At 49.0% G+C, this 66185-nt stretch overlaps 1 protein-coding gene across 1 annotated transcript; it reads left to right on the forward strand.

Annotated features, from left to right (window-relative positions):
* The first annotated feature begins 4361 nt into the window (after positions 1–4361).
* On the forward strand, positions 4362–60353 carry SERPINE2 (serpin family E member 2). Its single transcript, XM_045853687.1, has 9 exons — positions 4362–4574; positions 37296–37576; positions 40236–40463; positions 44003–44200; positions 51339–51537; positions 53545–53645; positions 55702–55788; positions 58285–58368; positions 59575–60353. Exons 2-9 carry the CDS (start codon positions 37318–37320, stop codon positions 59610–59612), a joined length of 1194 nt encoding a protein of 397 aa, XP_045709643.1. The 5' UTR covers positions 4362–4574; positions 37296–37317; the 3' UTR covers positions 59613–60353.
* The last annotated feature ends 5832 nt before the right edge of the window (positions 60354–66185 follow it).

Below are 66185 nucleotides of genomic sequence, written 5' to 3' on the forward strand. Positions count from 1 at the left end.
GCACCTTGACTTCCGTTTATGACAGGGAGGCACACAGAGCAGGAGGGGCGATTCTCTGAAGCAGAGCAGGTTCTACTATGAAGACAGGGGGAGAGATGCCGGGTGGCCACAAACCAATCAACGCTCCCTCCTTGGGGCAGAGTGTGAGGGCGGGAGAGGGGAGGGAGCAGCAGGCAGGCAACTGCGTAGCGTAGCGGCCACGTATGGAGGAGGAGGATTTCATGAGCAGAGGATACGGCTGCTGCGTGTGGAATTGGAGGAGAGAGAACAGGCAAAGGAGTTTCAAAAAATAGGCTGAACACCAGAGTTCAATGCTACCCAGAGGTCAAAGGTGGTAAAAAAAAATGGTGAAAAACTGCTGGGGTTGGCACTGGAAGTTACTGGTAACAGAGCTTTGAGGGGGCGTGGGGAAGGGATGGGGGAGACACAGGCAGGGATGCAGGTAAGAAGATAGGTTAGAGTCCCTCATGGAGGTACGTATTCAGGCCGCATCTATTGTTTGTTGTTTGGAGGGGTCAGTATCACACGACCCTCCTGGCTTCCCATCATGTTTGGCCAAAGACAAGGCGGGGCAAAAGTAGGTTTACAGTTGTGAATACACGAAAGAGTTTATTCTTGTATCGTTATGTATTAATTATTGTCATATTTTCCATATGAACAACTATAAACCTTTTGCCCCCACCCCCCGCCTCATATAAGTAGAAAATCATATGCAGCCCAGCACTTAGTAATGTCTTTTCTCCGAAGCTCTTGGTGAAAGGTAGTGACGAAAATGCGAAAGTGTGAATTGATGCTCTGGTTTCATCTGTTTCAGAAGTTACAGCAAAAGGAAATTGGGTTTATTTTCCAATCCTTTTGAAAGGCAACTTGAAAGGGAAATAAAAAGACAAATGTCCTTTTATAAGCTTAAAAAAAAAACTGCAACAATGCAACAGTCCCAGAAACTAATTGTATGAGTGAACTGTTATAACCAGTCTCCTTTTCCCTGGGTGAAACAATCTTACATAACAGCATTTGCATCTATCATGGGTAACAAGTCATCCTGTGGGGTAATGCGTTTTCAATGGGCTTAGATAGGAGAGGAGCAAACTGGTATCTTCCTATCGAAACGTCAGTTCCTCTTCCAGACAAAACACCATCACCCATTGAAAGATAAGGATAGTTTTTACTTACGTTCAAGGTCATACTGTCAGTGTGTTTGGGGGAACAGAGGGTTGGGGTGGGGGGGTGGGGTTTCATCTTCTTCCAGAGCACTCAACACTGGACCTCTTCCAAGAGAGGAAACGAGACTAAATAGATCATTTGTTTTATTCTGTTTGGGCATTTCTTGCGTTTTTCCCAACTGTGGCTTATGGATACAAAGCCAAAGTCAGAGACTGGCTGGAGCTGGCTAAACTCCAGATCTCTCTTTTTTTTTTTTTACCTTTTCACAGAATAAACAATATGAAGCTCTCTCCAAAGATTAAGGCAAGTCACATAACTGGAGGACAAAATGAAATTCAGCCGTGGATGTAAAGTTGCAAAGAAAGAGGCAGGTAGGAGCGTTTAACGATTTGGATTTCTCGAACGAGACCATCGAGGAAGGGCGAGGCAAATGCCGATTGAAAGTGCACATCTTTGAGAAATAGATTTCTAAGAGGGTCAGACACCGGATGAACTGTTGTTCTTGGACACCAGCTGAGGTAGGAACACAGCTTCTTCAGGGCAGCCCCCTAACGATGGGTGCTGAAGTGCCTGGTGACTTGAATGTCACTGAGGAGATTGCTTCTGTATCCTCCTACCGGCACCAGGAAGGCCAGCCACCACTGGCCATGCACACTCTGTAACAGGCATAGTTGGTATTCCCGGCATATACGGCTGGCAGAATGGGTCTTTGTCTCGAATCACTTGCCTTTGGGAGACGCTCATTGGCAGTCCCATCCAATGTCCAAGGACAGAGGAAGGCACGCTAGTGGTTGGGCTTAGTTGAGCACATTAGTTAACGCTGCATCCTGTCTGATTTCAGAACTGACAAGTCATGTACAGTATTGCTCAAAAACGTTCCTTCCACAGCTCGGGGGAGGACAGGGAAGTGAATGGACATCATTAATATGTAAACATGAGGTAGTCCCCAAGACTCTGGGCGCGGGGGGCAGGGGTTATATATGGAGAATCTGGAACCTAAATACTCTCTAAGTGGTAAAATGAAACTTTTTTCCCCAAAAAATGTTGGTCCCATTAAAACAAGAGACTAAAACCCTTTAAAATATTATTTGTTCATGCCTTTCAAAAACTTAGAGTAACTTTACTTTTTTTAAACTTTAGAGTAACTTTACTAACCATCTAAAATTGCAAACAACTTAGCAAAGTGTTTGCAATATGCATCAATGTAGCAATGTTTATGTCCTGATTGTGATACTAGACAATTATTTTCCCAAGTGTTTCCAATGGGGAAAACTAGGCAAAGTTTACAAGGGACCTCTCGGCGTCATTTGTTACAACTCCACCTGGACTTGCAGTTATTGCAATAAAAGTTTTCAGTAAAAACAAGTGATGGAGGTAGAAATGGATGTGGGGAATCAGGCAGACTTTTGTAACCTGGCTTCACCCACACTTCTTGGTTCCAGTACGTTTCTCCACTAGTCCCTTGAATGACTTCCTTCCCCCTGGAAGGGGCTCCTTCCAGCTTCTCAAACGCACCAAGCTCATACCCACCTCTGCGCTTTTTCTCCTCTAGCCTCTCCCATCCCCCCCCCCCTTATTCTTCCCAGCTCCACCTCACCCTCCTGACTAGACCAGGCCTGGGGGCAGTAACGTGTCATGCCAAAAGTCACTAGGGGCTTGTTCACCAACCTTCAACACTCATTTATTGAGCAACTAGTGCACCTGTAGCATTGGCTCTAGGCACTAGGGACTGGGTGAGCTGGAAACCGTGCTGAACTGGTTTCTCCTCCCTGCTTTGTGGGAGCACGTATTCTCATGAGGCAGGGTGGGGGAAAACTGGCCAATAAACCACAAAAAAACCAAACCATGCTGAGGTCTAGGAAGTAAGCAATAGGTTGCAGAAGGGAGGAAGGGGCTTTCGTGCAAGTGGCCAGGGAAGGCTTCCTAGAGGAGGTGGCATTTGACTTGTGACCTGAAGTAGAAGGAGACAATCATGAGATTATGAAATCACAGGATGAGGGTGGGGGGCGGTATTATTTCAGGCAGAGGGACCAACGAGGAAAAAAGGATTTAAATCCTGCTCTGTAATTGGATATAAATATCAGGCCTGGCTGTACACAATGAAACAAGTTTTTCTTTTCGTGGACTGTTTCCTGTTCTATGTAAGGGCCAAACCTCCCACAGCTTTAAGAGAGGCTGTGTATACCCTTCGGCTAGTCCTGATTTTACACTTAAAAGCGACTTTCTCACCCCAACACATGCACACACCGTCTAGCGTGGTCGCCCACGCGCCAGTTGTCGATTCCAAGCCGCTCCAGTCAGTGGATGCAGCCCCAATCCAAGGCTGTGTCTCTGGGGACTCACCACACCTCTTTCTCAGGGCCGGGGCCCTGGGCCTGCGGTGAGGGCTCTGCACTAGGGGCGACGTAAATTATGTCATTAAGTCGGGTCCCCACAAACCTAAGTTGACGCAAAGGAGGCTGAATAGAGGAGCTGTGGGAATACAGCTGGGATCCGGACGGTCGTCTGTCACCGCCCCCCGGGGGTCTGCGCCTCGCTGCTGCGCACCAGGTCCGGTCCCCTGGGCTGTAGTTCCCGGTAGGAAAGGGACGGATCCCCAGCACTCGGCGGGTTCCTCACGCTGTCACCACTGCCAGGAATCGTTTTCTAAATTCCCCTGTCTGTCCTCCGCCTAATGCGACCAGCTGCCGTTTCTCTGTCCCCAAGGCCGGAGAAGTCGGCTCTGGGGCACGCTGCGAAGCACCTCGAGAGGTGATCGGCCCCTTCCCGCCCGCTATCTGGCACCGTTATCCCCACCACCCGGACCAATGAGCACCGTCCCGGGGCGCTGCTGTGTGTCTCCCAAGGGACGGCCAAGACGACTCCCGCTCTGTCCCAGGGACGCGCCAAAAGCCCTTGGGTCTCTCCTCCTCCCACCCACACCCGGATCCCGGCGACCCACGTGCAGCTCGGCCCTGGCTGGCGCCGCACTTCGGGGTCTCCGCGTCTCCCGGAGATTTGTGGGCGCAGCCCCGCGGCTGGGACCCCGTGGGGGTGGAATCCACCGGGCGGCGTCCGGAGTGGGGGCGCCCGGGAGTGCGGGCGCGGGGACGCTGCGGCCCGCTGGCACACAAAGGAGGCGGCGGGAAGGCGGGGCGGGGCGGGGCGGGGGCGGCAGGAAGGGGCGGGGGCCTGGCGGGCGGCGATAAAGCCCCCGCCGAGGCGGCCACTGGCTAGCGCTCTGGGGCGCACGGGCTGCTCCAGCTACGCCGAGTCTGCAGACGCCACCGCCTCTTCCTTCTCTGACCCTCCTCCTCCTCGCCGCCGCCGCCGCTCTCCGGCCTCCGACTCCCCGCCCCGCCAGCACCCGGCTTCGGCTCGGGCCGCGCTGCCCTCTGCGGTCGCCAACGGGGGATCCCGAGCGAGGGGCGGTGAGTACGGGCTGCGCGTCCCGGATCCCGGGAGCCCGGGGCCGGGAGGGGAGCGCTGGCCGCTGCCTCTGCCCCGGGGACAGTCCCTCCGCGCGCCGCCGGCTCCCTGCCGCGACCTTTCGCTCGGCGGGGACGCTGCGGGGCCAGCGGGGCCCGGGGGCGGCGACGTCGAGGCGGAGGAACTTTCTCAGTCGCCCTCAGGCTGCGGCGGCCAAGGCTGCGTGCGCGCCCCGGCCCCCGCGCCCGGGAACCCGAGTGGGACCCGGGCAGGGCGAGGAGGGGCCGCGCTGGTGCTGGGGCGTCCAGGTGCGCCCGCAGCTGGGAGTCCTGGGCAACGCGTGGTTTCTCCCGGTACATCCCAGCTGGCTGGCGCCCGTAACCCTGAACCTGAGGTGCCCAGGTACTCGCGGGCGTCCCCTGCCCCGTACTTGGCTTGCGCGCTGCCCCGCAAGGAAAGACAAACGGACTCTTTACTTATTGTTCCCACTGCCTGGGCAAGCTGGGGGGACCAGTGATTGGGGGGAGAGCCTTTACATTGGCCTTGGGCACCTGCTTTAACCCTATGGAGCAGGTCTCCGCTGTTTTCATCCTCTGTACACACGCTAACTGCGATGTTGATGAGTGACTACAGGTAAGGCGAAAGTCCTCGGAAATTCTGGGCGGAATTGGGTGTTCACCCACCAACTGATTGAGGAGAGAAGGCTCCGATTACGTAAGACAGCACTCTGCCTTAGGTACTGTGGCAGATGCTGTTGAAGGCTTTGGTGTTTGAGTGGACGAACCATCATCTCCATGTGTGTCTCTCCGGAGAAATCGCAAATGTTGCTGTGTCTTGCTTTGACTACTTGGCAGAGAGCATTCTTATATTTAGCACCGACATCAAAAGGTCTGGGAAGGTTTGACTTCCTCTGGCAAGCCAGGAAGCAGTTAACTTCTCTGAACTGTACAGGAACCATTTACCTGATTTTTTTTTCCCCCTTGGAGATTTTTATATCAACATTTGAACACAGGTAACTGAAAGAAACGTACGCCTTGCTATTTTGTCTGTCTAAGGCACACTTCCAGAATCGAAGATACTTTCAAGGCTACCTGCGTACCTAAATCAGTAATTATGTGCTGTTCCTAGTGTTTTGGCAGCAGTTTCCTTCAGCCACGCAAACGAAGGTGTGAGCCTGATTCGAAGGTTTCTTTCAACCCTTAAGTTTCGATTCTCTGTTAAAATAATTGAAAATATTGCACAGTGCAGGGCAGCTACCGAAGGTCAGCAGGATGTCATCTGTTTTTCATTCTGTAAAAAAAGGGGACCTGTACAGAAAATTTCTGCCTCCCATGAACTTCCCATAGTAGTGTAAATTGTAAAAGGACAAACACGACTCCGTCTCTGAAAAGGACGTTAATTTTCAGTTCCGGACACAGGGGATTCAATATCAGCTAGTCAGACTGAGGCGGCAGGGTTTGGAGAGGAGGTGGTGACAGAGCCAGGTCCCGGCTACTCCTCTGTGTGGCTTCCTCTGCCTCCTGGCCGTCCCTCCAGAGCACCGTGGACTTGGGCTCCGGGCTCCAGGGCTTTCTCTCCTCTAGTCCCTGAGTCTATGTGGGGGACACTCTCACTCCTTGACCATCACTGGTCCAGTGGCTTCCGCCCACTCTAGCTCCTGAGTGCTCTGCATCCCAATCTTGCCCTCTCCCAGAGATGCTTAGCTTGTGAAATAAGGAACTTCAGCATTTAAGTGCCTCTGAACAATCCTTCGAGGCTGCTGACCGGCAGTCCCACCGCAGCTCTGCTCCGGCACAAGAGGCCCCTTCCCTTCCTCCTTCCCGTTTGGCAGGTGACTCCATGGCCCACTCTACCCAGTAGGTAGGGCCGCTGGGTTGAAATCTCCCCACGTGCTACCCCATTTCCCTCCAACAGACTTTTCTGAATTGACCCAGTCATTCAAGAGATCTTCTCAAGCATCTACTGTGTCCACGCACTAGCCCACAGTAAATACAGAAGGCCTCTGCTCTCTTTGAATCGTCCTTCTTCTGGGAAGACACAGACAAAGAGCAAACTAAATTAGGCTATGATACAATGTATCATCAAGCACAAATAGGATAGAATAATGGGGAAAAAACGAAGTTGGGGCAGAGAACCTAGCGAAGGCTGGGAAGAAGGCCTCCCCATGGCCATGTCTGATGTCTCCCAATAAACTCTTTTCTTTTTTAATACTATTTTTAAAATTCCATCACCTCTCTTACCCCTCCATCCTCACCTCATCTCTAGCTGCCACCGGGTCTCCCTGGGCTTCTGTAATGAGTTATCACTTCCAGGGTCACCCTCTCCTTCTGACTCTCTGCAAGCTGACCACAGTCTCCCCAAAGTAGCAGACCCCCTAACGCCTGCAAGAGCTGTGTGTATGCTCTCCAGACCTCGGTGTGGAACGAGATGCGGATCTTTCCTTCCTGTTTGGTGCTTTCTTCCTTCCCTAGTTGTCATCTCCTCCTGCTTTTCCTTCTGCCTCCCTGACACCTCCTGGGGTCACCCAGGGCTCTGTCCTTATTCCTCTTCTGCTCTACAGAGTCTCTGAGCGACCACGTGCCCACAGCTCCAGCTAGCACCAAGTACAAAGTGAGTCCCAGATGGGTGTCTCCAGCAGCTAGTTACCTACAGGCCAGGGGACTTATGCATGCCCTGTAGGCAAGAAACCTACAGTAAGTCCACAACTGTTTTTAGTTCTCATCATCCAACCCAGACCCATTTCATCCTTAGCCAAAATATGTCCCTCTTACTTATGTATGTATGTATGTATGTATGTATGTATTTCTTGGGTGTGGCTCCACAATTCACCAGGGTGCTAAAGCAGAAAGCTCACAATGATACTAGACTCTTCCCACACCCCCCACACCCAGACAGCTGCCAGGTCGTGCTGCTTCTCCAGGCTGTGAAGTCCGGGAAACCACTGCTGTCGTCACGCTGGCCTTGCCCTGCTTTAGGGTACGGAACTGGCCGAAGGGTGGCCAGTGTGCCTTTTATAGCTGGCAGATGTGTTGTTGGCCTGGACAAAGTATACAAATATTGAGTTATATTTAGAAATATTAAGATGTCACTTGGATTTATAGCTTCTCTTAAAAGTCATAAGACCTGAAACATGAGAGTTCTATTCCCATGTGGCAGCACTTGGCTGTCACAGAGTTCCCAGTGCCCCCTGGACCCGTGGTCCTTGCTTACAGTAGCTTCCTGGCTCCCATGGGCTCTGAGCTGGCGACCACAGGTGGGCGACCATCAGCTGGGAGACCCTGACAGCCTGTGATTCCCTAGTGCCTCCCCACCTGGTGCCCTGCATGGTTTTGTACCCCTTTCAGCTGTCTTCCATGTGGCTGCTGGGATGGCTTTCCTTCTGCCCCTCAAACCCAAGTCTGCCTGTGTCCCTGCTGATAAAGCCCAGTGCCTCCTTCTTGCCTTTGGGACGAATCCTGGCTCTGAAGGCATGGTTATGTTGTACCATAGGTTAGGTGTCTCAGATCGGAAGGTGAGCTGTCTCTCGTATTTCTGTGGCATTGCACCCAAGTTGCTGTAAGGAGGGTAGTGCATACAGACCTCCCCTGTGTCTAGATGCAGTCTCTGCTGTTTGCAGACTGTTTCGTAGACCTCGCCGCCTTCCCACTTTCTCACAACCTCCCTGAGAGCAAGTGCGTAGACTCAACATGGAGGTCCCGGCTGCTGCGGGAGCTCCCAGCCTTTAGGATGTTCTGGGCCCCACTTACCACACAGCACCAAAGTACCGCAGTTGCCTTTGGGCAGTCCTGGGCCAGGTCTGCTCAGCACCCAGCGAGGGACCGTTCCACTGTGCTCTGCGTTCCCCCACAGTGACGCACCCCCAGGCTGTCGGCCGTTCGTAATGGCCTGACAAAGTCTAAGCCTTCTTCAACCCCCTCCCACCTCCCTGCCCCATGTGCCCTTCCCCAAATTTTGTTTTCTTGTACAACTGAACTTCCTGCAGGCTCCTTACACCCACCTTGCTTTTGCAGCTACTGAACCTCTGCCTAGAACTCTTTTTCTCCATCTTCTGTCTGCACAGATTGTCTGGGGAACTTTCCCCTTTTTCAAGACTCAGGTCCAGTGTCACCTTTTCCAAAGAGTCCTTCCTGAAAATCTCTACCCTCAGCCTTCCATGGCAGCTGTGTGGTGTGTGTGTACACCAACCCCCTACCCTGTGGGTGCCTCTGATGGCAGAGACTGTGTTGTCGCAGCACGCCTTACCCACCAGACTCCAAGGGCCACACACCCATGCCTGGGTTTAGCTTCATTTGCATCCACAGTGGCGCAGAAACCACATTCCTTTATGTTACAAATTCACTATATATTTCATGAAAGAGGGCTTGTTTTCCAGGCTCAAAGGGGAGCTGTCCCCCAGATCTCCATCCCCAGGTTCTGCGTTTAATACCCACCGGTGGGCAAAAGTAGGTTTACAGTTGTTCATATGGAAAAGGAGATGCAGGTTATGCTTATTCCAGTAGCCTTATGAACTCTTTTTCACGTTGTCACAGCTCAACCTACCTTTGCTCCACCCTGTGTAACTTCACATTAAAAGAATCGGATCAACCATGTCTTCTGAGAATGGACATGAGTTAGGGAAAAAAGCAGGAGGAAAAAGCAGAAGTCTCATACAGAGGGCGTCTGTGTCTGTTCACTTCAGTTATCCTCGTGTGAACCTTTTTTTGGCTTGGGTCGGTCTGCCTTGAGTTCCATCGGCTGGGCTAGGCTCTCTTTCCCGATCTGTACAAGGTAGGGGCTTGTACAGGAAGGCTTTCTGCTTCATTCCCATTAACCTTCTCAATGATGGTGATGCACGCTCTCTTGCTGGCGTTTTTTTTTTTCCATAGTAATGTTTTAGCTGGTGTCTTCAGCCACGTGTGTGGGAAGAGCCCTGTGCTGGAAGATGGCCTGCGATGATTTGTATCAATGACCACCTAGAACTTAATTTCTTTGCCTATATAGTGGATGAGTGGGTGTGTGGAAATAATGATCTGGACGGTGTCTTCTTATTTTTAGAAATGTAACTTCTAGGCTTATTTTCTTGCCTGATCCAGCTGTCTCATAAATAAATGTCAGGTCTCAAGGAAATTTTTAAAAAAGGTATTGTTTTATGTTTGTCTACATGAAATTCTTCTATTTCTTTTAAACCAATGAAATTATTCAAGGTGGCTCTTTAGTACTGAGAAATGGCATTGAGGGCCAACATGAAATTTTAGTTTGTATTCCCACTTGGAGGGATTAATAAAATATGTCGAGCAAATTTTGTCCCATATGCTGGGTTCTTCTTCGTAAACCATTATCTCTGCCTATAAATGTGCCCATCTTTTTGTTCCCAAACTGTCTTTCCTCATGAATAGCTTGCACGTCTGATCTGAAAATCAGTGTTGGGTTTCAAAAACAGTACCCTGTGGAGCGGAATGGAGTCAAATGCAAACTGCATCTTTGGGTTCCTTGTCATCTGTGAGTTCACAACTTGTCTAAGAACACTGAAAGATGAATAGGATTTTACTTCTCTTCTGAGAAATGCCGCTTTCCATCCGACAGGGCGAGTCTATTTATTTACACAGTCCACGATTCCCCCCGTGTATCCTGGGGAGATGTCTAGGTGTGGAGGTGAGCCCAGGCCGGAGAAGCTGGCATTCCTTCCACGGCTTTCTGTGCCCGCGGGTGGCTACTGAGCCTACGCAATCTTCTATCTGAAATTCCATCAATGCGTTTTGACAAACCCGTCTGCTGTTTCTTCCCTGAATTCTTTCAGAGGTTGGGATGGACGCGCCTAGCTTGGGGTTAGATCGAGAACACCCCATGCTCTGGCTTCAGTTTGACCTCAGACTTTGTCCTTTGCTTCAGAAGAGAATTCCAGAGCTGGAATCCACCGCGCCTTTCTATTTCTGTCAGTTCATTCTCGAGAGAAAGATAATGTGCAGGAGATTTTTGTGTAAAAGGAAAAAAATCCTTTGAGAAGGCAGAGTGATTTCTTGTAGCGACTGCAGATCTTGGCAAAGACGCTTTGTTTTTGGAATGCCCCCCTCAACCCTGCAGTGAGAACTCCGGTAACCTGGGGGACTAATATTATTAGTTCTTTCTCTTCCATTTTGTGCTAAAATAGGTCTAGAAAAAAAAAGTAACTGTTGGTTTTCAGCCTAAGCTTTTATGAACCAAATCTAGAAAGTGGGCGTGGGTATCTGAGGGAGTTAAATGCCAAATAAGAAGCCCACTCAAAATGAGTGACTGTACATGAAAATAGATTTTTTCTTTCTTTTAAGAAAATGCTATGTAAATAATGGCAGTATTTGCTCCAGTAATTTTTTTTTATTTAAGTAAGAAATCCACTTAGGAAGAAATTTCTATTGAGGATTTGGTTACCCTTTAGATTATATGAGCTATTAATTACTGCAATATCTTTTGGTTAAAAGTGTAGAAACCCAAATCAAAACAATTGGCACAAAAGCATGGAGTGCAAGGGGGTGCTGTTGGTTTGCATCTCTGCCCCTGAGGCACGGGGGAGGCGTCTGTGGCCTTGGCGCTCTCTTTTCTCCCTCCCTGTCCCTTCAGGGACCAGGACTGGAGGGTGGCTTCAGGCGTACCTCCCTATAGTCTCACAATCAAAGAGGAAAGAGGGGTGTTCTTCCAGCTCCGGTTGGAAGAATCCCAGGGAGGCACTCTGATTGGCTCAGTGTGGCTCATGTGCTTTTCCCTGGACCAGTGGTTGTAGTCAGGGGAATGGAATGTTATGATTGGCCGGAGTCTGAGTCACATGTTCAGGCCTGTGGTCGGGATGGGAGGGAGCCTTGAGAGAGCTGTGCTGAACAGGCAGGTTGCCCCAACTGCCACTAGTTGTTTTCAGTTGACAGGTGCTCTGTGTTCTCTCCTCGAGCTACATGTCTGCCCGTAGGACAGACACAGAGTCCTTTCCATGCGTGCAGTTGAGAAGGAAGAGTGCAGAGCAGCCCCCCTGTTGGCGGTCACACGCACAGCCTGGGTGTGTCAGTGCCAGAACCCGAAGCCAGGTGTGTAAATGTGTGAACTGAGCTGATTCCATGCATGGTCGAAGATTTCTGTCCCATCAGTTTTTCTTGTCATACAACATGCCTCCTCTCAAACGACCACCTTCTCACTGCTGCACGGTGCCCTTCAACAGCACGGCCCGAACACCTGAGACAGGAAGAGGCTAATATTTTTGTGTTATGTTTGCAGTGATGTTTTTATGCCTGAGGGGCCCCCAGCCCCTCCGGTTCTTGTCTCAGACACATGTTTTTTCATGGGACTCCAGCTCTAAAATTAACACTGACCTCTCGGTTGAAAAGGTGAAGTGCATGTATCCAGAGTCCGAGGGGATCACACAGTCTGAGCTGGATAAAACTCAACATGGCCAAAGAGGAAGTGGGCCATGATTTTTAAAAGATGCCTCATTGAACTCCACAAACACATGAAGACTTGACTTAGACTGTTGCTTGAGATGTAAATGTTCATAGTGTTAACAGTTCTTTTTTTTAATAGTTAACTTTATTTAAAAACTTGTCCCATCTAAATAGTCAGTATTCCCCTGCTCCTCCCCGCCTGCAGTATAGCGAAGTAATTAAGAATATGGAGGGTTTGAGGGCCAGGGGTTTTTGGTCTGACTCCAGATGTGATCAGTTCCTAGCTAGAGGCCAGGAGATCATAGCCAATTTGCTGAACTTTTCCTAGCCTCTGTTTCTTCGTCTGTGAGTAAGGCTTGCGAGCATGAAGGGCAGCATATATGTTAAGTGCTGGGCACAGGGGCTGGAGTGGAGCTGACACCCAGGGCACAAGGTCGGGGTGAGGTTCAGTTTGTCCAGGTGAACATTTAATCCCACTGAGACGCATGTTTTCAGTCTATCCCTGACCTCGTGAATGAGCGGCTTGCTCTGTGTGTTCACATTCTTGGATTCCAGACTCCTTTCCTGTAACACTCTCGGTTGGCAGTGCTCCCAGCGATCAGCTGGTCGGCCGTCCTTCCCACAGCCTTCCGGGACTTCCAGGACTGGCTGCGGAGCCAAGGATGGGCAGAGCATGAAGTAAACTCCCTCTCGCTCCTCCCGAGTGAGCAAATGGGAACAGCTGTCCTACCAGGAGGTCTTTCTAGGCACGTTAGCCTGACACCTCCTTTGCCGGTACTTCTTATGAATGCTTCTAGAGGTTGCATGACAAAAAGGGATTTTTATTCTATTTCATTTTTATTTATATTGTTGACAACATTACAGATGTCCCCATTTTCCCCCCTTTGCTCACCTCCACCACCACCCCCGCCACACACACACACACTCTTCTCTGGCCATTGTTACACTATTGTCTGTGTCCGTGGGCCATGCATGTATGTTATTTATCTTATCCCTTCACCTCCTTTCATTCAGACTCTGCCTCCCGCCTCCCCCCGACAGCTGTCAGCCTGTTCCACGTGTCCACGCCTCAGTTTCTAGTTGGCACATCAGTTTATTTTGTTCATTAGGTTCTACATGTAAGTGAGGTCATATGATATTTGTCTTTCAAGGCTAAGGAATTAAATACAGATTCAGTAATTATGCCTGAGCTCATGACTTCACAGTCGCCAAATGTTGAATGTTGTACTAGTGAAGGTCGTGCTAGTTGCTGTAACAAATAAACCCAAACATATGTCACGGCTCAAATATAATGGAGAGTTATTCTCCACTTGTATAAGGCCTCAAGTGGGTGTATCATTTTCCAGCCTGGTGATTCATTCACCCAGTCTCTGTTCATCCTGGTGCTCCTCTGTATTTTGTAGCTGGTTTCCAAGGGCATGGCGTTTGTTGGCATTGAGCTGCTGGAGCAGAAAGATCATGGAGGATTGTCTATGGCGGGTTTCGATGGGCCATCTCTGAGAGTGGCGTGTATCATTCCTATTTCCATTTCACTGACCACACTTCAGGCTGATGGTCACTCCCACCTGCAGCGGAAGCTCAGAAATGTAGTGCGGCTCTGTGCTTGGGAAGAAGAGGAAATGGGTTTGCTGGGGAGGTAACTACTTTCTGTCAAATGAAATTTTATCAAGATGATGAAAGACCTCTTTAAAAAGTAGCATGATCAGTAATATGCTGTGGGGATCTGGAATATATACACATTTTAAAACTTTATTTGTTTTTTAGAGAAAGAGAGGGAGAGAAACATTGATGTGGGGTTGCCTCTCACACATCCCCAACTGGGGACCTGGCCCACAACCCAGGCATTTGCCCTGACTGGGAATCAAACCAGTGACCCTTTGGTTCACAGGCTGGCACTCAATCCACTGAGCCACAGCAGCCGGGGCCTGAATATATTTTTACCTGTGAGGGCAACTGTCCCGATGCTCCATGCAGGGCTTCTCATGGCTTAGGATGGATGTTTCATGACTTCACAAGTTTCAGGGACAGTGTCACACATGAATTTGAAAAGTGCCCTATCAGGGGCAACTTGGAGAAGGAGCTGATGTGCTCAGGAAAACTGTTAGACCACTCCAAAAGCGAGGGCCGGCATGTAGAAGATGCCTGGGGAAACTCTGAAGTACATTGCTTCGTGGAAAATGGGGATGGTCGCCCTGGCTGCTGCAGCTCAGTGGATTGAGCGTGGGCTGTGAACCAAAGTGTCACAGTTTCGATTCCCAGTCAGGGTACATGCCTGGCTTGCAGGCCATGAACCCCAGCAACCGCACATTAATGTTTCTCTCTCTTTCTCTATCTCCCTCCCTTCCCTCTCTAAAAATAAATAAATAAAATCTTAAAAAAAAAAAAAGAAAGTGGGGATGGAAAGAAAAGTGCTATTTCCAAATCCTAATATGTGGGATTTTACATATTGGTTGTAAAGTTTATTTAGTCAAGTTGACCAAAACTGTGGTGGGAGTTGAGAGGGGTTGTTGGGGATCTTCTCACTGGGAAAGGGGGAGGATCTTATTTGGGAACTATCCCCTGTGGAGGCCCAGGTATTTAGGACTTCATCGAAGAAAGAGCTGTACGCTGGCAGAAGGGATGCCTTTTCAGTGTGCCGGGGGTTGTGGGGGGGGCGGTGCTGTCAGACACGTTGAAAACACCGTCTGTATGTGGGAGCAAAGGGAGAGGCAGAAGTTCCGGAATGGGATCAGTGCTGATCCTGAGTGCAGACTGAGGGAATGAAGAAGGACGGGGGGAGGGGGGGCGGGCGGGGACTGGACAGAGAGAGAAGCAGGCGACGGGGGTCTCCACCGTCTCTCCAGGAGAAGTCTCTGCCAACGCCGATCGCCTGGCGGTGGGTGTATCTGTGCGGTCTCTCACCGGTTTCTTGCCGTGTGATGTGGGTAGATGACTCAGTCTGTGCATCTCTGTTACCTCCACGGTACCCATTCAGTGAGATGACATACACACAGTAGGAGCTTTATAGATGCGCCCCTGCCCCCATCTCCTAGGCAGCTTCTCACCAGCTCCTTTGTTGATGAACAGCTTCTCCATGAGACATTGGAGAGAGGTTCTGTCACTCTAAAATCGTGACAAAAAGAGGCTGGACATCCTCCATCCCTCAAGACCCCTCCATGTCGTAGCTTATAGCAGAGGTCAGACAAAGGTGACGAGCAGAACTTTCACGAAGACACTGATCTTTAATTCCAGAAATTCTTGTTCTTGTGCCTTTTGCTCTGGATGTGGGCAGGGACAAAAGGGCTGCTCCTACGAGGAAAAGCCCTGCAGTGCCTGAGACTCGTCACGTCATTTCTCAGAACAGCGTCTCCTGCGCTCCTCACAGCAGCCTTCTGAGGTCCGGGATGGGGGAGGCATTGGTTTTATAGCTGAGGAAGCCGGGTCACAGAGCAGGTATGTGACTTATCTGAAGCATGTAGGTCTAGGACTGCACAAGAGGCCCATTCCAGAATTGTGTTCAAGTGGACACAGGTTTCTTCTTTTTTTTGTAATCCTCACCCAAGGACATTTTTCTTTTAATTGCTCTCAGAGAGAGGAAGGGAGAGGCAGAAACACGGATGTGAGAAAGAGGCATCAGTTGGTTGCCTCCTGCACGTGCCCAGATTGGGGACCAAACCCACAACCTAGGAATGTGCCCTGACTGGGAATTGAACCTGAGACCCTTTGGTTACAGGACGGTGTTCCAACCAACTGAGCCACACTGGCCAGGGCAAAAGTGGACACAGGTTTCTTCTGGAAAATAGCTGAACCTCAGCTAACCCCCCTGAAATCCCTTCAGGCTGGAGGGAGAGCCTTAGTATTTGGGTGAACAAAGCCAAATTTGGAGTCGCGTTTCCTGTCACTTAAGATGGTTTCTGAGGTTTGTGGAACTTTGCTGGTCGGATGGTTGCCAGGAAAACAAAACACGTAGATACAAAGTGGTCTTCTGCCTAAATATTCCTTTGGGGTTTTATTTGTTCACAAACTGTACTGAAAGAAGCGAGCAAAGGACAGAAGTGGCAAAAGTGGAGGAGCCCTTCTTAAAGTGGTTACTAACTAACTACCTTATCTCCTCCGTTCCTCGTCCCCTCCTCCTAGTTCAGAATATTTCCAGATCCTGTGCCTAGAGACACATCTATCTTCATTTACTTGTTCGATTGACTTTGGAAGGTGTCTCTCTCATATAATATCCCCCGGAAGTTGAACTGATGGAACCAGGGACTTGCTACCTCTCACACACCTCCCCAGCTTCCTCTGCAAAACTATTTTACACTATTGTAATACATGCCCGAAACGTATGCTGAAGGAGGTGAATGAGCTAAACCTGTGTGGGTCTCTTGTACCACATCTGGGTAGAGAGGGGACCTGATCACAAGAACCAGCATGGGAAACTGAGAAGGAAGAGATGAAAGTATACCCAGGTGTCACAGAGTCACCTCTGTGGCTGCCAAACTTGTCTCAGAGCACCCCTGGTCATCTAATGAGAAAATGCGATCCATTTTTCATGCGAAATCTTTAATGGACCTGGAGAGGGGGTGGGAAGGATGTTGCCTGTCTATTTTGCCAAATCGTTCATCCCTGAATTCATGAATGAACCTACGTGGGGGCCCAGGTGTGTTAGGAAGCTGATGGAGCTCCACTGAGCTCTTCCTTTGTCTTCTCCCTTCTCGGGTTTTGAAACAAGCTCAGCCCTTTCCTGCCTTCCCTCCATTTGCCCTGGGGAAAAATTGTTGTAAATAAATACTCAGTGGTGCCAGAGGGAGAAGAAGAAACATAGGATGGGTCACCAAATGAGGCTGCGTTTTATTTGTGTGACGTCCAAGAAGCTGATCGCAAGAGGCACACCAGTGTGCTGCCAGAATTTTTAAAGCACGTGACACCTGACTCATCAGTCAGGGGCACTGACCTCTTTTCCCTTATTGTCAAACACAGAAATGACAACAGCCGACACAACAATTGCTGTCGGGTGTGAATGAATCAAAATCACACCTTTTTTTCTGTTGTTAGATCGGCAAAAAAGATATTTTTTAGTGTGCCACAGAATTTTAGTAAGTAGTTCCTGTGTGCCATGAGATGAAAAAGGTTGCAACTCACTGGCTTAGGGAGATTCACAGCATGAAGCAGAGAAGATAAGGCAGATTTTGTCGGCACCCCCAGCGTTGTTACAGGTCAGAGAGACTGACAGCTACCAGACATAAAAGAAGGGAGAATGGAAAGATGGTCCCTTGACCAATGAGCCTGTTCCCCACATTACCAAGATCTTCATGGGAAGCCCACTTGTTACGGGAAGGTTAATTGATAAGTACGATATGAGAGCAAGTGACAGAGCTGATGGCTGGAGTCCCGGGGCTCAACCTGGGTTAGTTCCCTATGGCCTGTAGGGCAGTTCCCAGTCCATCAGAGCCGGGAGGCTGTTGTCAGCAGAGTTCCACATAGCAGGTGCCTTCGTCCGCAGTTGTTGGGGGTGTCCACGTCTTAGTTACAGAGAATATAAGGTATTATAGAATCATGGAGTAGACCGACAGCGGTAAGGGGAGGGAGGGGGTGCTGTTTGGAAGGAGGTGAAGGGATTCATCAAGGAGCATATTTGAAGGACCCATGGACAAGGGGGCGCACATTGACTATGGAAGTGGGGGCTGGCCAGGCAGAGAGAGGGAGGAGGGGGAAATAATTGCAACAACTGTAACAGCGTAAACAATAAAACATAAAAAGACATTAGCAGCCCTGGCTGGCGTAGCTCAGTGGATTGAGTGCGGGCTGCGAACCAGGCATCGCAGGTTCGATTCCCAGTCAGGGCACATGCCTAGGTTGCAGGCCATGGCCCCCAGCAACCACACATTGATGTTTCTCTCTCTCTCTCTCTCTCTCTCTCTCTCTCCCCCTTCCCTCTCTAAAAATAAATAAATAAAATGTTAAAAAAAAGACATTAGCCCTGGTGACAGGTTATGGAAACAGATCATTTCTGAGTCCTGCTATTGTTTCTAATTCAGCCTCTTAATTTATGGAACGAAAGCTAAGGGTTAACGGTTTGTGTATCTAACAAATAACACGAAGTCTTGAGTTCTACTGTAATGTGTTCGATAAATGTGCATCTGGTGTCCACCATGTTGACTTTAAATCCCAATGCTTTTAATTCTTTACTAGTTATTACGTGTTGGTTGCCACTCTCATCGTGGCTAGCAGGGTGACAGATGGCTGCCTTCCTGATTTTCACCTCCTACCAATTTGCTGTATGGAGGGACATTAATGATCAAATTTAATGCGATTGCATGTAGAGCGAAGGCAACTTGAGACCTTCCTTGTTTGCTTGGAACTCTGAATGCTCCTCACCGAGTTCAACCTTGTTTCTTAGTCCTTTGAGTACTTCTGTCCTCTGTCCATCTGCAGCCCTGAAGGTCAGGCGGGGCTGTCCCTTCCTCCTCGTGACACCCCCCGATGTGGTGCGGGACCTCAGAAATGGTTTGATTAATCAGGACGGCTCTCAAGCTCTATTGGAAGTAGAAGATGATCACGAAGCTTGTGACTGCCCTTCTACCTGGACTCTCCTAGAGTCTGGGCACTCCCTCTTTGGCACATGTTACTTTGACCGTCCCTTCGTCATTGTCACAGACTCTGCCAACTCCCGTGCAATCAGCCATCAAGAATACTGAGATCCTTTAACTCCAGGGCAGCGCTGTGGGCACTTAAGAGATCCCTGCTTGGGCTCCTGAGTGAAGGATGTTATACCTGGTCCCTTCCTCCCGGCAGGCATCTTGTCGGTGTTTGGAGATTTTCCCAGCAAACACAACCCTATTAAAGACATTGTTTTGAAAGTCACTCAAAGCATTAAAACTCAGGTCATCCATTCATAGCATGAAAATTTTGGAGCGGTTGGGCTTCAGGCAAGCAGTATTGACTTAAATGTGTGGAGCGCTTTAAGACAGCGCTTGATTGTACATTTTAAAATAGAGAGCACAAATTGAAATTCCTCCTGGGTGCTTTAAATCATGCATTATATGTGCAGTATTTTCAATTAGCTGCAGGGAAAAAAAAATTTGTTCCATGTGGCTCTATTTTTACAGCTGGGAATTGCCCCGAGAACACAATTGACTATTTCATACGCGTGAGATTTATTTAAATGACTCACAGGGCATTTGCAATTTAACCAGCAATTGAAAATATTGTTGCCGTGTGGCAGGTGAAATGAGGAAGTCATTTTGCTTTCCAGAGGTCCGTTTTGTTCCAGGCTCAGTGGCCTTACATGCGTCCAAGGAGCGGGCATGGACAGGGGTTTAGAGCGGTACTGAGATTCAGTCTTTCCCGTGTTGTTCCTGGGTCGTGCCACACCGTGGACAGAAAGAGAATGCCCGAAGGTTCTGTGCGGTGGTGCTCTCAGAAGGGACCCAAAGCCTAAGGAGTTCTCTGTCTCTCCTGTTTTCACGTCCCAGACATGAAAGACCAGGTCAGCTATGAGGAGCCCCATCCTCTCCCCAGCTCTTCTCTGACTTCCTGTGTGTCCCCCCACCCCAGTTGTTTGCCACATGCGTGACATCAGACACCACCCAGAGTACTGAGGCCGAAAGCTAAGCTGGGTCTCACTAGGGCCTAGCCACGCCCTCCATGGTGATTCAGGGAAGGTTTTACAATGCACGCTCCCACCGAAACGATGTTGTAAATGGTGGTTAGGTGACGTGGTCTTAAAATGCATTATTGCTCATGGGATTCAGACAAAGTATGGGTGAATTAGACATTTTGTGGGCAGAATTGAAGTCTTCACCACCAGATTTTAATTTTTCTCTGGATCAGTGGTTCTCAGCCAGGGGTGATCCTCCCTCTCTCTTCTAGGAACACTTGTCAGTGTCTCCAGACATTTAATTTGGTTGTCACAATTGGGGGCGGGGGTGCTAGCATCTAGTGGGTGGAGGCCACGGATAATGCTGAACAGCCTGTGATGCACACAGGACAACCCCCACCACACAGGATTATCTCGCTCAAAATGTCAATAGAGCCCGTGTTGTGAAAGCTTGCTCTAGGATTGCACTAAAAGAATGACTTCCCCAAATAATTTAGATTGCAACCTGCCTTTAAGACGGTGGCTTTTGTCATCAGTGTTAGTACATGAACTGAATTACATTGATTGTGGGGGCTGCCTCCTTCATCGATGCCTTGGTTCTATAGAGAGCAGCTCAGTGTCCTATGTGCCACGTTAGGTGCTGGGGAAGAGTGGTGAAGAGGACAGAGCAGGTCCCTGTGCCACCCACAGGCACGGAGAGAAGGGGAGGTGACAAATGTAGCCAGAAGGAATGTGCGGATGGCGGCCTGAGGCTGCCACCTTCCAGGACCAGCATTGATCTCTAGCAGGAAGCCAAATCCAGACCAGGAGGCCTGCTCACAGGCTGTGGCAGCGGGTTTGCATTTTATTCTAAGAGCTTAGGGAAGCCTTTGAGGTTTTTCGTGAAGGTCTTGGTGCTGAGGATTCTGGTCAGCATTCTCCATCAGCAAGTTCACTGGGCAGGGCAGACAGTGAGTTGGGTGCAGGAGACTGATGTCCCTGTCGGTGTCTGGACTGAGGGCAGTGGAGGTGACGAGAGCAGACCATTCAGGCGCTATCGCAGAGGAAGAATGGCTGAGCTTGTCGGTGGCGCTAATGGGGTCAGGTCAAAGAAGAAGGATGACACCCAGCCTTCTCCAAAACTCGGCTGGACGGGGTGCTCCACTTGCTAAGATGCAGAACCTGGGGACGGCAAGCCTACAGATGGGGAGGGCTCCTTCCTCCTATCCTAAAATAGCTACGAAAATGGGTAAGAGGACTTCATATCTTTCTACCTATTTTTTTTAAATACAAGGTTTTAGAGTCTGCTATGCTTGCTAAAATTTAAACTGTTTCTCCTGGATAATCTGCCTCCTCCTTTCAGTTACCGTCACGATAGGCTTTCCAGTGTAGCTCTGAGTTATCTCTACATGGCTCCCTTGCGTAAGCACCAAGCATGCCCTGTCATTCATCAGACATGTTCTGTGTCAGGTACTTCACGCAGATATTTCTGTGTTAGATATTTCTGTGTTATTTATTTGCTCCACCTAAGCAAATAAAACAGTGATGAGACTCCGCTTACAATCCAGACTTCTACCATTGAGCCTCTTGACCACCGAGACAGGGCTGATCTGGCTTTGCCACACTCAAATGCTTTAACAATTGTATTCGTCAAGTCATGCCTTATTTCAGTATATGCCGGTAGGAAACTCTTTTCCTTATTCCTGAACCCGGCAGTCCTGGAGAGAACACAAGGAAATCAGCAGAGCCCGACGCCCACTTGCTAAGTCACCCGGTGGCCATCAGTCGTTTCTTGATCCCACCCACAGGGCCATTCACGGAGGCTGCATGGGGCCCGGCAGCTTGTCCCCTAGAGGACAAGGCCACTCCGGTCACTTTCCCTGAGGACTTGTGACCAGAGGTGAAACTTTCATACAGTCACATCCTAGGTAGACCCTTGAATCCCTTCTGCAGCAAAGAAGTGGAGAAAATGGCCCACAGCTGAAAAAAAGACCACGAGTAAGTAGAAAAGGCAGCTTTCAAAACTCCTTTCAATTTCTAGAAGTTGGAACGGGGGGGAGATTGGCAATTGCGGGAACTGTTATGATGGGTTGGCAAATAGCCCCTGACAGGCTGCGGAGAGAGACCCGAGGATGTCTCAGCCACCCACGATGATGGGAGTAAGTGGCAGAGCAGTTGGGCCCTCAGGGTATTCAGTGACTGATGGAGGAAGCTAAGATGTGTTCGCCTTTTTCATGCCGCACAGAAGCCCGTAAGGCAGGGACTACTATTATACCCATTGTACGGGTAAAGAAACTGAGGCACGGTGACGTTACGTACTTGTCAAAAGTCACACGGGTAATTGGTGGTGGGAGTGGGGAGGAACTTGCGTGGTCTGTCTCAGGAGCGAGCGGAGGCCGAGCGGTCTCAGAATTGAGGCTGTCACCGATTGTGGAAAGGCGCAAATACGCCGACACCTTGTTGGTATGTTTTTTAGAATATTGACACTTTTAGGGTACTGGCAGGATTGGGAAAGGAATTCGAATAAATAATAAAAGGAGCTGTCTTGAGGTGCATTTTTTTGCTGACTAAAATTTTAATATAAAGCTTTTTTGTTTTTACTTTTTATGTTGACATGGTTGTAGGTTCCTACGCAGTTGTAAAAAATACTACAGAGACATCCCATATTCTCTTCCCCGCGTTCCCCCACAGGCAACATCCTCCATAACCACAGCACACAACAACAAGTACCGCAACTAGGAAATCGGCCTGGCTGCAATCCAGCCACTGTATGCAGATTACAGTGGGTTTACATGCACTCGTGTGCATGTCCACGTGTACTTACTTCTGGGCAGGCTTGCCACCTGTAGACTGTGGGGCCACCACAGTCAAGATGCAGAACAGTTCGGTCCCAAGGACCCCCCTGTCACCCTGTTACCGTCACACCCACTCACATCCCTCCCCTCTTCCCTAACTCCCGGTAACCACTAATACGTTCTCCATCTGTAGTTTTGTCATTGTAAGATTGTTTTATAAATGGAATCATGCAGTGTGTGACCTTTTGGAATTGACTTTTTTCACTCAGCACAATTCCCTTGAGATGCATCCAAGGGCTGTGTGTATCGGTAGTTCTAGGGTAGGCGTTCCACGGTGAGAAGGTGCCGTGGGTTGTGGAACCCCTCACCCCCTGCAGGGCGTCTGCGTAGTTTCCAGTTGGGGGCTATTCCAATTAAAACTGCTGTGAACAGTGGTGTACAGATTTTTGCGTGAACCTGAGTTTTCATTTCTCGGAGATCAATGTCCAAGATGACTAGATCGAATGGTTAAATGCATGCTTAGATTTGTAAGAAGTTGCCCAACTGCTTTCCAGGGTGGCTGTACCGTTCTACATTCCCCGCAGCAATGTGTGGGTTGTCCAATTTCTTTACAGCTCTTCCAGCATTTGGTGTTATCATTGGTGTTTTGTTTTAGCCGTTCTGATGGGTGTGTAGCAACAGCCCACTGTGGTTTCCATTTGCACTTCCCTGATGGCGAATGATGTTGGGCATCTTTTCACGGGCTCACGGGCCCTCCGAGCATCCTCCTCAGGGACATGCCAGTCCACGACTCTTGACCATTTTCTGATTGGATCGTCGTTGTCCTTCACTGTTGCAGTGTGAGAGTTCTCTATGTTTTCTAGATGCTAGTTCTTGTCAGGTACGTGGTTGGCAAATATTTTCTTCTAGTCTGTAGCTTGTCTTGTCATCCTCTTTGCAGAGTCCTTTGTAGAGCAGATTTTGAAGTGGTGTGGCTTATCAGTTTTTCCATATTGGGGTCATGCTTTTGGGATCCAGACTAAGAGAAAAATAGGGTTTCCATTCCTACGCCTTCTAACGTGCGCAGTGCCTGGTGGTGGAGAGCGACACCCGAGAAGCAGGACAAACACCGGAGTTAGGACTCCGGTGTGAGCCACGGCGAGCTCTTTGCCGGGGGATGGCCCCGGGCAGACCTGTCCCGCAGTGACTATGTGGTGGCGATGGTGTACAAATACACGTTTTCCAGAATGCGAGTTTCCAGAACCACCCGTGGTACCTCCTAACACCAGGCCTTTTGGCACTGGAGGTCCTCTGTCTGGGACCTTCGACCCTGCCCTCGTCCCTCTCCCCCTTTGTCCAGTCATACCCGGGTCACCCTCTGGTGCCCCCCCACGTGGCCCTTCCTCCGAGGGCCTCCTCAGCCCTGTTGACACTGTGGAGCAGACACTCCTCATCGGGCAGTGTTCTCCCGAGCCACACAGGATGTTGCGCCACATCCCCCGTCTCTGCCACTGCAGAGTAGCACCCTCCTCGCCCTGTTCAGTGTGACAACTGAAAATGTCTCCAGATGTCGCCAGAGGTTCCCCAAGGGACAAACCCGCTGGACCGAGAACCGAGATTCCAGACCACCGGCTCCAGGAGAGGAGGGGCCGGGCCATTTTCATGCACGTTCTCAGCTCAGCACGGTGCCCACCTCGTGGGTGCTCCCCTAATATTTGCGAGGTCGGTAAATGGACAGACTGAACCTGACCACCTAATAGTTTTTGACACGGCAGCCCTGGAAATAGCACCCTGACATCAAATGAACTAAATGGGTTTAGTTGGAGACTTAGCCCTAGAAATGTACAGGAGAATATGCGTGCTCTCTTCCTTCACCCCCCGCCCCGCCCCGTCCCCCCACCAGCTGACTGAGGTAAGGACGCGTGAGCCTTGAGTTCCTGCCTGATGAACGCCCACATCCTCCCTCGGCACTGCCAAAGCGAGGGCCCTCACCCCCTGATGAAGAAACCTCCATCCTTCACAGGGCTCCCACTAACGCTGAACTCTCCTTCTGAGAAAAAGAGGGCATCGCAGCGGGCAGAAGGGGGTCTCCCGCAGGAGGTATTTTGGGGGTAATTTGGCGCAGCGTGACATTGGAGACCCAGTTTAACACTCACCTGCTAGGTGTCTTGCCCTCTGGAGCTGCGCCCTGCCCCCCTTTTCATGAGAGAAGGGAGGAAAGTGGGCATTTGGGCTCCGTTTTGCTGAACTAATTAGTTCAGAAAGTTCCCAGGGAGTAAGTACAGTGGCCGTAAGAATAATTTAGGGTATATGTGCACATTTTAGGGTTTTCTCTCTGCACCTGGCAGTGCTGGTGCCCGAGCCTCAATAATAAAGCTGGCTTTTGGTTAAAAAAAAAAAAGAAAAAACTACAGGGGTTGGCGGAGAGGACACCAGGCAGTGTGGGGGGCCCAGGCCCACAGGAGGCCATGACTGGTTCTGTCCCCTGGTCCCTGCTGCTGCCACTTTATGGGACGGATGTCAGGGGTGCACAGAGGATCCCCAGCATTAGGGGGCTGGGGTTTGGCTTCCCCCTGCGAGGAGCAGCTGCCTGCTGAGTGGGCCTGGTGCGAACGGACACCTGCCCCGATGCCCCGCATGGGAAGCTCGGGTACCGCAGGCCTCCCCACCTGTTTTCACCTGGCCGGCCGGCTGTGAGCCCGGTTTGATGAGGGGGCTGACGGAGCAAGGCTTTCATTACTGCCCTTGCCCATGTGGCTTAGGTGGTTGGGGCATCGTCCTGTGGACTGAAAGGTTGCTGGTTCGATTCTTGGGCACATACCCAGGTTGCGGTTCGATCCCCAGTGGGGTGTGTACAGATTGATGTTTGATGTTTCTCTCTCCCCACCCCTACCCCTTTCTCTAAAACTAAAAATTAAAAAAATATTTTGTAATCTTTCATGACTGGTAATGCGCACCCCTCCTTTGGGAAGCCACTAAAGGGGGTCAGCTGGGTCCCTTCCTCTCCCATGTAGAGGAGCCTGGATGGAAAGTCCCCCGGGGAGGAGCCACGGTGGCGGTTGGTGTCCGTGCAGTGGTGGCTCTGACAAGAAGCAGTCTGTGCCTTCACGCTGCAGGCTGGGTTCTAAACTGAGGAAACGCGGCGCTGTCTCCGTGTGGCAGCTCGGGGAAGAATGGGAGCGGGTGCCCGCCCGGGCGCCGGCAGGGCTTCTCGCCCTGGGCGCCAGCGCCCAGGGCCAGATCACGCCCAGTGGCGGGGAGCTGTCTCGTGCATCATAGGGTGTTTAGCAGTAACCCTGACCTCCACCCACTGGAGGCCAGTAGCACCTCTGTCCAGGTGGGACAACCAGAACGTCCCCAGACGTGGCCAGATGCCTCCTGGTGGGGGGGCGGGGGGCGGAGCCCCCCTCCGAGGTGAAAACCACGGCACTAGAGTAACAAACATGCCCTTCAATTCTTGGGCCTTGTAAAGCTGTGGTCACTTGTTTACTCCGAGCATTTGACGATTTAAGCGCTGGACCGAGAGGCAGAAAGAAGGCAGTGTTCCTTCACTTTTTCCCTGGTTGACCCTTTAAACCCCATCACAAGAGGCAGCACGTCGGACATGCTGGCTATGAAGGTCCGTTTCAGACAGCTCTTCATCTGCCACAAGCTGCACGGTTTGGGCCGGTTAAGTAATAGTTCCGGACCTCCATCTTCATCATCTGTAAAATGTAAATGCGCACGCCTGCTTCCTAAGTTGAGGGTTCGGCCATGTGTTGAATATAAAAGCTCCAGGTACAGGGACTGGCATGTGGTAGACATTCAATAAATCACGGCCATTAGTTTTGAGGACTTCAGACTGTATTCCACGAGTTTTAAGCAAGTTGGAATTTTTAAAGTTAGCAATAAAAGTTGCCGCTACCTAAAATAGTAATGAGATCAGTTCATTTCCACTGAACTACAATTTATTTCATAAACATTACTGAGTTCCTGCTGTATACCTGGTACTATGCTACATGCAGGGAATTTTAAAAAATCAATCAACTGTAGTCCCTGACACTGGATATATGATATATAGGTTTAGTCACAAGAATGGTTCAAGTCATGTACATCAAAATAAAACTCTGAAGCCCTGGCTGGCGTAGCTCAGTGGATTGAGTGCGGGCTGTGAACCAAAGTGTCGCAGGTTCGATTCCCAGTCAGGGCACATGTCTGGGTTGCAGGCCACGGCCCCCAGCAACCGCACATTGATGTTTCCCTCTTTCTCTCTCTCTCTCCCTCCCCCTCCCTTCCCTCTCTAAAAATAAATAAATAAAATCTTTAAAAAACAAACAAAAAACACAGAACTCTGCACCACTCACTGAAAAAACTCGGTATGACATGGGTTGTGGGTTGTCATGGGCTGAAACATTCATTTTCGCGTGGATAAAGGGCTCTCACTATACTGTTTCTGAACGCTTTCTGCTTTTCCAGTAACTGGATTTTTTAATTCCAGTTTTCTGACCCAGTGGCTGAAGCACTGTCTGGGGGCTCTGTGGCCCTCTCTGTCCCTCCTGACTGCACATCTCAGCCGGCCCGAGGTCCCGCTGCTGCGTTTTTATAAACAGAAAAGGGTGGCTTGTTTTATGTGATCTGTTCGCTGTATAAATTTTGAAAAATAGACAGGACCATATAAAGAATAATCATCTATATCACATTCCTACCATCAGGAGTAAAAGTATCTAGATAATATCTTGATGTCCATCTTTCTAGTCTTTTTTTTTGTGCTTGTGTATTGTTTTTACATAGTTAACTAGACCACAGCTCTCTTTTCTCAATTAAGATATATGCAGAACATGTTACCATCTATCTTTGTGAAGCGGTGTTAGAAGGACGTTGAGAACTGACCCTTCCTGTCGGGTGTCATAGATCGTGGGCTCCCAGATGCGCTCCTGAGCTGAGGATAAAGTGCCAGTGATTCACTGAGGAAGGGTCCCCAGGCGACATGGAGAGAAACTGGGGGGAGTGGGGATTAGAAAGGGGAGCAGCCATTCAGGGGGCGCTGTCAGGTGAAGCCCCACCCTCAGTCTAACCACCCTGCAGAGCTCTGCTGATCTGGGCCACCTGTGCTCCCTGGTCGGCGGGCAGTGGCTGCTGGCCCCTGGAGGGTGGGGGGCACAGGGGAGTCGTGTATGTCAACTCCTATCCACTTAAAGCCCACTAAAAAAATGGCGTCAACGCAAGCAGCAATTCTCTGAAGGTGGCAGGTGCAAACCGTTAACAACAAAGTGCCAGACGAGAGAAGTGTGCAAAGCCCGTGAAAGGTCACCCACAGCGTCCCTTCCATTGGAAATTCAGGTTGCAATGATCATTCCTATCGCAGTTCTTTATTGCAAAGACTATTGCAGTGATTTCACTACTAGAAATAACTCCGCAGTGAACATTTTTAGACCCAAATCCTTTTGATTATTACCTTAGGGTTGACTGATAGAAGGGCTATTACTGTTCCAACAGGTAAACACATTTTTAAGATTATGTGTGCCAAAAATTGCCTTTCAGAAAGACTTTTATTAATTTACACTTCTAATACTTACTCCCCATTTTTTACTAGCAACAATCTAGAGAGTATTCATCTCTCGCCTATGAACTGAAGACCCATCAACATCACTTATTCTGAGGAACCAGAAAAATCATGTTCATGGTCCAGCTCTGAGTATAGACTAAATAATATCTCAAATGTGATTTTTGAAAGGTATCCAGCTGCTATGATAGACAAAGACAACTTGCAATTTATTAAAGTGTTTATGAACTCATGATAGTTTTTTTATCATGTATTTTTATAAGTACTACAAATGCACCTAGTCATAAAGTATTGAATACTTTTTCATGCCTTCAAAAGGCTCTTCCTCCTTTTAAAGATTGAGAACCACTGGTCAGTATCACTATGATGTCCCGAGGGGTCTCTTGGCTATTGATTAGGAAATCACCTGTTTGAACTGTTGTTACCTTAAAGATTTGTCAATAGGGAAGTCTGTCGGACTTGATACCATAAATAAAACAGATTTAGTGATTGAAAAACATATCTCAGCCTCATTAAAGGTTGTTTGGAACATACTTGCCCACCTCTACCCCCCATCATGATTCAATTCTTCCATTCTCTCCCAGAGACATTAAAACACACCAGCATTGTCTTATTCTATGTCTCCAATAGTCTCAGGAAGCTGTAAAGGCACAAACAGGACTTGATCAAAATGGAAGTACTGTTTGATCCATTTTTTTAGCTCGATCCTTGAGACTTTCTAAGTCGCTGTTGGGAAAAAATATCAGGGACTATTTCAGGCGGAAGACAAGCAGGGGAGCCAGCATTTACTCTGAGTCGGATCCTGTGCCAGTTTCTGTCTCTCTGTTGGTGCTCGTGAAATTCCCACGGCCACCCTTGGAGTCTGATTTCCTCTATTTCAGGAGAAAGCTGAGGTTGATCAAGGTTCTGACCTGCCCTGGACCTCTTGGTTGGTAGAGAGCAGAACTGGGGTTTGAACCTTAGGTTCATTTTCCCTCACCCTTAGAGGAAAACGGACTAAATGCCCCACAGGCTTGTATTTTAAAAGAAGCAAGTAGCAAAGCCCCAGTTACCTTCTTCTTGCTCCAAGCCTCCCCACTGCACCCCCATAGAGATTTAAGCATGAATAATGCGTGGATGAAAGGCATTTGGATGTCAGTGAGACTGTATCCAGCAAAACGTGTGTCTCTGCATTGAAGGAACCTTTTAGACTTTGCGGCCACACATTTCAGTGGGTGGGCCTTTCTTTCCTGAGTCTTCTTCTTAGGTTTATTTTTGGCTAAATTAATTCTCATCAGAGATCAAGTCATACATGCTGACGTTTGATAAAAATGTAAGAGGGAATTCCAAGAGGTCTCTCTGCCACTCCCCGGGAGCCTGAAGGAGCACAAACCAGCACTGCGGTCACTTTGGTCAGTCGGCACTTCCTGTCTCTCCTCCGAGGTTGGGAAGGTGCTGACTCATTCTGATAACACTGCCCACACTCCCCAGGGCACCCAAATGCACTTTCGTTTTGCGAGTTCATCTCATTTTCTTAGGAGAATGGGGTAGGCGTCTGGAAAGGGAAGGCGGGTTTGGGAGGATGCGTCTCAGGAACGCCTGCGGAGGTCCGAGGGACCAGAGCCCTCTCGCCATCGCAGGACTGTGTTTGAGGCTCAGCCCCAGTGGCTTGTGCGTTCACAGCCCCTGTCACTCTGCAGATCAGCCTTCCTCACTGTGGGCCAACCCCTGAAAGTCCCTAGAATGCCCGCTGGCAGACACCCTGGAGAGTCAGAGCTCGGCCTGTTGGTAAAGGTGCTGGTGAGACACATTTGGCTCGACTGTCGGCGGGTCAGTCCTACTTAAGGCCACTTAGTCTCAGTTTGCAGCCTAATACCTTTCTTTCACATTGATTTCTTTGGGAAGAAAAACTGTCCAAAAAAAAAAAAAAAACAAAAACCCCAAAACAACTGTTGGAAGATGTCATGATTCTCATATAATCTGATGTACTGTTTTTCTCTACCTGCTGTGGGAGGAATGGTTAGTCCAAAGATGGCATAACAGGGGCTCTCGGTCCTCAGAATGAGGATCCTGGAAACTCAGAGACCAGAAGGATATCAAAGCTTTCCCAGTCCTTGAGAAAATGTCACCTTTCACTAAGGGGGGCAGGGGCTGGTTGTCATACCTACCCCCCCTCAAGATGCATCGGGGGACTCTCCTTGTCATGCTGGGTGCCAGCTCATTTCAGACACTCGCGTAGTTCGCATCCCACTCTGAGGATGAGACTCGCTGCCTTCACAGGAGGATGATCTGTTTTGATTACTCTGGCCCCACCGTAATGCCCAGCTCACTCCCCAATCTTTTCATCATCCAGTGTGCCTCCCTGGGGCTCCAGGGCTGTGGGAGGCACACCGATTCATGGGTAAACAGCCCGTCTTTCATCATTTGGATTTCAGTATTTGGATAGGGTCCAGAGAGTGATGTAAACGCATGTCGGGCTTTCCACATTAGCAATGCTCGGTATTTCCAGCGTTAGCTTACAGTTTTATTAGGAGGGCAGACTCGGATTGTGGTCTCTCACTACCGTCTCCCACTAGACGGCACCAGAGCCCCCTAGGGAAGTGGCTGATCCCACCTGGGGCAGCAAGTGTGCAGGATGAGCCTGCAGGTCACGCGAGAAGTTCAGGGGCCAAACTGGAAAGTCTTGGCTTGAACATCCGTAAGGGCAATAACATTTAAGTGGATCAAGGCCTTTAAAATGTTTTTTAAAACATGAGTTTTTCTACTAAGAAAACAAACAAAACCCCTATGGTCAACTCTAAAAATGCTGAATAACCAACTTATTGTTGTGAGAACAATATAGGGAATGACTCAAGCATTTATCCTGCCTTGGCTATACAAACTGAACCTCAGGATAACCCAACAGTTGGTTATGGAAAGTTTCTTTTTATAGAAGTGCTCCAGCTAATGAAGAAGGAAAGTTAGAATTATGGTAGCACCATTAGGGAACCCCTAATAATACTCTTAAGCAATGATCGTGAGTAGCTGCTAAGGTCACACACACACACACACACACACACACACACACAAGTAGCCACTGTCCCCTTCCAGCACCAGGTACAATGCCTTTAAGAAACATTCTCACAAAGAAAGAAATTTGAGTCTGATCCATCTGTAGAGTGGAGGTGACGAAATTTCTGCAAAGAGCCAAGTAGTAACTGAGTTTCTGGCGTTGCTGGTCGGATGGCCATGCGGTCTCTGTCACAGCCCAGCAACTCATTTCTGCCACCTGTAGGAGCTCGGATGCAGCCGCTGACAAATCAGAGAGTGTGGCCAGACCTGACTCAGGAACACGAGGACCTCTGCTCCAGGCCCACCAATGGGCAGGAAGCACAGAAGACAGTGTCACGTGAACAGTCAGCAAAATCTAGACCGTGGAAAACTCAATGGAACAAATGGCCTGGTTTCTTCAACCAAAAAGTTCCAAGGAAAAAGTTAAAGATACCAGGAGAAGATTTTTTTAAAAGACAGGAGACCTATCAACCAGTGTGTGGAGCTTAGTTAGCTCCTGATTCAAATAAACTATAAAAATATACAAGAGAATTGGGAAAATTTGAATACCATCTAGATATTTAACATATAAAAGAATTACTGATTTTTGAGTGGGATAATGATACTGTGTATGTGTATATATAAAGACAGATACAGATGTATACATGTTATACATTCCATAGGTTTAGAGTATGTGTCAAAAATATTTTAAAATTATATGGTGTCTACAATTTGCTTCAGAAGAATCTTTGATTTTAGAAGAAATAGAATAGAACCATGAGTTGGTAATTATTTTATTTGGATATTGGGGGTTTATTTTATTTTTGCGTATATTTGAAATCATTCATGGCATAAAGATTTTAAATACGTAGATAATAGCATGCATCCCTTTAGTCATTTTTTAGAGAATGAAAGGGATTTCCCATGAACTAGACACTCTCGGGTCCTCCTACAACAGATGCGAATCATCGGGCTAAGCAACGGAGCCCGAAGAGTCTTTCTGGTGTTTTTTTTCCTCCCCAGACTGTTTACATCTTATTTGTTATAGTAAATAGAGCCAACATATCTCATTAGCTCATGTGTTGTATATAAAATATGTTTTATTTTGTAAAAAAGAATTTATTAGGCTGAAACGAAGCTTCCCCTTTTGTGGCCAGCTGCTCGTCTCCCATTGTTCCACATATTGGTGTTCATTCAGCTCAGGGGTCTGGCCACGGTGCTCCACAGCGTGGAGAGGTGGCTTAAGTGTCAGCAGCAGGGATCGGAGGGAGCTCCCTGTGGTTCACGGGAAAGCAGCGCCCAGTCCCTAGGGCGTGGTTGCTGCGCAGCATGTTTGCCTGAGCAGTGAGAACTCCATGTCACCAGAACTCCCATTCACCTTCGTTTTTCCTGAGAACAACTCAAAATCTAGGTTGCATGTGGCATCTTCTCATTTTGAATCGCTTAAATATTTTTATAATGCCTTGTATTCTACACCAAACGTCTTGAGCAGCTGGATTAGTTCCGTGGGTCAACCTCTGCTTTAGCATGTACCAACGGTGGGTCCCCAAAGAAGACCCTGTGGGCACCAGGGTTCTGAACTGCCATGGCCCTGGGTGTCCATGAGCTTTCAGTCTGGTAGGGAGGGGAAAAAAAACATACTTGTAAAACAAAGTGAGAGGTGCAGATCGGAAATGGTACGGGAGTTCAGAGAAGGAAGTGAGTAGCCCTATCAGGGCTGATCAGGCAAAGCTTCCCATCAGCCATGGGGAGGGCTGGGGGCAGCTCTGGTGTTCGGTAGGTGGAGGGTAAGGGAGAGAAGCAAAGTCTAGGTGTGGGCAAGACCGAGGACTAGCAACAGGAAATGCCACCCTGCTGGGGGTTCCAATGAGCAGCCCACAGGCCACATGAGGCCCAGGTTGGCCTTGACTGTGGCCCAACACAAAGTCGTAAATTTACTTAAACCCTTTTTTTTTTTTGCTCATCAGTTTTCCTTAGTGTTTGTGTATTTACTGTGTGGCCCAAGACAACTCTCCTTCTTCCAGTGTGGCCCAGAGGCGCCAAAAGGCTGGACACCCCTGCAAGAGGAGAGTTGGTAGATTTCACAGACTAGCGTTTCCTAGGCCAAGACAGTGTTCGGAACGACCAGGTGAAGACACGCAGCCAACAGTGAAAGTATGGCACTGACGTCCGGCTGAGGACTTGAGCTACAGGCTTGCGCATCTTGTCTGTGGAGCGGTGGCGAGTGAAGACGGGGGAGGGGCGGGGAGAGGGGTCTGAGAAGAGCGTGCCACTCTGCCTGCCATTGGCGAGTGGTACGTTTGTTTATAAATGTAGGGATGCGCCCTGCGTCTGGCGTTCGCAAAACAACCAGCAGTTATTCGCTCCACTAAATCTCACTTAAAGCTCGAAGTAGTGCCCAGTCACTTCACACACTTTTTCCACTCTGAGAAGGAAAGGTTTGGAGCAAGAGAAACCAGAAGTTTGTGGGGGGAAAGAAACCCACATTTGGAAGGATGCGCCGGTAATGATGGCATTATTTATAGGTTTAGGATCTTCCTCCATGATGGTTTAAACTAGAATCTTTTTTTCTTTTTACTGTTGTGAACAAATTATTCAGGAAATGGAAACATATTGATGCTATGCAATACAATTGGGCAGCATCTTGATTCTTTCTCTCTTATTTGAAAGTTTAAAGTATAATTTCTTTTAAAAATAAACAGAATGTTAACCATGTTCTTCCCATAATGAGGATCTGCTTGTCCTCTAGAAACTAAGCATTTTAAAGCTTAATAACACCAACAGTTAGTCCATGCGAAAGATCATCTATTTGAACATGAATATACATCTGTATTAGGAATTTCGTAGGCCTGGAGTAATTGTGGATCAGTGTCCACTCTCCTGGCAACAGAACTTTGGAGCGAAGTAAAAGCTTAGTCTTTGATGTGTACACAAGCCAGGTGAGTTCAGACGAGTGAGCATTTAGCCTAGGAAACTGAGTCCAAGAAGAAGCTGTGCCCACAACATCCATCAAAACTAGCTCTGAGTCCAGGTCCCACACAGCTGTGACACTGTCCCAATGCACGATTATGAAACTGCCCTGAGGCAGCTCCCACAAACTCCCCAAACCCAAGAAACCAAGGAAAACACCCGTGGCCGCCTCCCCCACTTCATAATGGAACTGTTCTTTCAGCCAAACTTCCTAACCAAGCAAAATTCTGCTAAATAAGATGGCTGTTTATTCAGAAGGTTGTCTTTGATGGTTCTTAAAATATTGGAGCTGTTACATTTCTGTCTGTTCCGGATCCTTAATACCTGTTTTACAGCCTTCTACATAAATCTATAACATTGAGGTGAATCCACCGTCAGCGATCAGAGGCAAAACAAATTTGATGTCTTTTACGAGTGTGCAGATTCGAATATTCATTCAACTATTTGCTAATCCGGGAGGAGTTCTCGTGCAGGCTTGAGGGTTACAGATGACACAGCATGCTGGAGGTGGGGGCCCCAAGGGACTGTGATGCAAGAGCCAGTTCAGATTGATGGAGTTTGCGCCAATCACCGGATTTGACCATTTGTAAGAGATCATACAAATTGTTTTAGACTTCTAATGGCTTTTTGGTGTATTTCATTTTAAGGAATACATTTCTCTCCAAAAAGAAAGAAAAAAGAGGGAGGGAGGGAAGACGGATACAATGTCTACTTTTTAGATAAAATTAGTGAAGCTTCCATTATCAGGATCTGGAAGCTCTCCAAAGTCCAACAGGCTGAAAGAAATGCGAGGGATTGTCAGAGTATTATAGCCGGTCCTAGGTGCCAAAGTCAAACTAGGCCATGCTGGCCGTAGGAGAGCCCCCAGTAGGAGCATATGTAGTTCACTCACCTGTTTTGAATTTAGACAGGCTGCCGTTACACAATTATTTTACTAAAAAAGCTCCAGAGAAACTCTGAATGCTCTGTATTTTTTTTAATGTGCTTGTTTCACAAAATGTAAAAAAAAAAAAAATTGCAAGCTCACCTGGAATGCCGGCCTGGTGGTTCACCTTGTGGCCCTGTGCATGGGGGTGTGGTGGGCGGGGAATTCTCACCACCAGCCCTCTTGCCACCCCAGCGAATGTCCCCCTCCTTGAGAAGTGTCTGGCGTGAACAGTGGGGCTCGGGACTCAACACAAACATTTTCCTGGTCCCACTCAATAAATGTAATTCCGGTGGCAATGAAAAATAATTAGTAAAAATAGGACGTATATAAGCCCTCAGGTTTAATTCCATGTGTATTTATTAAACACCTACTATGATCTGGAGGTGACAGGAAGTGAGCGCGTAGAAAGGAAGGTGAGGACGCACCAAATGCCAGTTTCGCCTGACGCTGCCCCAGTGCCCTTTCTTTCTTTTTTTTTCTTTTCTAATCTCTAAAGTCCGACCCACTTCATTTTCTATTAGTTTACAGTCAGCGTTACTCTGCATTGGTTTCAGATGCACAGCATGGTGGTGAGAAAGTCATGTGCCTCTCACAGAGCGGTCTTCCCGCCCCGATGTTACCTGGCCCCGCACACAGTTATTCCGATGTCAGTGACTGCATTTCCTCTGCTGCAATTCACATCCCTGTGACTGTGCTCTAGCCACCAGTTTGTGCTCCTCCATCCCTTCATCTGTTTCATCCGGCCCCCCAACCTCCCTCCCCTCTGACAACCATCGTCTGTCCTCTGTGTCTGTGAGTCTGTTCTGTGTTTATTTTGCTCTTTGGATCCCACGTATAAGTGAAAGCACATGGTATTTGTCTTTCTCTGTCTGACCTATTTCACTTAGCATAATACCCTCTAGATCAGTGATTTTCAACCTTTTCCATCTCGCGGCATGCGCTAATTACCAAAATTCTACAGTACACCAAAAAATAGAGTTTTTGCCGACCACACAAGAAAAAGGTATGATTTTGAGTGATTCACACAGGATGGTTATTGTTGGGTTGGCTGTTACCACTTTTCTTGACAATCTAAGGGAAAAGAGGTCAGTGCCCTTGACTAAAAAGTCAGGTATCGAATGTTTTAAAAATTCCTGTGGCACACTGGTGGAAAATCGCTGTTCTAGATCCACCTGTGTTGTTGCAAAAAGTAAGATTTCCTTCTTTTTATGGCCAAGTAATATTCCATTGTGCTTGTACACCACAGCTTTCTATCCACTCGTCTCCTGCTGGGCCCAGCACCGTGTCTTTTCCCTGGAGCACACAGACCTTATTTCCCCCTCGCTCCTGGGCACCCAGCCCGGGAAGACCCCCTCTTTCCCGTTCTCTGCAGACACGCCCAACCTCCCCCACGGGAGACGCGCTTCACAGGGGCTGCATCTAGAAGGGAGGAACCAAAGTAGCCACATCGTGAATTCTGCTTTTGTTTTACCAGCTGCCACTTTTAGGTTCTTATTAAATGAAAGCATTTGCTTTTTCATAAACACATGTGTATTTCCAAGAGCGCTCAAGGAAGAAAGCACATTTTTTAAAAACCCTTGTAATTGTAATTGAGCATATCAGGGTAAACAGTGCCATCCTCACAATGGACAAATTTACCAGTTTTCTGCCCCATCATAGGTTTAGGGGTGTCACTTACATGTACTCTAATAATTATTTAAGAAATGAATATGTTCATGTGAAGAACACAAGTATACGATGTATAGTTGTAAAACAGTCATAGCAACGTGAGTGGTGTCTCCCTTAGGGTGAAATCCAAGAGCCCCACCAGGCTCTCACGCCCTTCAGGATCCAGCCTCTCCTCCTTTTCCCCTCATCCAGGTTCCTGAAGCCACAGCCACCCAACCTCTCACACCAGGCTTGCTCCCGCCTCCGGGGCTCTGCCCTGCCGTCCGTCTGTCTGCCAGGCACACCCTTCCCAACCCTGCCCAGCGCATCCCTGGGTCTGCTCCTCATCCCTGTGCTCTCCCCGGGTTGCCCCCCCCAGCACAGGTGGCCTCCCCGACAACAGCCCTGTCTTGTATTGCCCCGCACCAGCCTGTCATTCTCTGGCATCACTGTGTCAGTGTCCTGGCCCCGGTCCCCCCTCCGAAGTCACTTCAGCGCTTCCTGGTTTGCTCAGTAGCCTCTGCCTCGCCCTAGAGTGGAAGCTGCAGGAGGCAGGGGGGCTGACCCTCTGTGTTGCAGTTGAATGCCCAGCCCTTAGACAAGGGCCTGACCCGTAGTAGACGCTCAGTGAGCGTTGGTTTAATTGAGTGAATGGCGGTTTCCAGTAACAAATAACAATTAGAGTAGTGGCTGGCACGTCCTTGGGACTTACAGAGCAGAAGTTCCCTTCCTCTCCCTCCTCATCCCCCTAGCTGCATATGGTCAAAACCAATGTAATCTACGCAGTTCTGTCGTCAATGTGTTAAGACAGTATTCAGTTATACAGAGCACAGTAAATCCTACCTGGCTGAGTAAAAAGTAGTCCCCAAAGTGTCCATTTAAGCTAAGTGTAAAAGCTCTTTTTTTTTTTCCATCTGATCTCCAGGTCGGCCTTGCCAGCAGGAACCATGTCTTGGCACTTCCCCTTGGTGCTCTTGGTCGCCGTGACTTTGCCCTCTGTGTGCCTCCAGTTCAACCCTCAGCCCCTGGAGGAACTAGGCTCCGACATAGGAATCCAAGTGTTCAGCCAGATCGCCAAATCCCGGCCTCAGGAGAACATCGTGGTGTCCCCCCACGGGATTGCCTCCGTCCTGGGGATGCTGCAGCTGGGGGCCGACGGCCGAACGAAGGCCCAGCTCACCGCGGTGATGAGATACGGCGTGAAAGGTACGCGCGCGCAGCTGCCACCGCCGCCCCGCCCCCCGGGCTCTGGCTGCGGGGCCTGGCAGGGGCCCTGCGTCAGTGGGTTCCTTGCTGGGGCTTAGGCCACGCCCACTCTCAGGCACAGATGTGGCGCTGCTGGCAGGTAGGAGAGCTAGTTTCTGGCCTTTGCTCTGCAGCTGTGGGTCAGCCCCCCCCCCCATCTCTCAGTGTTCTCAACCATGAAAAGAAAACTGCCCGTCTGCCGCACCTGCCCGCCTGCAGGGCTAAAGATGCATTATGGGTCAGAGCACACTTTTAAAAACGTCACCTGGGCAGGTGAGTGAGTGTGGCCATGGAAGGCAGCATGAGTTAGCTTTTTGGTGATGGGACTGTCCTGCATCTTGACCGAGGTGACGGACACGTGACCTACTTGGGACATAAAATTACACAAAGCTACACACACAGTGCAAGTTGGAGTGAGCCCTGTGGACGGTCCCAGGGGCAGTTTCCTGGCTGGGGCACTGTACTGTGGTCATACATAATGTCGCCGGTGGGAGAATCTGGATGATGGGTACATGGGACCACCCTATACGCTATTACTCAACTTCCTGTGAAGCTATAATTATTTCAAAATAAAAGCTACACAAAAAAATTTTTTTAAGGCAAGCCCCGTGGAAAAGGCTTAGTTTTCTTGAAAGAAAGCCCTGTTTTTAATCACCTATTTACACCTACCTGACGGGCTTCTGTGTCCCAGCACTGTGGCTTTGCTGTAGCTCGGGTCTCCTCCCCCAGAGTGACCGTCCACCTGCCCCTTCCACCCTGTGGGGACGCGGGGGCAGGGCCGGCTGCGGGGCCTGCAGGGCCCTGTGCCCTTGAGCCAGTCATCTCTCAGGTCCAGGTCTCAGTCACTGTGTTGGAAAACGATGGGTTTTTCCTACCCATGTTCCTGCACTTCTGCTGGCCACGGCATTCTGGGATTCTTGACTCGTGCTGACGCCCCCAGCTGGAGAGGAAGACGAGGGAGGGGGGCGTTCGTGGGCTGCAGGCCCTGTGGCTGGTGTTCTCAGCACAGCCTGCAGAGCTGCGGTGCCCGGTGCCTAACCGCCCTGCTCTGCTGACGTGGGGTTCAAGTCTGCCCGAGTCTGCAGTTTGTTCACCTCTCAGCAGCCTGGAAAGACTAAATGCCTGGAACTCCCTGTTCCGCCCCTTGCTTGGAACTTCAGAAACTTTGGGTGATTGATCACTTCACAGCGAATCACTTCTGGAATGCAGGGTCTTTCCTAGAGCCATCCGTCAGCCAATCCAGTTCCAGAATAGCAAGTGGATTTTTGTTGTTTGTTGTACTGCTGAGCCAACCTCATTTTAAGCAGTGTTCCTGCAGTCTGGATGCTATTGGCCTGTCGGCAGTGCCCCCACCCCCACCCCACCCCTTCTTCCTCCCCAGCCGCAGTGACTTCCGTCCTGGTGACACACTGATCCCAGGGAGCCCCGGTGGCTGTTCAGGCCCTACTTCCGGGCCAGCCTCTGAGAATTCGCAGCAGTGATGCTCTTGCTGAGGACGGAGGCAGGACAGTGAGGGGCAGAGGAGGCAGGATCTGCTCTGATCTTTTCCCAGCAGGAGACCAGGGAGTGCGGAGGAGGAGGAGGAGGAGGAGGGGGCCACGTGGCTGAGAGGGGCAGGTGTGGGGCTTGGCCTCTGAAGGGTGCTGTCCCTAACCTATAAAAGGGACCTGCCCCCTCCTACTGGGCCTGCCCCCGCAGAACAGCATGCGGGGTACAGCTGTCAGAGACCCGGCAAAGGCCTCAGGAGCCGGGGAGTCTCTCCCCTGCCCTCGTTGAAAGGGTCTGAAAAAAAAAAAAACACTCTCAGTGACAGGCTGACTCTCCCGAAGACCACCAAGGTCACTCTGCAGGGCGTTTCAGGACGGTGTCGTTCTGTAAAGCAGAGTAAGAAGAATCTGTAACAAGCTCTTTATACAAACACATGTCGCCCTTGTAACTTATTCCCCTCTTTCCCATGCTCTGAAACCCAATGAAGCGTGCGTGCATGGCTCATGTAAAATAAATCTCACGTCGCCATAAAATTAATCCCCTTACTTTCTGAGCTTGATATTAAGTAAAAACCACATTGTTCTCGGACGGTGGCACACGGCCATTTTTTCTAGTCTTTCGAATGCTGATTTTACTCATTTTTATTTTTATTTCCCAAATAGAAAAAGAGAATCACAGCGCTAAATCTTTGGCAGGAAAGGAAACAGCGGTCAGGACTGTTGAGTGAGAAGGAGAATGGTTTGGGAAGAATCCTTCCCTGTAACCCTTCGAGGCTCTGTAATTGAGGAGCATGCCAGTCTTCCCGTTGACCTGGCACCAAGGAGGCCCTCCAGGGGAACACGGTCCACCTGGGGGAGGTGTTGAGAATGCCTTGAATGTGCCTGATTGGATGCTTGAAAAAAAAAATGGATTTTTGAGGCCTAGTAATAGTTGTACCTTGTTCCTCCCCTTCCTTGGTTAACATGAGGATGCTGAGAAAGCAAAAAAAAAAAAAAATAATCTCTTGCTACTCACATTATCTTGTTTAGACTGTTGTTATTTGCCCGAAGATAGGAGGTAGCTTGAACAATAACTTCTGGGAATTCTTGTGGAAATATTGCCGCATTTTCTCACTCTCCCCCTCCCCCCGCAGGAGTTGGTAAAACGCTAAAGAAGATCAATAAGGCCATCGTCTCCAAGAAGAACAAGGACACGGTGACGGTGGCGAACGCGATGTTCGTGAAGAACGGCTCCAAGATCGAAATGCCTTTCGTCACGAGGAACAAAGACGTGTTTCAGTGCGAAGTGCGGAACGTGAACTTCAAGGACCCGGCCTCCGCCTGCGACGCCATCAACGCGTGGGTTAAAAACGAAACCCGGGGTGAGTGCTCACGGCTCCCTGGGCGGTTCTTTTTCGTGACTTTTTACGCTCTGTGAACGAACGTGGGAGTCAGGCTCTGAGATTCCAGCTCGAGCCTGCAGGTCAGTTGGGCCTTCTGTTGTGGGAGGCCGGGGCCCCGCGAACTGCTCTGTCTTCTCCTTTCCAGCAGGCCCCGTGGCCTCTGTCCGCCTTCCTTTTCTTTTCACGACTCCTCTCGAGTCCCTGGGGGAGTTTTTCTCACTGCATCTCACCCCCAGAGCCCTTGCCTGCTGGCCCTTGTCTGTTTTGAAATTTTTATTGCTTATTCCTTCCTGCTTGGGTACTTGTTGTCTCCTTTGTCTGGAATGGCCTTCTCGGCCTTTAAGATTCAGGCCTGACCTCTCTCCCCTTCCCTGCCTCTGGCTCTGTCCTCGCAGGAAGTAGGCGCCTGTGCTCTGGTGGCGACGGGCATATGACTGTGCCTCTTCTCTTCCCCTTCATGATAGCACTCGCCACCCTGCATAGTGATTACTCGTTTCCCCTCATCCGTTCTCCCTTGAAACAGAGCGAATGCCTAACATCGGCGTTTTAAAACCTGTCAATTTGTAAACTGGGGGTCCAGGTGAAACCATCTAGGAGGAGAGGTAGTCTAGGATGACAGAGGAAAGTTAAGTCTAGAAATGTAGAGTTGGGAACCATTTATCGCAGAAGGGAGGGTTACCAGCACAGGGGAAGAAGCAAAAGAGACTCAGCAGGGAGAAGCGTGAAGACAGAACTTGGGGGAACTCCAGCTTTCAGGTCATGTTTCTTAAAATGTGGTTCCTGGTGCACCTGCATGCAAGTTACCTGGGGCGTGTGTTTGGAATACAGACCGCTGGACCCAGCCTGCTGAGTCAGAATCTCCAAGGGAAAAGCCTGACATTCTGCATTAAAACAAGTTCTTCCGTTGTCTACCGCCACCGCCCACCTCCAGACTTACTTATGTGAATGTTCGGTAACCTTTCAAGGGACTGGTGAGGAGATAGACAAGGAATGCTCTGGAGGGCAGACGAGAGCCAGGCTGGTTTGGGGGAATCCATGGCGCGTCCCTTCTCAACAGCATCCTGGACAGTGCTGTAGTGAAACTGTCAGAGACCAACAAACGTGAAGGGTTTAGAGGTGTTTCTGAGCCTGTGGTCCTAAGAACAGCGCTAGGAGGCTGAGGGCACCGAGCTGCTGGATGGCAGTCTGACCGTGGCGTGAACTCCCAGCCCCCCAATGTGCTATGTCATGTTAAATCATGTGATAAACCTAATACATATACAGAGTTTATTGAAGTGCCCGGCGCTTAGCAAATGTTCAAGTGGGAGCTATTTTTATAGCCATTAGCTCAAGTAATATAGCTTCCTCGAGGCCCCCCGTCCATCCCCGACCTTGCCGACTGGATCAGATTCTCCCTGTTTTGCACTCACATCCTTGAGTACTTCCATTCAAGGCAGTCATTACAACTGCAGCTTCACTCTTTTCCAAGTTCAATTTTGTCGGCCTCCACCTCGCAGACCCACAGCTCTTTGAGGGCAGAGTTCATTTTTTGTGTGTTTGTTTCGTTTTCTTGTCTAAGAGAGTACACGGCCCCTGATGGCACCTGGTAGGCAGGCATCTAAGGATGGATGGGAAAGGGGGTGGGGAGGGGGTGCGTGGGCATGCGGACGGAGGCTGGGTGCCCGTTTATGGCAGTTATCGATGGCAGGTGCCCCGCGTGCCTCCTTTGTTTCTAAAATGTGCATTTCTTACCCCGTCTCTCTTGATCATTTCTTTTGATTTTTTCATGCCTCCTGGGAATATCTTAGTCCTCCCAGTGGCAATCGGAGGTTTCATTTACCGTAGCAAACAAGGCCCGAAGAGACTTCTTCAGCACTGACTGTGCGCTGAAGGGAGAGCTGGGCGGGGTTTCAGGAGATGAATGACAGGTCCTGGTCCTTGTGCAGTTCGTGGTTCCTGTGGAGGAGGCACGTTCAGTTTGTCTGGAATAAAACGCCGTGGTGTCGTCGGGGTGGTGCTGAGAACTGGGCTTTATGGCAACTCCTCGGAGGGGCACTTTCTGACCCTCTCTGGGTCAGAAAGGGGTATAGACTGAGCTGTTGAGCTACTTCTGGAAGGCAGGTAGGGGCTGGGCTGGGCGAAGTTCCCAGCAAAGGCAGAGACATTCACTGTGGGGGGGAGGGGGGATCAACTCTAAGCAGCTTCCTATCGCCCGAGGCACAGGGTTCTAACTTCCTTCCCCGTCTGTTCCCAGAGGCAGGCCTTGCTTGCCTTGAGTCATGGCTATTTATAGTGTCTGCCTTTTCCCTTCGGATCTTGCGGCAAGGTGGCGTTGGTGCCCCCTTGCGGTCAGGAACCTGTCTCACTGAGCACGCTGTGGGCCAGGGAAACCTAGGTCTGCTTCTCCATCACGATTGACTTACACATTTGTTTCTTGTACATCAGAATCTTCTTGCACTTCATTTAAGAGGACCTAAAGCTCTCCTTGCCGAGTCAGACATTCTTGCTTCTTGAGAAACCATTGGCTTTACTCTCACCATTTAATATATTATAACTTGCATTTATATCGTGCACTCCTTTTTTGTTGGTTTTTAAAATATACCTGGGCTAAAGGCTGCACTGAACTCATTTTTAATAGCTTTGGGTATTAGTGACATCTCTACACACACACACACACACACACACACACACACACACAGCCAACTCTTCCAATATGGAGCAAAAAGAACCTAAATGGGAAACCAAAGTGTCAGCACAGGTGGCACTCTGAAGGACCTCTGTGACTTCACGGGAGCACCCTAGAACCCCGGTTGTTGCCCCTTCACTCCCGACACAAACGAGGTGGACCATCCCCGCATCGCATGAAGATCATTTTCCTTCAAACTTAGGAGTTCTAGGACAGGCCTCCTTTCTTTTCACCTCCGTACTAGTATTACCACCTAGCTTGACCCCTGACTCCTAAGTATAGACATCAACTTGAACTTCGGCTCTTCTTGAACCACAGATCACAAGTGAATGCACAGCGTTTCTAAAGTCTCCAGAGAAAGTAAGCGTTTGCCTTTGATAGGATTGCAAGGCATCCAATGTTCCTTTGTCTAGACTGGGATTAGATCAGCTCCGTGGTTGAAACCACACAGCTGCTGATCTTGTGCTGAACAAAAACCCTCACCAGTCGTCAGATTGTAGCAACAAGAGGGAAATTCGTTCATAGTTAAGCGGCATTTGTTTGGAGGAGTAAAATATCCTAAAGCGTGGGGCTGAGAGAGAACAGGTGTAAAAGAATTTCTTGATGAAATGTTTGGGGGTCCCTACCTGGAGGGTCTGTGACGTCTCTTCTGGTCTCTGAGTTTTACCTTGTCCGCTGTTTTCATTTTTAGTGAGGGGAAACAATTAGAAAGGACAAAGAGGGTGTTGTGAAAAATCGCTTTTTAAACTCTTCTAAGAAGTCCCCTGGCTTTTCCTTCCACCTGCCCCAGCGGCTGCCTTTGCCCTCACGTGACCCCAGCCCTGAGACTCTTCCCTGTTCTGTGGCTCCACAGGCAAGATCGACAGCCTGCTGTCCCCAGACCTCATCGACGGCGTGCTCACCAGGATGGTCCTGGTCAACGCCCTGTACTTTAAAGGTCTGTGGAAATCACGCTTTCGGCCCGAGAACACGAAGAAGCGCCCGTTCGTGGCCGCCGACGGCAAGTCCTACCAGGTGCCGATGCTAGCCCAGCTCTCCCTGTTCCGGAGCGGTAAGTGCACTCGCGCGAGGCCCCGTTCTGCCGCACGTGCCGGCTGCAGAGCCGCCCGTGAGCGCCTGCACTGTGTTCGAGAGCAAGCCTGCCTTTTAGTTTCACTTCTTGAAAGAGCAAGGGAGGGGAGGGCAGGATTTAAACAAAAAATAGCTCAAGGTACTCTTTGTATTGTTTGTGAATTCGTGTATCAACATGCAACACATAAAGGCTTTTTAGGTTGAAAATTTAACGAGGAAAGGATAATTCACAAAGTTAGTGTACCTGGGCATTAAACATGTAACAGCCTTATCAACTCATCATTGGCTATCTTACGCTACCAAATGAAAAATAAGCAAAAATTAGTGCTGGCTGGTGTGGCTCAGTGGACTGAGCACTGGCCTATGAACCAAAGAGTTGCTGGTTTGATTCCCAGTCAGGGCACTTGCCTGGGTTATGGGCCAGGTCCCCAGTGGGGAGACAGCGCATGAGAGGCAACCCCACATTGATGTTTCTCTCCCTCTCTTTCTCCCTCCCTTCCCCTCTCTCTAAAAATAGCTAAATTTTTATTTTAAAAAAGCAAGAATTAGATTTCTGTTTATGAATTTAGCAAACATTATGGAGCTGGAGAAAGCCCCCAGTGGCGGCTCTGGGTGGGGAATGTGGGCGCCCTGAGCACGGTCGGTGGCAGGGGGCCGTGGTCCAGAGGACCTTGTAGAACCCTTGCCCTGGCAGCCCCACGCCGAGGAGCTCATGCCCCGAAGATAGTCACACGCTAGCAAACAAGCGGCAGCCAGATACATACACATAGTGGAGCACATTCATTAGTTCGATTTAGTTTTGTGTAAAGATTGTACTACATGTCTGATTTCAGAGAAGTCATAGGACAACAGATGCCAATTCATCTCGTTTAAGTAAAATACTTGCTCTATATTCATACATCTGTAGCGATCCGTGTTGAAGGATGTTCGATTCGATGTTAACGGCGGTAGTTTTTCTCTATTTCAATTAGAAATTGTCAAAAACGTGTGTTCGTTTTGCAATCGGGGAAAACGCGTGACCCACCTCTGCTGTCAGCGCTACACCGTAGACCACAAAGGTGGCTTTGCAAGCCTGGTTTTATTGAAGCGTCTGTGGTCCAACTGAAGCTGCTCTTCTCTCTGCTTTACGAGTTCGCCTGGATGTCTCCAACCCGGGCCTGGGCCTGCGGGTGCCAGGCATTTCCTTTGCATGCTCAGCATTCATGAGCTTCAGGCACTGCCCAGCCTCCCACCAGCTGCCCCGGTCTTTTGGTGAAGGAATGACTCACGAGACGGACGCAGTCAACCAAGTCCCTTTCCTTCTCACCTGTCACGCGTCAACCTTCCTAGTAAAATTTTCCCATTCACTCAATTAAAAAAAAAAGATAATATATATTTAAAAACCCTGTGGAAACATACCGCGAGAGCAACTGAGAATAATAAAAGGCTCTTCTGCCCCGAGGTCGCTGTCGGCGGAATGCCAGCGTGGCCACAGCGCAGATCCAGAGCAAAGCCATTTCTTTATATCTTTGTACGCGCTCGGCATTCTAACAACGTTAAAAGCAAGGGGGGCTCATTTACTGTACGTTTTTATTGCTGAAAAAAAAAAGACAAATAAGTTCATAGTCAAAGATGAAAAGGCAAGGAGTTCTACAGACATTCCCATGAAAGGTTCAGCTGGCTGTGTTTCCAGGAATGGCTGTTAACACGCTTTTCTCGAGTGTAAAAGCTGCTCCCCGAGAGGAAGCTACATGGCCCAGAGGCGTTTCAGTCCAGAACTGCTTTGTCTAAGGACGTAGGTGTGTGTTTTACAGAAAGTGGTGTACAAATACATTCCGTTATCAGAGGTTCATGCTCTGTACAGCTTCCGCGCTGGACTGCTTCCCTGATCTGTGCCCGCCCCTCTCCACCCTGTCCTGAGCCCCAGGGGCTACCCCTGTGGGCTACTTTACCCCCTGGCTTCCTGTCGGGTTGGCTCATGGGACAAACCAGCAGGTGACAGGGATAAGGGAGGAGAGAGGGGTTAGGCCCCTGACTTCCCTGCCCTCTCTGGCAGTCACCAGGGCCCTGCATCTCTCCAACAAGGTCTTAGCTTCTGCCGTCAGGGCTCAACCAAAAGCTCTGGGTCACCTCGCCTGCCTTCACCTGTCCCAGCCTAAGGCCGGTCAGGGTGTCCCACTGCTTGTAGCCCAGGGTGCTGCCCTGAATGGTTCCTCTGTGCTCTGCCCATGCTTTATAAGTAGTCCCTCCATGAAACTGCTCTTCACAGAAAGATGGGCAGGTTTGGCTCATCATGCGGCCACCACGACCAACCTGGGCTCAGGGCTGGGCAGTCCCAGTGAGGCCCAGCTCCATCCCGTGCACAGGGCCCCTGGGGCCAGCCGACGGACGTGTCCTGGGCCTCACCAAGCCTCTCTCTTCCTGGGCACTTGGCAGAAACATCACCATCCCATTTATCATCAGTCTTTCCATCTTTTTCCCCAAGATGTCATCAAGGCCTCTGAGAAGATCCACTTAGTAACCTCAAGGGGGAGGACAGACAGTGGAAGAGGAGGGGAAACCCTTCTCACCTCTGTCCCGTAAAGCAGAAACGCTTTGAGGAAAGAAATTTTTCCATTTAAAAAGCCTAAAAATCTGTTTTTTAATAGAAGTATATTTCATGCTTATTGCAAAATCCTCAAATATAACCTATATAAGGCAGAAAGTAAATTTCCCCTTATGATTCCATTCCCAGCATAAAAACCCTTACTAAGTGCTAGGTATCGCATTTGAGATCTTCCCTATGGGTAAATAAAATATGACCAAGAGGCTTTTTTGCATGCATAGGATTACACTGTCATGTCTGCTCTACAATCTGCTTTATTCATTAGACAGTGTGTCTTGTAAAATTTTTAATGTCAGTTCCTGTGGGTCTACGTGATCCGTTTATCAGCTGCCTTCTGTTCCACATGGTGTACACGCATCCCAACACCCTGGGGGCGGCCTTCACTCTCCCCTGTAACAAACAGCACGGCGGTGCCCACGCCTGTACACAAAGGGGTAGACACCTGCGTCAGGACCTCCAAAGGTAATGTCCTTGAAGAGCATCGCTGAGTCAAAGTAGTTGCAAACTTTTTGTCTTTATGGTTATGAATTTAGATGTAGAGGTTTAAAAAAAAAAGACCACACAGAATTCCAGAAATACATAGGTATGTTTGCAGGTGTATGTGTCAGTATATTTCCAGGTTCTCCTCTCCTCTGTGCTTCCCACTCGGGCCTACCTGTTCGTTTTACTTCCCTGTTTGGTTGCCCCGGAAGCTCTAGTGCCCCAGAGAAATGTGTCACTGTCCTCAGCCACTGAATTCCCTGCCCGGTGCTCAGCTCGGCACAGGGCACCAGCACTCACCCAGCGGCTTACACCGCCCGCCTTCCCCGTCCACAGCCCCCAGACTCCCTCCACTCCAGCCCGAAGACTGCAAGCAGCGGAGCCGTCTCCTGTGCTTGTTAAATGTGTATCTGCTGAAGCATAGCCGGAACGGTTCCTTAAGAACTTGGGAAATCCATTCAGTTGCTTGTAGCAAAAGATAATTAGAGGAACGTTCATTCATTGGGCTTTCCTGATAGTAAATATATTTAACATGCCGGTCCAGCCCTGGCTGGTGTAGCTCAGTAGACCGAGTGCCCGCTTGCTAACCGAAACCACGGGTTTGATTCCCAGTCAGAGCACATGCCTGGGTTGCAGGCCAGGTCCCCAGTAGGGGGCATGTGAGCGGCAACCGATCGATGCATCACTCATGTGTCGGATGCTTCTCTCCCTCTCTTTCTCTCTTCTTTCCCCTCTCTCTAAAAATAAATACAAACCTTAAAAAAAAGTACAGGGTCTGACAGAAGTAACACCTGCTTGAGTATGTTTGGTAACATAATTATACGGGTGTAATGTTTTATAGTTTTAATTTGAACATTTCACCTAAAATGTCATATCGTGTGCTTGAGTGTGATAGTGTTATGTCACAGGAGTACGTGCTTATGATTCTGTAATAAAAAAGCGGTGCAATTTGTGCCGGACCCTGTAATCTCTCTGACTTTACAGGCTGGTAAGTGATCTTAGCATTTCATCCAGCCCAGTTACTACTTCCTCCCTCACAGGACTTAAAATAGGGATTGGGGTCTTTTAGGGAGCTTTCCAGAAAAGCTGGCTCAGCCCAAAAGCACCACTGACAGGAAGTTCTAAATCTTCTCTATAATTTTCATGTTTGATTCCCTGCCTTTTATGTCTCATTAAAGGCTTTGTTGATCACCTTTCATCTAAGAGCAAAGGCTGCCTTTCCCCTGCTCACGGCTTCCCTTCTCTTCACAATGAACGAGCCCTCTGCATTCGCATCGCTATATCCTCTAAGTCATCCTCATTAAAGCACACTCAGGCTGCCTCCCGCAAGCCACGGAGTGCAGGGCCTCGGGCAGGACGCTCTGAAGGGAGGCAGCCTGGGACTCCGGCAGGCTCCCCGCCCGGACGCCAGCTTCCCAAACACCCTTTCCTTCCGTGCTGCGTGCTGCCCAGGAGCTGTGCTCGCCTGCAGCTCGTGGGGTTTCCCTTGGTGGATTGACTCTGGGTTTCAACAGTCTGAGCAGTGACCAAGTACGCAAGACACCAGGTTGCTGACATCCGTAGGTGAGAGCCACACCTGTGGCTCCTGGGCTTGATGTGTCTTCTCACTTAGCTTTCACGGTTTTGTAACACAGGTACTGTTAGCCCCTTGTACAGACACATACACTAAGACCTGGAGTGAAGGAATTTGCCCAAGTCCCCAAGACAGTGTGTTTCAAGAGCCAGGATTGGAATCCAGGTTTTATAACTCCAGGTCTCGTGTCTTTGACCTCTGCACTTGCCCTCCAGAAGACGACACTGTGAAAGTCCACACAGTTCTTGAGCGACAGAGTGGAGGGAGAGGACAGGTGTCATTGTGTCTCCTGGCTCCTCCAGCCCCCCCAGTCAAGATAAGCAGGGAGGGGTATGCTCTGAGATGTCCTGGCTGACATGTGCTATCGGCTCCTGAGATCCGAGGCGGACACGGGCCGGGGAGACATGAATCACTGGGCAGACAAGAGCGACTGGGTGCCAAGCTGGTTAATGATGTCTCCAGTGGAGGCTGGATTAACTGGAAGAAGTAGAGGCTGTCTCCCTCCTCGAACACCCTCAGCTCATCGGTTTTTATTATTCACGACCCCGGCCCTTATCTGAACATTAAACACTCCGGGAAGTGGTTAATGACCGCCTCCGGGTTCCCATTTCATGCCCTCGAGTAATCATTTATAACCACTTCCCAAGTTTCACAGTCGCTGAAAATTAGCTCTGCCAGAGTGGGGACCTAATGTTTTCTTTGAGGATTAAAGGGCTTATTAGGAAGTAATTTTTTTTTCTCACTTTCCGTTGACTTTTCAGTTTCTGCTGAGACCATTGTGTGGTGCAGGGCGGGAGTAGGGATGAAGGGTTCCGTATTCTTTCCTAAGCGAATCGGCAGTGTCATCCCGCAGTGTCCAACGTCCTAATTGCATTGCTATTTTCATAGTATTTTACAGCTAAAAGTGTCTGTTATCTAACAAAGACAAAGTTTGCCATCTCTCTCCCTCCCCACCCCCGTCTGTGGAGACCTGGCTGATTGATGTTACCTGTCTCAGGTGCAGTGATTGGCAAAGGTCATTGTCCCCAAAGAAAAGACAGTGAAAATCAGGAGAGAAATTGCTTTCTCATCTCTCTCTTCCTTAAATATGGTGTCCTTCTAGGTCACTGAGAGCAGGAGGAAGAGGGGCTCAGGGGGACACCCACGAGAGGCCGGGCCTTGCTAAGTCCCTTACATATGTTTTCCTCATTTACTGATCTAAACAGCCCTATTAGGGACACGGTTAACATCTCCCATACCTCCATCCTCTATCCTAGGAGGCACCCAGAGGTTAAATAACCATACCGGGGTCACCAGGTTCTTCTTAAAAAGTTTGATGTGTGTTTAATAAAACTTTTCAGAAATCTCCCATAAGTCTAGAAATTCTGGTTTTCCATTTCCCTCATTCATGTTTGTAACTCGGTCATTATAAGCTGAATGTAAAGGTTTCATGGGATCCTAAGGAGTTAGGACCCTCCGTCCCCATGAGCCATGCTGCTCAGTTGCTGAATGTCTTTATGTGGGATAAAAGGGTTCTAAAATCCAGTTCGCTTGGGAAACCTGGGGATAACTAAAGTTAAACAGCTTTCATCCAGAGTATCTCAGAGCCTTGATATTGCATTTTCTACAATAAGAGTCAAGGACCCAGTACTTTCCTAGATTTACTGGGATATGGAACCTGGCTGGTCTACCGAGAACCTTGCCAGTTGTGCGTTCCCTAGACAACGTTTTGACAAATGCTGGTTTAAATCATTCTTGGGTTTTTATTAGCCAGAACCAGTACCATAAAGTATCTGAGAGCCTTAGTGACAGTGAATGGCCTGACTGAAGCGTGAGCAGGGAGTCAGCCCAGTGAAGCAGGAAGATGCTCTTTGGCATTGGATACAGTGAGCCCGAGTGCTGGAGCTCCGCTGCCTAGCCGTGTGTCCGTTGGCAAGTTATATACTTCCTCTGACTGTGGCTTCGCCAACAGTAGCGTGGGCTGCTTCTGCCTCCCGCGGGGGGCACTGTAGATTCAAAACACGTTCAAGTGGTTGGTATGGGCCTGGCACAGACCCGGCCCTAATCAGTGGAAGCTGCTTAGACCCGCCCCCCCACCTCCTCTTCTGCAGGCACACGTAGGCTCAGCCAAAGAATCCTTCTAAGGCCGCTCAAATTCGTCCCTTCATTCCGAGGGTAAGGGTCAAGTTCTCACAAAGCACTGTATGCTAAGTGCCTTATGATCTAGTTCAGTTCTTCTCAACAGAATTCTTGTAATTTTAGTGCCGCCCAAAGGCATACTGTCAGACAACACGTCGAAACCGAAGAAAGGCAATTCTTTACCAGGGAAGGAAGAGATCATTGTCCTTACCCTTGTCTCCCAAGGAAGCTAATGTTGGGAAAAGGGAAGTTCTCAAACCGCATCGCTCTCTTCCCTCTGAAGCTGCCCCGGCGATCGGCAGTCACTCACACTGCGTCCGGCATGCGTCAAGGACACGCTGAACCTGCCTCTGATTTCTTTAGGATCGGCGAGCACCCCCAACGGCCTGTGGTACAACTTCATCGAGCTGCCCTACCACGGAGAAAGCATCAGCATGCTGATCGCGCTGCCCAGCGAGAGCTCCACCCCGCTGTCCGCCATCATCCCCCACATCAACACCAAGACCATCGACAGCTGGACCAGCATGATGGTGCCCAAGAGGGTGCAGGTCGTCCTGCCCAAGTAAGTGGCTCCTTCCCCTAAAGGAGAAAACAATGGAAGTGCTGAGTCCTTGGTAGTGATCGTGTCAGCACTAGACCACACGGGGCTAAAATCGGGCCACCGAGAAGCCCGTTGTGTGGTGCAGAATCCGCAGGGTAGGAATACGAGGCTGTGCTTCTGGGAAGGTTTGTTGCCATCCCTGTGTCTCTGTGTTATCCCTGTGCCTCTGTGTTATCCCTGTGCCTCTGTGTTATCCCTGTGCCTCTGCGTTATCCCTGTGCTCTGTGTTATCCCTGTGCCTCTGTGTTATCCCTGTGCCTCTGTGTTATCCCTGTGCCTCTGTGTTATCCCTGTGCTCTGTGTTATCCCTGTGCCTCTGTGTTATCCCTGTGCCTCTGCGTTATCCCTGTGCTCTGTGTTATCCCTGTGCCTCTGTGTTATCCCTGTGCTCTGTGTTATCCCTGTGCCTCTGTGTTATCCCTGTGCCTCTGCGTTAACCCTGTGCCTCTGCGTTATCCTTGTGCTCTGTGTTATCCCTGGGGCAGGCTAATGGCCGTGGAGAGGGGGAGAGGGCAGCCGGTCTCTGGCCGCCACAAACCCACCAGCTCATAACTCACGTCATTCTGTTCAGAGACTGAAAAAGCCATGCACGCCATCATAGTCATGTGATGGAGTCACAATAACGTTTGGTCCTGTTCTGTTTTTGGATAAGGAGCTTCATTGCAGTGACTTAAGTTTTCGCTGGAAGTGGCTAAAGACTGAAATCCAGAAGCTAGGACATCCAGTCAAACTTCAGTTCTTGAACGTCTCCCATCCCGAAAAATCTGGTTCTCGAACAGCCTTTTGGGACAATTGAGTTCAAGAACCGAGGTTCCACTGTATTTTGAAACTACCAGGCAGAATTCGTACATTAGTGGCTAGGGAAGTTTTTCTCTTATACCCTGAAAGTATGAAATAGATGGAATTTGAACTGCTAAGACTTGAATCCAAGGGGAAAATAACTACAGAGTCTCTCTGAATCCTAATTTCTAACAGGTCAGAGCACGCTTTGCCCAGAGCAGTGAAGGACCCCTTTTTATGACCTTTCTAACATTAGTGTCTCTGGGGCTTTTTTCACCACCCAGACCCCAGTGGTGTGGGGGTGGCACCTTCCAGTTCATTTTCCAGCTTTTCATTTCCAGTCACTGAGTTAAGGAATCAGAGAAGCACATTGATAATAAGTATTAGTAATCCTCCCAACATTGTTTTTTTTGTTATAAAATAAGCCTTCACATAGGTAGTGCTTAGTATCATTGAATCAGATGCTGACCTTATAGGTGAATGACCATTATGATGGTCAGTCACCACTGCAGCCTACCTGTGGTGGGAATCTGTCCACCTGTTCCGTTGCTCTCCTGCAGGATGCGATCAGATCTGGTAAAACACCCTTTGATGACGTGTAATCGCTGACATACCTGTGGCTCTAAGGCCGGATACCCAAGAACCCTCCATTACACCCAAATACAATACTATGGCAAATATTTCTAGTGCTTTCTCCCATTTTACCAGTAAGATGCTTTTAGAATCCCACCATGCACTAGTGGGAAGGTGTCTCCACTCTTTTGACCATCCCCTGTCCCAGTGAGGATGGTGGTTCCTATAGCAGCCACGGTGATAGCTCTCTGGTTGGACATGGGGAAGAACTGTAGACATTGCAGAGTGCAGACACTTGTCAACACCCCGCATCTCTTTGTCAGCACAAGGGAAGGCGCTTCTGTGGGTCCTCCCGAGCCTGGAATAGCGGGCCTGTTGCATAGGAGGGTGGGATGGCCCCTACTTGCTGTTACTACATGTGCTGCTAATGCCAGCTAAGGGTTTGAGGGATGAGTTGTTCTCTACGGAGCCTGGAATCAAAATTTACAACACAGTACATTTATTTAGATGGGTGCTCAGGCCGCGCTTAGAAAAGTGTCTGTAAACATTTTCCACCGGCACTGATCGTATCATTTATAGTCTAGTGATTGGCCCTGTTTTCTGTCTTCATGCTAGGTTCACAGCCACAGCACAAACAGACCTGAAGGAGCCACTGAAAGCTCTTGGCATCACCGAGATGTTTGATCCATCGAAGGCAAATTTTGCAAAAATAACAAGTACGTTCAGTTTAAAACTTATTCTTAAACTGGAAGACCGTGTTGCAGACTGAGCCTCTGACTTGCTCGGACAGAAAAGGACACAGTTAGGAATGCGTTGCCCCAAAACTCTCCCTGCTGTAATTTGACGTACTGTTCAGTGATGTGATTGAGCTGTAATCATTGAAATCAGCACGTCAGCCACCTCTGCATTCCACACGGACATTTCCTGTGAAGCCCAAGTGGCCCCACACAGTTGAAGCAGCATTTTGTGCCTTGTTCCTAGTACCTCACAATGTGGCTCTTCATTAGGTACAAGCTGTTTTTTTTTTCCAAATATACATTTTCCCTGTCTTTGAAAAATCAAGATAGTTTCAGCTCTCAAATACTTATTCCCACCAAACAACAGTAGGCACACACAATATCCAGATACGTATTTTGTCATCTCATGCCCACGAATCTAACGTAATATAAATGCAAAGGAGTCTGATTAGAATTTTTTTTTTTTTTTGCCAAAACACCTAGGACCCAGCTGGTATGGTATCCCTTCTTTTGCCAGCATAGGTACCTTTTCCTGGAGCTATGTTTGAAGAGCCAGACCTTTGTCTTTTTGATTTGGAACATAATAACTTCTTCCCAAAGAAAAGTCATAGCTTAAACATTATTTGCACTCCGTTTTGTATTTTCCCCCTTGATTGAGAAGGAGTGAGTTCATCCACAGCCTCAGTTGCCTGCTGGTGAATGCCTGAGTGCTCCTCCTGGGAATAAACTTGACCCCCCTGGTGAACCTGCAGCTCCGTGGGTACTCTGATAGTCTCCTCCCATTAGCCAAACGCTCCTCCCCAGTCGTTTGGTAGTGTTGGCATCCCCTGGGAGCTTGTTTGACATGCACGATGTTGGCTCTGACCCAGACCCACTGAATCAGAATCTTCACTTTACTGAACTCTTTAGCCCAATAACATTTGAGCAGCACTATTTTGAGCTGCACTTTCTCGTTCGAGGTTATCCTGTGTAGCCACAATGCTACAGGGTGTCCCCAGGGAGTTCACAGGTGTCCAGAGGGACGACCAGGTGCCCCAAATTCTCCTGAGATGTTCTGTTTAACCATGCAGGCAACTTGGGCCCTGCAAAGGTGCCTCTCTCCCACCATCAGCCGTATCAGAGCCGGGCATCAATGCAGACTATTGAAAACCGGAGGACGAATGCGGGGTGGTGAACACACAACACAGTATACAGTGGATGGATCATAGTCTCGTACACCTGAGGACTATATACTTTTATTAACTCATCACCCCAATAAATTCAGACGTAAAATAAAATAAAATAAAATAAAACAAAACCAGACGACACAGAAAGCCGTGTCTCCTTTCGCATCCAGACCCCTGTCTAGGCAAGGCTGGCATTGACCTCCATTGGCGCTGCCCCTGAAAGCCGCGCCCAGTGGGTCTTGCTGCGATAGAAAGAATTTGCCGAGAAGGAAAATGAATTCACCAGGAGGTTCCAGCGGCAAGACTGCGTTTCCAAGTCTGGCCCTCACCACAGTCTGAACTCTCCTCACACTTGACCCTCTTCTCTCACCAGCACGCCCGTGGGGGGGAACAGCCAGCACTGACTCTGCCGCTAACTGGCCGTGTGATTTGAGGGCAGATTTTTTTTAACACTCTGGGCCTCGGTTTCCCCTTCTACAAATACCATCTGAAACCCTCCCTGCCTCTGGCATTGTGTGCGTGAAAAACAATGTTGCCTTGCTGCTTCTGGAAAGCTGGGCTTCCCTTTCAAAGCTCTGCTCTTTTTTTTTTTTTTTTTTAATAAAATCTTTAGTGATCAGAGTTGAATTGCCAGAAGCACTAGCATTTTTGGAGTCTGGGACTCCCTCCACATAAGTGACATCACAGTTCACATGGCAGATACTGCAGTGACAGTCGTCCCACAGCCTTTAATCACCGAGACTGGAAGAGGTCACTTCTCTGACTGCTTTTGAGAACTGGAATTTGCCACGGCTGAGGTTCCTTTTCCAGCTAAACAGATGGTCTGCATATCAAACAAATGCTGTTCTTGTCTTATTTTCTGGAAACAGGGTCAGAAAACCTTCATATTTCTCACATCTTGCAAAAAGCGAAAATTGAAGTCAGTGAAGACGGAACCAAAGCTTCAGCAGTAACGAGTAAGCCAGCAGCTGTGGCTGGGCCAGATCTGGGGCGGGATCTGGGGCGGGATCTGGGGAGGGATCTGGGGCTGGATCTGGGGCTGGATCTGGGGCTGGATCTGGGGCTGGATCTGGGGTGGGATCTGGGGCTGGATCTGGGGTGGGATCTGGGGTGGGATCTGGGGAGGGATCTGGGGCGGGATCTGGGGCAGGATCTGGGGCGGGATCTGGGGAGGGATCTGGGATGGGTGGCAAGCTCACTGTCGACTTCTGGTCAGACCCTGTGGGCGACTGGAAGAGGCAGTGGGGAATTCAGACAGATGCAGGACCTGTGTTCATGAAGCTCAGAGTCTGTTTGATGAAGGGAAGCACTTCAGTGAGAGAAATTCCTGTAGGACAAGAGTCAACACATTTCTTCTGTGAAGAGTCAAACTATGTATTTTCTGCTTTGTGGGCCGTAGTGTCCCCAGAGCAGCTCTCAACTTCGACACTGTAGTGACAGAACGGTGCAGATGATACAAGCTGATGGGCGTGGCCATTTATATAAAACTTGATAGGAATAGGATCTCACCCCTACACTTGGCCTGGCACTGCAATGTGCTGAACCTTGCTCTCAGAAGGCTAGGGGGTACTCTGGCTGCTTGTTGGCAGAAAAGACCAATGTTCAGATTGAAACATAAAATCATAGCACTGACTAGTAGGAAAATAACCAATCAGGTTCATCCAGGACAAAGCAGAGCATTAGCATGCAGCTGCTGACTTACAGCAGGATTGCTGTGCAGCCTCTCCTGATAATTTGAACATCCACATTTGCTTTCTCCTTGATGGTTCATGTAATGGAGAAAATAGAACAATCTTAGGTTGTCTTTTTTCTGCACCCTAATTACCCACATGAGATTGCCTGAACAGATATGACCAAGCTCTGCCAGCTCATAAAGTGAAAATAATATCCCAGCTACACTTGTAACTGGGTCAAATATTTCTGGTCATTAAACGGTATACCCGCAATAGATACTTGATTGCCTTTCTGAAGTAAACATTTCAGATTCCTTTAAAATAGCATTTAAAACACAGACCTAGAATAAGAGAGCTTGGAATTTTTAAGATGCCTGTTGTCTTTTCTAGGTTATAAGCGACACCTAAGTTTTGCCAAAGTTATTGGCCAATTTTGCCGACTGGCTACATAATTTGCAGGGCCCCACGCACAATGAAAAGGGGCGTCCCCTTGTTCAAAACTGATTGAGAGCTTCAAGGCGGCAGCAGAGGATCACCAAACCAAGCGCGGGGTGTTTGAGAGTGTGGGGGCCTGTGTAACTACCCCGGGCACATCCCCGCAAAGCCCAGACCTGCTATGTTCATCTTCTCGGGCTGCCGTGACACACTGGGTGCCTTAGCGACAGCAATGTATTTCTCGCACTTCTGGAGGCTGAAGTCCACAATCAAGGTGTTGGCAGGGTGTCTTCAGTCATCTCTCCTTGACCTGCAGTGGCCACCTCCCACTGTGTCCGCCTGTGGCCTTTTCTCCCATACGCCCCTGGGGTCTCCTTCTCTTATAAGGACACCATTTATTGGATGAGGGCCCTGCCTTCATGACCTCATTTAAATAAATACCTCCTTCAAGGCCCTGGGTCCAAATACAGTCACATGGGGGTCTAGGGCTTAAACATGCAAATTTGGAGGGGATGCAGCCTAGTCCATACAGCACCTGCTAACTACTGAGTTTTTTCTGTAACCCCAGGTTGAGTGAGTGGTTTACCCCAGCACAGCCGCACACGTTACCTTTGGAACATCAGTCCCGAGTCATTAGTGCTTTCTGGGCTGGGGACAGGAGGAGCAGGTCATCACAGCAAGCGTGGGGCAGTTATACTTGGCACCGCCCTCCTGCAAGGCCTTCTCGCAGGCTTATTAAAATCAAGCCACTGTTGGCAGGCACGGCAGAGTCAGCATGCCTAAGACCATAAACTGAAGAAGTTTGCTTTCCCCACCCAATGCCCGCACCAGACGAGCTGCACGACACAGCTGGTCCCAGATGAGAGGCCTCTGTTACCACTGGGAGGCAGACCTAGATCGTGCCAGACCAAGAGGCGCAGTCTCGGTGGCTGAGCACAAAGCTGGGCCCTGAAAAGCCGCAGGGATCTGGAGAGGCTGAGGGGACCAGCTGCCGCCATCAGGAAGCCGGGTGGCACCCAGCCAATGCACCCAGCCAGTGCTGACGGGGAACAGGCACTGGGTGTTCATGAAGCGGCAAACGCCATGCCGAGAGCCGTGATACGTTTGTGTCATTTAATCCTCATAAAAACCCGACAAGGGCTAAGTCCCTGTATTAAGGAGGACGGTGCTCGTGTAGACTACAAGAGATGGTCACAGTACAGGGCCTGGACCCCGGTGGGTGCCCAGTGCACGGTGGCCGGCGGGCCTGCTGTTGCGCGTGCACGTCAGCATCCAGGGTCCGTCCGGCCGCCGCCTTGCTGGCCGCTCGCCGGACGTACAGCGTGTTTCCTTTCCTTCCCACAGCCGCGATCCTAATTGCAAGGTCATCTCCTCCGTGGTTCATAGTGGACAGACCTTTTCTGTTTTTCATCCGACACAATCCTACAGGTAAGCGATCCCCCCCGCCCACCGGTCACGCGCTGTAAGAGCTCAGAACGGTGGGTCGCCCCCGGGATTCAGTCCAGCGGAGCTGCTCTCCGTGTCTCTCCGAGGTGGCGGCTGTCGCCAACGCCTCAAACAGCAGAACCACACCCCTCGGAGAGAGAGGAAAACCGGGCTCTTTACAAAGGGTGATGGGATCGTTTAAACAAGGACAAGATTTTATGTTTGCTTTGTTTTGCTTTGTTTTGTTTTGTGTTTAACACAGTGAGAACTCTGCAACCCTTTGGGGCACTTTCAACATCTGTTGATTCTTTAAAAATAAATGCGGTAGTTAAGTTGTATAAGAAGCTGCATGTCATCAGCCTTCGTAAGCCCACCGCCTGGTTATGACTTCAGATTTGTTAATTCAGTCGCTCTTGGCACTGGGGGTCATTGGTTCAAACTGCAGCTCCATCTTTAGGGATAAGAATAGTTCCTACCCCTCAGTACAATTTTGAAGAGTAAATAAAGATTGCCTTTGTGGAGAGGTTGGCTTCATGCTGGTACGGAGTAGAAACTAATACATTTTACTGTTTACTCTTTTTTAAAATGAATAATGTCAGCTACTGCCCTGGCTGGTGTGGCTCAGTGGACTGAGTGCCGGCCCGTGAACCAAAGTGTCGCAGGCTCGATTCCCAGTCAGGGCACCTGCCTGGGTTGCAGGCCAGGTCCCCAGTAGGGTGTGTGTGAAAGGCAACCACACACTGATGTCTCTCCCCCTCTCTTTCTCCCTCCCTTCCCCTCTCTCTAAAAATAAATAAACAAGACCTTCTTTAAAAAGATAAATAATGCCGGCCACTTCCTTACCCTCGTGTCTCAGCGCGTGCTGAATGCCGTAATTCGTGTGCGCCTGAACCAAACAGCCCACTAGGGGAGCCTCTGGACACACTTGGCTCTGTCACTTTAACTTCTAATTAATGTAAATGAAACATAATTAAAAATTCCATTTCCCAGTCACACTGGCCACATTTCAAGGGCTCGCGTTAGCCTCATGCGACCCGTGGCTCCCATATCGGACCACGAGGATACAAACTGGTTCCATCACCGCAGAAAGTCCCGTTGAGAACAAGCAGCGGGTGGAACTCAGCCCAGAACCTTCCTTTACATAGGCCTTTCGTCCTGTTTCAGAGACTGTGTTTCATGGTCGTGCCTCGTTCTCCTTGCCTTCCGCAGGTGCCTTCTTGTTCATGGGCCAGATAAACAAGCCCTGAGGAGGAGCGCAGGAGAAGCCATGCAGACAGGGCAAGAGCAAACCCAACTTGGCTGTGAAGAGGAGACTCCTGGCCCACATCGCTCACCGTTCTTTTACATATTCTGTACTTTACTTTCTTTTGCAAAACTAGTCCTTGAGAGCGGAGGAGACTCAACGATGCAAGCGTTTCTATTCTGGGATGTGTTCAAGGCGGGGAAGGGCAGGACGGCTGGAACACTGTACTGAGAAACGAATAGGAAGGCTCCCAAGTGTTTAAAAGATTCCTTAAACTACTGAGTGGTTACTTAGGTAACAACCCTCTTGAGTATTTGCTGTCCGGTTCAGGATTTTTGTTTTGTTTTGTTTCTATGTATGGCTTTGCAGAAGAAATTCAATCAGTGTGACGAGGGGAAAAGACATTTTATGGTAGCTTTCACATTTCTATGAAAAAAAAATATTATTGGCCTCTTTTAATTATTTTTGTTTTGTCTCATCCAAAGTCTTGCTAGTAAGCGTTCTTTGGGGTTCGGGCGTAGAAATAGTAAAATCTCTAGCCTCTGTGTGTTTTTGATGTTGTTGTCCTCATTGTTGTTTTCTATAATGCATGTATTCACTAAAATAAAGTTTAAAAAACTAATGTCTTGCTAGACAAGGTTTGCTGTTGTGCAGTGTGCCTGTCGTTACTTGTCTGTATTTCTTTGGATTTGCATTTTTGGGTATTTTGTACAAAGTAAAAATAAAGTGTTATGAGTAGCTAAAAGAAAAGGTATTTCTCTGCTATTTGGAAGTACAACACAAGAAACAGCCTTTTGTAAAGACTTCAGCCTCTTCTAATAAAACTCTGTACCTCAGCCCTGGCTGGTGTAGCTCAGTGGATTGAGCACGAGCTGCGAACCAAACCATCACAGGTTCGATTCCCAGTCAGGGCACGTGCCTGGATTGCCGGCCAAGACCCCCAGCAACCGCACATTGATGTGTTTCTCTCTCTCTCTCTCTCTCTCTCTCTCTCTCTCTCCCTTCGCTCTCTAAAAATAAATAAATAAAATCTTAAAAAAAAAAAACAAAACACCTCTGTACCTCGGTAAGCTGCAGAAAACCCAGAGCCCTTGGCTTTTTTCTCCCAGCCTGACAACCGAATACTATTCTCTGCTCCACCCCTTTCCCGTGTGCAGAGCCCTTCAGAGAAATAACCGTCTCATTAAACCACCCCTAATTTCTGCGGCCTGTTCACTCAAGGGAGGGCCAAGTATCATCAGCAGAAGCAGCGTTTTTGTAGCCAAAGCAGAAGGAACTTGCTGGAGACTAACGGACTTCGAAAATCAGAGTGGACGGTGAATGTGTCATTTTGGTGACAGGCTAGAGTTTATCATTTTTAATGACGAATTTTTTTTTAAATAATCACAACTCTAATGTTACCATTTTTTTATTTGCTTGTCCCCCCCCCCCCCACCCTACTAATTTCTTCAAGATTTGGGTAGTCTTATCAAAATCAGAATGGTTTAAAATACTTTCTTATCAATACTTAGAAACATTTTCTAAATCCTCACCTGGGGATATGCTTAGTGATTTTAGAGGGAGAAGAATGGGGAAGGAGAGAGAACTCCATCAGTTGCCTCCAGTGCCTGCCCCGACTGGGGACTCAGCCCACCTCCTAGATGGGTGCCCTGACGGGGAATCAAACCTGCAGCCTCCTTGTGTTTATGACAACCCTGCAGCCAACCCAGCCGCCCGGCCGGGGCAACGCAGAAACGTATGATTAACCTCTGAACTCTGCTCATCACTCTTAATATGTTAAAACTTCACATTCAGCACTCCACCAGTTTGCTGTTTGTCATTCTCACATGTCAAGTGGGCTGAGCTTTGGCCTGCAGCCAAGCACAGATACTTTGATCAACCGCAAGAGAGAGGGAAAGGGGCGCGTGTTTTCCCTGTTGGAGATTAAGTGCCACGGACCACTTGTACTCCAGCAAACACGCCGGCGTAGCCCCTTATTAGTGCCTTTTAGAGCTTTCCCGGTTTTCCAGTTTTCTGACCCCATTCAGTTACATTATTTTCAATAGTTTAAAATAGGAATAGTGTTTATCAATGATCCAAGAATTATGAACTCCATTGATTCATTCATTCATTAAAGTACCTTCTGGGTACCAAGTACTGTTACTGTCAGTATTTAACTAAATATTAATAGAAAAGGAAAGCAAAGGAACCTAGACATTGAGGTGAATAAACTGGGATCATAAACCCGTTTGCTTCACTGGGAAGCTACAGCTTTTCACACTCCAAAGCACCCCAGCGTTGTGTTCCGCCAAGAGGATTAACTCTCCGTCCTTCCCCCCACCGCTGGTGCCAGCTTGTTGGGGGGCACAGGGGGAGGTGCTGGACCATAAAAGCCTGTCAGTCTCACCAGGGGGTGTACACCTATCAAAAGTCCGCAAAAGCTTGGGAAATTAATTGGTTCTTTTGAAAACATTGGTTGGTTCTGCTGGTCCACCCCAAGCCCAAACTAGTATAATCCCAGGAAAACAAAGAAGCTCTTGTTCTCATTCTCTGTCCCTCTCTCTCTTCCTGCCCCGCCCCCCCCCCGCCCATGTGACCCGCACTTGCCCTGTGCACTCACGTCCTCCTCCATAGCCATGTGGCCTCAGCAGCTGCATGGCCAGCAGCCCAGTGAACTCTGCCACCAGAGCAGCAGGGAAGACAAGCTAAGCCACCTGTAAGCTGCCTGGATGGGGACTGAGGCCACTTAGCAGCTACCTGTGGACCGCAAGGGACTGAGCTTTAATATCGGAAGCAAAAACTCTGCACACTGGCTTTTGTCTTGGCCGTGCTGAGGACAAGGTCGAACTTTGTCCATGGCTGGACAGAGGGAGATGGGACATTGGAAACTCAGGGGGCTCAGCCCTCCCAGGCCAGGGTCCCTTTTATAGGAGGTTAATAGTAAAACTACATGGTGGGTAGTCACTTCGCCCACCAGAAAGAACCATGCACTCCTAAGTTAGCAGACACCATCAGGCAGCTGGCACACTCTGCACATTCATGAACCTTCTTCCTGTGGCATGATGTGTATCTCTGGGAGGCATCCAGTGTTCTGCGCAGTGATCCAAGCCTGAGGCTACAGAGAGTTAAACAGAATTCTCCCAGACACCTTTGCAGATGGAGCCATAGAGCATGTGAAGCGCGTTGAGCAGCTGCTACATGCTCGCCCTCCCGTGGGTGCTGAAAAGCACGGGGGCCTAGGGAGCGCCCACTTCCGGCGGCCGAGGAGTGGATGACGCCACTGGCTCTGACGCTCCGTTTCTTCGGGAATTCCTTCTCCCAAATCAAGAAAAAGGACGTAGATGTGGAGAAACTGGCTAAATGAGAAATCACTGTTCTACAGTGACACCAGGTGCATCGTGAGTGTCTGCAGAGGGAGATGAATATTGAAAGGCAGAATGGAAGTGAATGTTCACATTTCTTGGAGGTACACCTCCTCCGCCTGAAGTTCATAATCCCAGCTACCAAAGGGAGAGAGGAGGGTGGCGGGCCCTGCACTTCTCCTTCCTAGACAAGAAAATCAGCCGCAGGAGTAAGATGTGAGTCCCAGGGGCCAGTGGTCAGGACCCTACGGGCACCACTGTCACATTAATCTGAGGATGGTCCGCTGGCCACTGACTCTATCTGTCTCATTAACTGCACTGCCTACTGCTGAGTGTCTCCTGGCCCTTTCTGACGCGCGCTCTTGCTGTGAAGGGGGTAATATCTGTAACTTATGTCGAGGAAGGGTCATCAGAAAGCCAGGCAAACCTCTCCTCCCCCGACTGGAAACAGCCTTCTCTACCTGTCAGCGACCTCATGACTTCCCTCTTCCGCAAAAGCAATGGGATCAAAATCATCAGTTCGCTTTGCAATTGTAATGTACGACAGATGTGGTAAAAAGGCATTCTGTGGATAAGCCAATCATGGAGCTCTTCCTTAACCGAAGAGGGGGGATAGTGTAATGTTTTTCATTTTCTCAACTGTCTTTCTCCCAGAGATTTTTTTTTCCCTGAAAGTCTGCATCTTCTGAGGCCAGGGAGCACCGACAGGCTGTTGGGCACAGGGAAAGAGTGAGTGTTATTGGACAGCTGGACAGCAGCAACCCCAAACAGCCTGCTTTTCTTCTCGGGATTATACGTGCTTGTGATGATCATTTTCGATTGCACACATTTTCCCAGAATTCTTGGTTTGCAAGATGGGAGTCAGTCTAACAGTCACTCTTGGTGTTCTAGAGAGAACCACGGCTTTCAAGTGCTCTGAGAGCAAACCAAAGTTGGGGGGCCCAAGGCTGTAGGGCCCAGGGGGCCTACAAGGGTAGGGGGCTTTACAAACTGAGGTTTGGAGAGACAGCCCAGGGGTCAGCTGAGGGGGAAAGAGTGGGCTCAGGGATGCAGACGCGGGCAGCATGCTGCCAGCTGGGCACCCTCCGTGGGCATCCCTGCGCTGGGGGGAGTTGTGAGCTGGACCGTGGGTGCGAGAAATGGCCACATCTAGGTGGACAAGCTGAGAAGATGGACACAGAGGTATCCTTACCTCTGCAGTCAGTGCCTTTTCTTCCATCATCAAAAAAGTAGGAGAAAAAAATAGGAAGTGGCCCCAAAAAAGTCTCTTAAAAGTTTTACCTATGGAAGCTCTGCCATTTTCCCTCTTTCCGGTAAATAGGAAAGCTGAACACCCAGACCTCAGCGTCAGAGGTAAGTCGTCCATACGTGAAATTCTTCACTTTACACCTGAAGGAACAGGTGCACTAGCTTCTGCGCACATAATCATATAATGCTAGAGCTGTAAGGGGCCCGGAAAAGTCATGTTTCACTGTCATCATGTGCCTTATGGGTACATACATAATCTCTCCTGTGTGGAGGGAAAAGCCAGTGTCCTGATGATGGCACTTTGCACGCTCCTTAACTGGGAAGTGGAACTACAGCACCACCTTGTGGCCAGAAAATATAACATGCTGAGCACAATACACAGCCCTTCCTTCTTGGGAGTTTGAGTTTTTAGTAATATAGTTGACTTTCTCATGATCACATAAAACACTTTGAGAGTGATATTTCATATTATACGTATGTATGTAATAAAACACTATGTACTGAAAAACAGTAAGGCTTATGTATTGAGTCTGTAGGTGTCAATCTTACATTTTTGGCTAAGGAACTTTTTTTGGTGCCATTATATGAGCATGTTGGGCTTAGGGAACTGGAGTGGGAAGAGGTGAGAAAGGGTGTCAGAATCTCAAAGTAAATGGCTCCCATGTCTTTCTCTGATGCCCAGTTCAAGTATCAGTACTTTTATATCCCCCCAACTTCCTGTGGTTGTGACAGCTGTCTTCTAACAGGGGTGTCCAACCTGCAGCCCACAGGCCGCATGAGGCCCAGGATGGCTGTGCATAACCTAAACCATTACGAAATGTTGTGGTGGTTACATGTCGCAATGTATTTCATGTGTGGCCCAGAGACACCAAAAGGTTGGACACCCCTGGTAGACATTAGTCAAAAACCCAGTCTTCCAAACGGTCACTGGATTTCCTTGGCTGTGCACCCCTTTATGTCCTTGTAACCCACATGTCCCTCTTGCCCACCCATAAAACTTATGCAGCATTTATTCTCTTAGAGCAAGTTAAATAGTTGTCCAGGCCGGTTCCAAGTTTCAAGGTATGTCATACAGAACTGCAAAAGTGAGCCAACTTGTTTTCAACATCCCAGCCTACCATGTGTTCTTGGGTGCTTTTGAAAACTACAACTCAATTCAGGTACTAAAAACATTTTACTTAGAAATATCACATTTTCCATAAGGAATTTGGATTTCTTTACTTGCAAGAGCTTTTATGCATTGGAGCTAGCTTTGTTCCGTGTCAGTCAGAGGCACTCAAGGTTTGGAAGCTTGAAAATCTAAGGGTGAGGGTACTTGCCCTTGGAGGTTAATAAGGTGCTGCAATTTGGGATTGCGTTATCAGCACTACTTATAGGGGGAAGAAGGATGACTGAGTTTGCAACTAACTTCTTTAAGAACCTTTGAAAACACATGTTCACCTAAAATAAAATGTGGATATTCTACCTGGAACCTGACCTTTTGCATACACTGGATGAGTACGTGGCTGCAGGACATTGCCCATCTTCTGTTTCCCAGGAACTCTCTGTAATCTTTCTCCTCTGGCATCAACGAGCTACTTACCAATTCACGTTTACTTTTTGCGGACAGCACACAAAAGTGTGGCTTGGTCCTCTGCCCGTATTCAATGATTGACTCTCAAAAAGGTGAAGTAATTTACACTTATCTACCAATTCAACCAACTATGTAACTCTCAAACTTTCCACTCCCCAAAGTCTGTGCGCTAGCGGTGATATCTGTAAACTCTCACAAGTTGCACTTTCCTAACCAGCCTGAGAAAAGATTCAAAAGTCCTTTATCTTCCTTTATCAAGATTTCATGGCAAAAGTGCTGTTTACACATTTTACCTTTTCTAGTCTCAACTCCCAATTCTCATTTTTCCAGTTAACACCTGGGAGTGGCTACTGGTAGACTGGAACTAAAAATGGTCACTGTTGCCAGAACGTTAAAAAGAACTAAATCAAAGGGA

Source organism: Phyllostomus hastatus, unplaced genomic scaffold (genome assembly GCF_019186645.2).
Source record: "Phyllostomus hastatus isolate PE091 unplaced genomic scaffold, TTU_PhHast_1.1 phas_contig_137, whole genome shotgun sequence".
Classification (NCBI taxonomy): domain Eukaryota; kingdom Metazoa; phylum Chordata; class Mammalia; order Chiroptera; family Phyllostomidae; genus Phyllostomus; species Phyllostomus hastatus.

What these genes read in the sequence shown, in the direction of transcription:
- SERPINE2 (XM_045853687.1), top strand. Translation starts at nt 37,318, where the DNA reads ATGTCTTGGCACTTCCCCTTGGTGCTCTTGGTCGCCGTGACTTTGCCC. An exon ending in GGTTAAAAACGAAACCCGGG is followed by an intron (nt 40,464 to 44,002) that starts GTGAGTGCTCAC and finishes GTGGCTCCACAG; the next exon opens with GCAAGATCGACAGCCTGCTG. An exon ending in CAAAGCTTCAGCAGTAACGA is followed by an intron (nt 55,789 to 58,284) that starts GTAAGCCAGCAG and finishes TCCTTCCCACAG; the next exon opens with CCGCGATCCTAATTGCAAGG.